General features: G+C 41.8%; 2 protein-coding genes across 2 annotated transcripts in view; one reads left to right on the forward strand and one right to left on the reverse strand.

Moving 5' to 3' along the window:
* ttc33.L (tetratricopeptide repeat domain 33 L homeolog) overlaps positions 1-2,607 on the forward strand; it is a 178,547-nt gene extending 175,940 nt beyond the window's left edge. The window contains 1 exon segment of the mRNA NM_001095384.1: positions 2,125-2,607. Coding sequence (NP_001088853.1) covers positions 2,125-2,466 — 342 coding nt within the window. The 3' untranslated portion in view covers positions 2,467-2,607.
* Positions 2,608-41,035: 38,428 nt separating this feature from the next.
* Positions 41,036-57,685, reverse strand: ptger4.L (prostaglandin E receptor 4 L homeolog). The gene is made up of 2 exons (XM_018266274.2): positions 56,035-57,685; positions 41,036-43,965 (listed from the first exon to the last, which is right to left on the reverse strand). The coding sequence occupies exons 1-2, from the start codon at positions 56,866-56,868 to the stop codon at positions 43,372-43,374; spliced, it is 1,428 nt and encodes a 475-aa protein (XP_018121763.1). The 5' UTR covers positions 56,869-57,685; the 3' UTR covers positions 41,036-43,371.
* Between the last annotated feature and the right edge of the window lie 14,404 nt (positions 57,686-72,089).

Raw genomic sequence — 72,089 nt, forward strand, 5'->3', positions numbered from 1 at the left:
TCATGGGCATGACATGGGGGTGATTGTTACTATTGGGTCAATGTCCCTTTGAACATATGTTTTGGTAAAATAAATACATGACAGAGATAGAGGCACTTTATAGGTTTTCTTTGCCTAAATATCCCCAATCCTAGTTCTTAGACTCACAGAATGGGATTTTTGGATATTTGTTTGTCCTTGAACCAGGGAAAGCTTTAGGTTACAACTAAAAAAAGCAGTTGGCGTGTGGTCCCTACCAACAGAGCGACCCATATAGAGCAAAGAGCATTGATAAAAGGACAAGAGGCAACAACATTTCAGTATAAACATTAGAAATGTCCAGCCTGCAGTCCTTCAACCTCCCTCCGAGTATTTTCCCCACTTAGACTGGGGCCCAGGTCTTCAGAGAAAATATGTGCTTGGAATAAAATCTGAGTATCGTTCCATCAAATGCGCACAAATACACTAATATTCTAGTTTATATATAGAGCATCAACATTTGTCTCAAACCAAAATATCTCATATCATTGATTGTTTGGCAAGAAATGACCATAAATGTTTCCGTTTCTCATGCTTACTTCCCCATTTAGAAATTGATTGTTTAATGGGCAGTTATTTTAAGGCACGGATGGAGCCTGGGAGATCTCTTGGCTAATACGTTTTATCGATTGCTTGAGGAACAGGCCAAAGCACTTACACATAGTAGAAACATATTGCCTCTCCACAATCCAGATTTGAATAGGAGGAGGATTTAGGCAACAACCTCAACTAAGGCCAATCAGTTGGAGCAGGGCTTATTTACTAATATATGGTGGATTAAATCACTCGAGTGCTTTTGCTTTTATTTTCTAACTTGTAGTAGATTAACTGCTGATTGGTTGCACTGGGCAACTTCACTAGGTTTGTCAAGCAGCCCATGTAATCCAGTATCATACTAGGACAACATACTCGGTGCTGCTGCTCATCCAGGACTGTGATTGTGACTTGCACCAACTCAGCGGTTGCAGAATTTGCCCACTTGCAGCTTATGGAATGTGAATGGCCAGACGATGGAAAGAAGTGATTGGACCCCAAGTGGATTGGTAACAAATCTGCACATATATACAGTAGTGTAGGTTAGACTCAATTATTAGTGACAAGTGACTCAGTGTAGACTTTTTATTGGGGGAAAAGTTTGCTCCACTTGTAGCAATGTAATTTTCCTACCGCACACCTTTAGTTCACCAATACTGCAATGGTGGTGCGTTCTTTCATTGGCCCGGCTGGGTCCCTTAGCAACGTACAAGTGTAGAGACAGATCTGTGCGGATCCGTTTCTACACTTCCACTTGTAGCAACCCATCAGTGGTGAGCATTTACTGGTCATTGTTTCAGACTTAGCTTCTGACAATCACTGCAGCACAGTTGCACCAAAATGACGCAGATTGGTGAAATTGCGTCCAATCCTCACAACTGAGATGATGAATCATTGGCCACAGTTGTGTCTGGCGCATCTCTCCCTGGCAGCCACAACCATGCTGGAATTAACGGGGAAACTGTCGATAAAAAACAGGGTGATTGTGCTCAGAATGACACTGGATTGAGTCATAGATGATTTATTGTACCTGGTGTGAAACCACCATATCCTTTCCCATAACCCGAGAGCAATAAAAACTTTAGACAGAAATTAGAGCAATATTTCTCTCCCATCAGTAAATTCTGTTTTTATTTCATTTGTACATGTTTTCTCTTTTGGCGCAGTAATTGTCATCCGTATTGGGTCATGTTTCCAAAACAGGAAACAAGTAGAAAGAATGTGGGCTAGAGGCCCCCCAACCACATTTGCTTCTTATGTGCCAACTCTTGTTGTTGAGCCCACTCCTCTTGCCGTCTGAATGTGCGCAATGTTTGTGCTTATGGCGTATGTGCAAGTATATGGTTTCCTCCTAACCACAAGCTCCTGTCCACTGATCAGGTTAGATACCTGCACTTATTGTTGTGTAAGATGAACCCTGAGTTTCATTCCATGTCCTCACCAGGTTCTGCCGTGTACTGACTTTATGAGTCACCCGTAGGCTCGGGACTGGGTACGTGCGGTTGTGTTTTGAAGATATTTTCTGTTGCTATGGTCTTAGCATTTTCCCTCTGTTTGTTCAATTCCCTGTAGGCAATTCGAAGCTTTCAGATTGGACTTCACATCTGCCCTGCCAACACCGAGCTATGGGAACAGGATCTGAACTGGGCCCGCCAGCTGCTGCTGCAGAAAATGGATACGGAATCGGCAGAGAGAAAGAGAAGGGACGTCAACATCACCCGGGAGCAGATCCCTGATTATGACTTTGAGAGCGACGAGGTGGTGGCTGCCTGTGATGCTATATCCCAAAAACAGAAAATGGCGGCTGCTAATAAAACCGTTGTTGTGTCTGCGTCAGGATCAGAGAACCTCTCAGATAGAAAGGAAGACAAGGTGGAAACCAACGATTCAAAGGAATTTATAAAGGCCCGATAATCCCAGAAACCTGTTACAGAAACCCTTCTGTGTGTAGGGCTGCCATCTTTACTGGAAATAACATGCTGACCTTTCTATATTTCTGTCTTTCTTCCCTATTATTCACATTGGCAGGCTGGTAAAAGGCTGGTGGCAACCCTATGTGTGTGGTGTGGGCTTTACTTTGAGAGAAACCATGGAAATGGAAGTGCTATTATATTGCAGGCTTGCTCATTGGAACCTAGAATCTCACCTGGGCCTGCGGCATTAACCTTGAACACCATAGGGCTCATTTACGAATGCAGTGGAAGGTGCAAAATTGCCAAGGTTTGTACCCACAATGCAGTGGATGTTTCCCCAGAACGCTAGTTGTGGAACTAAATCCACCATAATCTGCACATTATTTTCACTGCACTTGTATGTCAATGGCTTCACTTCCCAGTGCATTGTCAATAACAGCATTAACCCTATGCACTTGCTCCAAATCTGTTGCATCTATGGACATAACCCACTGGGGAAGCCTGGAGGTACCAGCAGGTCTAAGCTGTCAGTGATCCCAGAGTTCCCTTGTATCCATGCGTAGAATTGGACACAGTTCATCAGAGCAGCCTGGGTGGGTGCAGTGGAACTAATGCTCATGTTTAGTCATGAGTATCTATGTGAATAGCATCTAGTGACTTAACTACTACACACTGGGACACCCCCTCCCACCTACCATAAAGAAAGGAGGGCCCAGTGTATATTGACCTCCTCCCCACGTCCACCTACTCACTGTTCGTTTGGGGTGGGTGGCAAAACTTTAATTTGCAGTAGAGACTAGGGAGAGGACTGTCATGCAGCAGACCCCATGGCCCGTACCCCAAAGCCCCCTGTGGGGTCTATTGTATGTTAGTTACATCACTGATAACTATCCAAGCTCATTTTAGCTCTTTGCATCTGAACTTGCATTCCTAAATGATCTCTCATGGCTGCTATTCGTCCATCTGGGCTGTGCCTGGGCCCAGCACTATAATTTGCTTTTTATGGTCTCAAGGACAGAGCCCATTACAAGTAGCTGCCCTGCACCACCAAACAGCAATGTTGGGATCCAAAGCGTAGCTCCTATGAATAATCAGGGGCAAAATTTGCCTTGGTCTAGAACCCATAGCAACCAGAGATTTGCTTAGATCACGGATCCCCAACTTTTTTATACCCAGGAGCCACTTTCAAATGTAAATAAAAGTTGCAGAGCAACACAAGCATGCAAAATGTTCCTGAGGGTCCCAATTATGGGCTGTGATTGGCTATTTGTAAGCCCCTATGTGGACTGGCAGACTACATGGCAAATGCGAAGTTGCGTCCAGGATGCTGAACGCTGGCGAATTTTCGCAATCAAAGCGAAGATGCGCTAGCGTTGCCTAATTTGCATACAGTGGGAAATGATAAAGTTACATGGACGTATATGTTGCAGAAAATATATTACATTACATAAGTCCAGGGAACCTTAATAAATAAAATAAAGTTGTTATATTGCCCTACACATGAGCCCAGTGTATAGTTTATGTTTCAAACAGTTACGGGGAACCTGGTTGCCCAAAAAAAAAATGTACAGACCTTTGCAGGCAATCACTTTTGCACTAAAAATTGAGAAAGTTCTATATACTCCATTGCACTTCGCCTGGTCTGAGCTGGTGAAGACAAGTCTGGCAAAAGGTAACGTTCAGTAAAATCTGCATCTTCGTGAATTTGCGGAGTTACGTCCATTCGCCAGAGCGAAAATTCGCCTGCCAATAGAGTGCAAATGATCCATAGCGTCTGTATCTTTCGCTAGAGAAGTTATGCCTGCGCCCGTTAGTAAATCGGTGAAGTGCCTGAATGACGTCACGCTGGCGAATTTTCGCCAGCGATAGTCACTTCGCCCGTTAGCAAATCTGCCCCTACATGAGACTCTGTATGGCAGTGCACATGGTTTTTATGAAACCAAAACTCCAGGCTGCTTTGAGGCCGCTGGGAGCAACATCCAAGGGGTTTTTGAGCAATTGGTGGCTTACAGCAGTTGAACTACAGGAGCCTAATAAAAGATTAGTTGCTATGGGTTACAAGCCATTTAATAAGTCAGTTAGGACAAAGACTACTTTTTACCCTGTGAAGCGTGCGAGGGCCAACTCATCTCACTGGCAGCCACAGGGCCGAACTTTGTGATCCCAAAAGCTGCTGTTTGGGGAAACCCAGGGGCTCCACAAAAATGTCCCAAGCAGGCATTTAGGTCTGAATCTATGATTATCTTCTGGTATATGAGATATTCACTGAAATGCTTTGAATGAAAAATGCATAAAGATTGTAGAGAAACTATATGATGCAGATCAGAAAATGCATTTTATAAATATTAAAAAAACGATTTGTATGTGGAAGCCTACACTTTCCATACTTATATACGTATAACCAGGGCCGCCATTAGAAATCACGGGGCCCCGTACAACAAAATTTTTGGGGCCCCCTGGGCCCCGCCCACACTGACGACCAAGCTCCGCCCCATATCCCGCCCACATCGCAGTTAAAAGACCACACAGACATCAGCGCTAAAAAAGTAACCCCCCCCCCACACAAGTTGTAAAAAGCTATTGATGGTCAGGGCCCCCTTATAAAAAAAATTGGGGCCCCAAAAAAAAAAATTAAAATTTTTTTTTTTTTAAAAACATTGGTGGCAGGGGCCCCCTGTTAAAAAAAACTTGGGGCCCCAACAAAAAAAAATGTAAAAAAAACTAAAAAATAAACAAACATTGGTGGCAGGGGCCCCCTTCTAAGTTAAAAACAAATTGGGGCCCCAAAAAAAAAATTTGAAAAAAAATTAATTTTTTTTGAAAAAAAAAAAAAAATTTGGAGAAAAAAAAATTTTTTGAAAAAAAAAAAATGGTGGCAGGGGCCCCCTTACAAGTTAAAAACAAATTGGGGCCCCAAAAAAAATTAAAAAAAAAAAAAATTTTTTTTTGAAAAAAAAAAAAAACAATGGTGGCAGGGCCCCCCTTACAAGTTAAAAAAATTTGGGGCCACCAAAAAGAAAATTAATTTTTTTTTTTAAAAAAAAACCCAAAAAAAAACAATGGTGGCAAGGGGCCCCTTACGAGTTAAAAAAAAAATTGGGGCCCCAAAAACAAAAGTTTTAAAAAAAAGATTGGTGGCAGGGGCCTATAGAATATTAAAATAATACATTGGTGGCCAGGGGATTAAAAAAAAAAAAAACACAAACTGGTGTTCAGTAGAATTGAACTCATGGCTTCAGTACTTCAACTTCGCCTCCTTTCGTGACTTCGGGTCTTTTCACCGCTTCAGGACTTCGGCTTCGGCTGTTTTCGTGACTTCGGGTCTTTGCGCTGCTTCAGGACTTCGGCTTCGGCTGTTTTCATGACTTCGGGTCTTTTCGGCGCTTCGTGACTTCGGCTTTTTCCGTGACTTCGGGTCTTTTCGTCGCATCGGCTTCGGCTTTTCGGCACTTCCGCATTCGGCACTGAAGAGGCAAGACGTACGGCTCGGGCGCTCGTAAGGGGGGCCCGGATCTTCAAAAAAATGCAGCGCTGCCGGGCCCCCCTTCATGCCCGGGCCCGGTACGCTTGTCCCCCCTGTCCCCCCCTGATGGCGGCCCTGCGTATAACTGCCATCTTCATGTTATCTTAGATAAAAATTAAGCTTATACGATTTTTTCAGGTTAAATCAGATCCCCAACCCAAAAGCAACAAGACAGTTGCTAACATTGGAATATATTCCACGTACCATGGGGTTCATATGAGACTTGCTTTATGACTCATTATTAATGTTTGTTTCTGTTTCAGTCGCCTCGAATGATGAGAAAAGACACTGAGCATTTCATCTTCCCTTAGTTATCTAGAAATTCCCCTTTGCAGTCGGGCAAAACAAAAGTTTCCCCGGGACACAGGGTTTAATGACGATTAAAGCAGTTACTATAACATGTTGGTTTAACATGGGCCTGTGTCCCTCCCAATTCTTGGCTCTAGAGCTTAGTTAGTTACTGTCTCATAGAGGGGGTCACAGACTCCCAAACAGCCAATCAGACAGACAAGTGGATTTTGGCCTGTGTTTCTCAGCTCCTCCGCTGCTGCCTTTCTGCCCGTTGTGTCTGCACCCTAAAACATGACCTCCGTTCGGGTGCAGGCAGAATTTCACCACGAAATGCAAAATCTCATGTTACAGCATCAGAATCCGCCATGTCTGCTTGCACCCAAGTCTAGGTAATGTTTCTGGGTGCAGACACCATGGGCAGAAAGGCAGCGGAGGAGGAGGAGCAGATTCTCGGCCTGCATTTCTCCGTAAGCCAAAATCGGACTCATCTGGCGCTAGACTTAGTGATACACTGGCTATTCCTGTGGGTGGAGAAGACAGATACCATGGGTTAAATTTACTTAGCGGCGAAAATTCACCAGCGACGGCTTCAAACCCATCGCAACACTTTGCTAGGCGAAATCATTGGGACAACGCTTATTTACTATGAATGCAAAGATTCGTCCGGGCTGACGGACGCTGGCAAATTTTCACTAGTGTTACTTCGGCAATGTGAGCAAATCAAAGCGAAGAGGCGCTAGCGTTCAATTCTGCCCAACGGAAATTCGTTAGAGGTCTTGCGCTCAGGCTAATTTGCATACAGTGGGAAATTTCAAGTTGAATGGACGTCTTTATGTTACAAGTTACATCAAGTACTTTACATTTACACTAATAACTAGACTTGTCCAGGGAACCTTAATAAAGAAAATAGAGTTGTTATATTGCCCTACACATGAGCCCAGTGTATAGTTTATGTTCCATATGTTAGAAAATGTAGGGGGCAAACCAGTTACCCAAAAAAACTTTTACAGCCTATCACCCTGAAAAAAAGGAAAAGTCGTCAGCGTTTTTTGGACTTAGAAGCTTTTTCCACCAAAGAATATGATGCAAGTAACAGAAGATTGAGGAAGATCTATGCACTCCAGTTCACTTCGCCTGGTCTGAGTTTGCGAACGTTCAATAAAATACACATTTTAGTGAATTTGCCAACTAACGTCAATTTACAAGAGCGAAAAGTCGCCTGGCGATAGAGTGCAAATCATCGCTAGCATCTATCTCTTTCGCGAGCAAAGTGACGCCTGCACCCGTTAGTAAATCTGCGAAGTCCCTGCAGGCGGTAACGCTATTGAATTGTCGCCAGCGTTTACCACTTCGCCCTTTAGTAAATCTGCCCCCATGTGACAGGGTCGGACTGGGACACCAAGCACCAATCAGAGAACTTGAAATCAAGTGCCCGCCAACCATGGCCCTTAAACTGTTTTCTTATTAAGAAAAACCCTGGTATCTCCCATGTTTGAGCGGTTCATTGATCAAATGTGACTGATTAATCCTTAAGCCTAGAAGGTGCAGTTTGTCACATTATTGCTGAGCACAGAGCAAATGCAGTGGATGCAAATACCTCCCAACTGTCCTGTTTTTTCGTGAAATTCTGAAATGTCCCGACTTTCTCTTTGATCTCCCGCAACTGAACAGCCAGAAAAGATACAACGTTTCTAAAACTTAATTGGCTTTTGGCAGAGAGCCCCGAATACATGGCAGGTGCACTTTTGTAACCATTTTAGATAAGCAAAGAAACAATTGTAACTATTTTAGATTAGCACTAGGTCTATTGTAGAAACGGTGACTTGCAGCTTAAAGGGCAATTAACCTTCATTAGCAAAACTGTAGTAACACAAAAACCACAGAAATGTGTTCATACTTTCATTACCTGGCAAATGAATATGGTAATTAGGAGGTGTGGCCAAAAAATGGGCGTGGTAAAAAAAAGCCACAGAGTCATTGATACAGAAACTCTTCAGGCAGAAAATCATCGTCAGCTTACAGCCCAGACTATATGGTTGTTTTGAGAAATTTATTAGCTTTGGCTATAAATTCTTTCTCAGAACCCCCCTTCCAGCTTTATACAATAGAGATTATCTATGGCTTTACATGTCATTTCCCTGAACCCATCACAGACTCCTCAACTAACTCTTTCTTATCTTTGTCACTGCTGCGAATCAATGAAACACAAGTCCAATACTGCCATGTGATTGGCCAACAGCCTGAACAATCTGCTGATGCCCCATGTACAGGTATGGGACCTGTTATCCAGAATGCTCGGGACCTGGGGTTTTTCGGATAACCGATCCTTCCGTAATTTGGATCTTTATACCTCAAGTCTACTAGAAAATCATGTAAACATTAAATAAACCCAATAGACTGGTTTTGCTTCCAATAAGGATTAATTATATCTTAGTTTGGATCAAGTACAAGATAATGTTTTATTATTACAGAGAAAAAGGAAATCAATTTTAAAACTCTGGATTATTTGATTATAATGGAGTCTATGGGAGGCAACCATTCTGTAATTCAGAGCTTTCTGGATGATGGGTTTCCAAATAACGGATCCCCCCATACCTGTACTGGCATGCCCGATTGACAAAAAATACCCCAAATTGCCTCCCAGGATACAGGATTGTCACATGTCCTTCATAACCAATCCACTGAGATCAAATTCTGCTACATGGAGGCAACTTCAGCTGAAGAACCAAATATTTCACTGGGGTATTTTCAACCTAGTGAAATATGTGGAAAAATAAGGAATGGTTCACCATTAAGTATATTATACAAAGGCCATTTCTAAGCAATTTTCAATTGGTCTTCATTGTTTATTTTTATAGTTTTTTTTAGTGATTTGAGAGCTGGGCTCTTTCCAGCTTTCAAATGGGGGTCACTGACCCCATCTAAAGACAAATCCTCTGTAAGGCTACAAATGTATTGTTATTGCTAGAATATACCTCTCTATCATATCAAAAGGTGATCAACCCCATTAACAGGCAATTATCTATGTAGAGTTTATACGGACCATTCAAAGCCTTTTGTACATTAATACGCTCTCCATATTTAGCCCAATGCATCAATCCCCTCCCCCCCCCAGTATATTCTTAGCCCTGGTCACATTAGGAACGTCATACTGGTGGGCTGCTATGCGCCCCGTCTGTACATACTGAATTATCCACAATAGCAACGTGTCTGCTTAATGCTGTTTTATCCAATGCAGATAAAAACCTTCCAACTGTGGAAGAACATAAATGAAAGTTGACGTCACAGTGGGTGTCAGTGCAGACAGACCTTTCCGAGATGGTTCCACGTCATTAGCAGCGTCGGGGCAAACAGAGCTTTATCAGGCACAAGGTAAACACCAGTCTGTACTCACTGCTTCATGAACTCACCATTTCCACTGGGCTTCCGCTATATATATATATTTATATTTATTATATATATGGGGAGAAGCTGCAGGCTGAGTGCTTTTATACAGGACATGGAACTCTAGAACAACCAAAGGCTTTTGGGATATGCTGAGAGTTGTACAGGAATGGGACCTGTTATCCAGAATGCTCGGTACCTGGGGGTTTCCGGATAAGGGGTCTTTATATTTGGATCTCCATACTATAAGGTGGATTATTTATTAAAGTTCCTGAAAACCCTGATTTTTGTTTGAAATAGTTGGATTTTCGGGCTGATTCCAGCACAGACCACAGAAACTTCCCAATAGCAGAGGGACCTCTCCCATTGACTTATATACAACCTCGGTACGTGATGCCGATTTTCAGATTCTGACTTTTTCCAGACTCTTTTTTTTTTTAGTATAAAATACTAATTATTAGTGGAAAAAAACCCACAAATTTTTCAAGAAAAAGTAGTGATGCACCGAATCCAGGATTCGGTTGTGGATTGGCTGTTTTCAGCAGGATTCAGATTTGTCCTAATCCTTCTGCCCAACCAAATCCGAATCCTAATTTGCATATGCAAATTAGGGGCAGGGAGGGGAATCGTGACTTTTTGTCAAAAAACAAGGTAACATTTTTTTCCCCCTTCCCATCCGGATTTGGTTTGGTATTCGGCCGAATCTTTCGCAAAGGATCCGGGGGTTCGGCCAAATCCAAAATAGTGGATTCGGTGCATCCCTAAGAAAAAGTCAGAATATGAAAATCTAGCATCTCAGACCTATTGCGGTTGTATTTAAGGCAAAAATTTCGGCTTTTCAGGGGAAAAGACTTAAAAAATTGAGGAAAAGAATCCGAAAAAAATCACACACATCAGATTTTCGCTGGATTTTATCAAGTTTGTCCCCGATCTATTGAATCCTACTTTTTTAATAACAAATTAGTTAGTTTGGTCTGACTTTTTTTTTTTTATTGAAATCCTCATTTGGATTTTAATAAATAAATATAATAAAATAATAAAATTTTGAATTATTGAATAAAAGTGGAGTCTATGGGAGATTACCTTCTCGTAATTCAAAACTTTCTGGATAAAAGGTTTCTGGATAACAGATCCTGTACCTCTATTTAAGAACAGCTTGTTTGGAATCTCTATATACCGGCACCCCCAGTTTCATTTATGGCTGCATCATATGAATGACTATAACTCTCACAACAAATAAATACCCCGGGGCTGTGGCTTGTATAGAGGAGTGAGGTCACAGTTGCTTTTCTGATATTTCCCGGCATTTACACAGGCCATGCGGCTGCTTTTACACATCCCAGGACTCCGGGCGGCTGCTCTTACTGTTAGTATTGTGGTTACTTTGGCTAGTGCTCACTTCTGTTTTATAAGGGATAATCCACCAATAATAATTAAAGAGAGGTATTAAAGTTCTCTGTGAGGCCTCTGGTTTATATGGCCATGGAACGACTCATTGACTTCCAATCTTATTATTATATCCTGTTGGGGTTTATTTTGCCCAATAGTCTTTTAGGTATTTCAGTAAAGCTGGTCCCATGTAAACTTCCAGTGGCTATACCGTGACGCAAACACGAGACCAGAGTAATCTTGCTAAGTAGTAAAAAACGAGCTTCGGTGAGTGGTTAAAGGGCCAGTGACAACCTGGAATTAAATTCTCCATCATTTCTGAAAGCGTAATTTAATACATTCTCTTTTAGGTCTTGTGGGGCCAGTTCATAAATGTGTGTTCATTAAAGGGGGCTAAATCCAAAAAAATAATTGATGTAAATTTACTAGAGTGCTCCTCTGAGTTGTTTTACATTTTACATTCAATTTCTATTTTTAGAGGTTTTTGAGATAATAGCAGTTTTAGACTGCTAATTCTAGGCATTCAGCTCAGCAGCTCTCTCTAGAAGTCTCAGGGTTAATTGGCTATACAGAAGGTGCTTATAAAGATAGTTAGGGTTGCCCTCGAAAGCCTGGAATTAGCGCAGTCTAAAACTATCTAAAACCACTAAAAATAAAAAAATGGATGTCATGTGCAAAAGCACCCTTGAGTAAATTTACATCACTATTTTATAGGTTTAGATTCCCTTTTAAAACTCAAATGAACACAATACATGAGGTGGAACAAAGAGCCCCTGTGTTGAGAGTTAATATACTGTCAGTACCGTGTACATGGGTATAAGCCAAAGCCTTTATTATGTGCACAGGGAGAGGAGAGAAGAATGTGAGAATCTCACTGAAGTCTGTATGTGATTTACTGCCCAATCGCTACTGTTTTTATACAGTTATAGACGGATCAGTTCCTCCTGTGAGACATAACTGGGAAGTCTCTAACAGAGATGAGAGCGCTTGATCAGGAGTCACACAGTGTCTCTCCCCATTCTGTTATGTTACCACTAGTTACAGTTTAGACTAATGGCACCCACACATCATTCTCACTGCCACGTTATTTCATGAAATGTGCCCAGACTGATACACACGGAGCAGTGACAGATGGACCCCCTGCCAAAACATCAGCGGGTTCTGCCCGGCATCTCTCAGTGTGCCTTAAAGAGATGATGTAGTTTTTATTCCTAAATTACACTGCAAATAATCCTACAATATAAAATGTTATTCCTGAACCAGCAGGTGTAATTTTTTGTTGTAATATTGTTGTGTGTCTTAGGTCATCACTTTAGGATGGAACTGCTTTCAGACAGGCTGTTATTTCTCCTACTTAATGTAACTGAATGTGTCGCAGTGGGACCTGGATTTTACTATTCTGTGTTCTTACATCTACTAGGCAGCTGTTATCTTGTGTAAAGGTGGACATATACGTTAAGATTTTTCTCTCCCGAACGACCAATTCTTCTGCGATGCATTGTGAGGTTAATGGAAATAGAACGATTGCCCATCTAACAATTTTTCGTCCGACATCGGTCATTAATTTGATTGGCCAGGTTAGAAAATTTTCATTGGTCACAGTGAAATCTATCTATTGTCCAATTGTTTGCAGGGCCAAGCAGACAACTGCCATTAGTTTTCCTGGCTTCAACTAGACAACATCGCTTCAAATGGTCTTTTTAGTTGACAAATTATATTTTTAAACAATTGTTTCAAGTTAAGCTTGGTCTTACGATAACGAAAAGATCTTTTAAAAATCCTAACGTATATGGCCAGCTTTACGGAGCTGCTATCTGGTTACCTTCCCATTGTTCCAACTTGGAGTACAGCAGTAAAGAGTGACTGAAGTTGATCAGAGCGCAAGTCATATGACTGGGGGCAGCTGGGAAATTGACAATATGTCTAGCCCCATGTCAGATTTCAAAATTAAATATAAAAAAATCTGTTTGCTCTTTTGAGAAACGGATTTCAGTGCAAAATTCTGCTGGAGCAGCACTATTAACTGATTCATTTGGAAAAAAAACATTTTTCCCATGACAGTATCCCTTTAAAGGAGATGGAAATGCAAAAATTATTATTCTTACAGTTAAAGTGCACCCCTAGTGATCCCCACCTCACTGGGTGCCTGTGTCAAAAAATATAATAGTGGAAGTGGCCTCCCAGTGTCAGGGACTCTTTTCTTTACAGTAAAGGTACAGGATCTGTTATTTGGAAACCCGTTTCCAGAAAGTTCTGAATTATGGGAAGGCCATCTCCCATAGACTCCATTTTAGTCAAATAATACACATTTTTAAAAATGATTTCCTTTTTCTCTGTAATAATAAAACAGTAGCTTGTACTTGATCCCAACTAAGATATAATTAATCCTTATTGGAGGCAAAACCAGCCTATTGGGTTTATTTAATGTTTACATGATTTTCTAGTCGACTTAAAGTATAAAGATACAAATTACAGAAAGATCCATTATCCAGAAAATGTCAGGTCCTGAGAATTCTGGATAACAGGTCCCATACCTGTACAAAATATCTATGATTGGCTAGCCAAAGAGTGGCCACATTCTTCTTGGTGTTGACATAAAAATTAATTTATGAGTATCAAGACAGTCAGAAAAACAAGAGGGCTTTCTGTGCCCATGGGCAAACAGCATTGACTTGGGTCTGAATAACCTGTGGCCAGTCTGTGTTGGCTCTAAATGGCTCTTATCTGGGGGCAAATGCCAGAGGGGCTGCTCTAAGAAGCCATAGACACTTTTTATTGGGCTGGTGGGGGAGCAGGTTGGGCCTCTGTGTACTTGAAATGGGTTTGTTTTGAAACTAAGTTGGACTTGAATCTCATCACTGGAATTCTCACAAATGCTTAACTGCACCAGGGTATTTATAAATGTGCTTCTATTTGAAATGAAGGGGATGCGTCTCACCAATGGTATAGCTAGACCTCCCCAAAAAAATCTTCCAGTGGTCCAACAAGCAACTTGAGCTTTCTCCCGACCCCCTGCACTGCCCAGCTGTCCTCCTGCTCATTGGCAGTGTATACGGTATATACCAAGAGACATACTGCAGGGGGGGCGTGGCCGGGATGCTTAGCTGAGCAGACGTGTGGTGCTGTAGCTCCGTGATCCTGACTTTATCCTGTCGACTGCCTTACTGAATTTTTCATACACCGCTGCCAGTTTTCTTCGCTACTACGGTGGGAGTTCCACGGCGAAGTTTTTGATGGGGAAATCAGGCCAGAGACGCATTGATGGCTACACTAAACCTCCCTCCACGCCGCGTGAGCCCAAACAAAATGGCGCCAAAACCCCAGGCCCAACCACACCGGTCCAGGGTGAACCGCCAGATCCGATAATGGACGCAGCTGGACCGGCCACTCAACTCCTCCTGCAAGCGATTGCGGACTCGAAGGAGGCACTTACTTTAAAGCTGGGGGACGCTAGCACGACACTCACGTCCAAGATTGACGAAGTGCGTATAGATCTATCCCTGCTGCGCCATGATTTGCAGGCAGTGCGGGACCGCACCACAGAGGCTGAACGCCGGATTAGTGACTGGAAAGATGTCACCCGCCCTCTAGAGCACCAAGTCCAACAACTGCAAGGGGATTACCACCAGGTCATCTCCAGAATGGACGACCTGGAAAACCGCAACAGGAGGTCCAACCTCAGAGTGGTCGGTCTCCCCGAGAACTGTGAGGGGGCCCAAGTGGAGGACTTTATGGAAAGATGGCTACGGGAATCTCTCACACAGGCCAAATTTACACCGCATTTTGTGGTTGAAAGGGCCCATCGGGTGCCTGCCAAGCGTCCGCCGCCGGGGGCCCCCCCGAGGCCTATTATCCTAAAGCTTCTCAACTTTCGAGACCGGGACATCGCCCTTCGCGCTGCAAGAGACCAGGGGGAAATCCTACATCAGAACGCAAGGGTATCGCTCTACCCTGATTACTCCTTGGCGCTACAAAAGAAAAGAGGCACGTTCACGGAGGCCAGACGCAAGCTGCGCGAAAAGGGATTAAAGTACGCCATGCTGTACCCTGCCAAGTTGCGAGTCCAAGATGGTGACAGGGCGCTCTTCTTTGAGGCCCCCAAAGATGTCATTTGCTGGCTGGAACGTCCAATGCCCACGGCTAACCAGGCGTCTGTTAAATGCAGGCTCCAGGGGGTCATCGACCATCTAATTCACCCTGATCAGACGGGCTTCATCCCTGGCCGGGCCACTGACATTAACATTAGACGTCTATATACGAATCTCCAAACCCAACATGAGAATGCTGGGTCTAGGGTGGTTGTCTCCTTAGATACCGCCAAGGCCTTCGACACAGTGGAATGGCCTTATCTTTGGGAGGTCCTGCGACGCTTTGGGATAGGTGATAAGTTTATAGGCTGGATTCAGGCATTGTATAGATCCCCGACTGCAGCAGTTAGGGTCAACTCCTTCCTCTCGGACACCTTTCACTTGCACAGAGGTACTCGGCAGGGGTGCCCCCTGTCCCCCCTGTCCCCCCTCCTTTTTGCTTTGGCAATAGAGCCTTTGGCTATACAGATACGTGATGAGGTGACTATTAGAGGGCTTAAACTAGGGCAGCTGGAGGAAAAGGTGTCGTTATATGCGGATGACATGCTGATATATTTGGCGGACCCGGAGGAGTCATTGCGTAGTTTGCTGCAGCTAGTGGATACGTTTGGGGGGTACTCTGGCCTGAAAGTGAATTGGGATAAGTCTGTCATCCTCCCAATAGATGACGTTCCCCTCCGCCCCACCCAAGCCCCTCTTCCGCTACAAAGAGTCCGTCTTTTTTAAGTACCTGGGTATTGAAGTCCGCACTGAGCTGCGGGACTTTATGGCAGACAACCTTGCCCCGGTGTTGCAAGACTATCGAAGGAAAACGACCGTCTGGGCGACTCTCCCACTGTCTTTGGTAGGGAGGGCCAACCTAATAAAAATGATTTACTTGCCCAAGTTTTTGTACAAGCTGCATAATTCTCCCGTTTATATCCCACGAGCGTGGTTCAAACAACTTGACAAAATCACCACTGCTTTTCTCTGGGCGGGGTTGAAACCCCGTATTAGCCTTGCAACCCTCCAACTCCCGACAACAAAAGGGGGTCTGGCGCTACCCAATTTTTTGCTCTACTATCATGCTTCACAACTGGTTTATGCTCATTGGTGGCTGACCCAAGACCTATCTAACCCTGCTCTTTTGGCAGAGGCAGCCAGTGCCACCTCATTAGAAGCCCTGGCCAATCACTTATATAGGGGGGAGCGCTCTCTGTTTCCTTCTACTCCCTCCATGGTGTCAGTCATAAGGATTTTTGGGATCTACCTAAAGCGTCTTTACCCTCAGCCTAACACCTGGTCCCCAGGTACCCCTCTATGGGGAAACAGAAACCTCCCACATCTGTGTAATTTTTCGCAGGCTGAACTATGGGCCCAGAGGGGGATCAAATACTTGGCCCAAGTTATAGAGGGGGGCCAGCTCAAATCCTTTCAGGAACTGCGAGAATTGCACCAATTACCCTCTCACATGCTGTTCCGCTACATTCAGCTCCGTCATGCCCTCAGGGCACAGTTCCCCTCCATGCCACTAGACATCTCACAGAGCCTGCTGGAGCTCCACCTCAGGAGGCCAGCCCTGCTGAAACCAGTCACTGTGATATACTCGATTCTGGGCAGTTCCTATAAGTCTCACCTAAACGGGCTCCGATTGAAATGGGCTGTAGATATCCCTGAAATGGAAGAGGGGGCTTGGGAGGACGTCTTGGACCAGGTCCCTGACCTCACTATCTCCAACAGAGATAGATGGATTCAATTGAAGTTTCTCCATAGAGTGTACTTGACTCCACAAAGGTTGGCAAAGATCTATCCAGGCACCCCAGACACCTGTTACAAATGTGGGGCGGAGGTGGGGACCCTCATGCATGTGTTCTGGTCCTGTCCTCTTATTCAAAGATACTGGGACCAAATCCTTCGGTTCCTCGCAACGAATTTCTCCCTTCCATTTATTAGATCCCCGGAATTGTGTTTGCTAGGTTCCACGGGTCCCCTAGTGCTGCAGTCCTATCAGAGGCTCTTTTACCTGCAGCTGTTGTACTATGCAAAAAAAACTATCCTTCTCACTTGGAAGGACACCAGCCCTCCCACACTTGTCCGTTGGAGAAAAATTATTAATGACACACTGCCACTGCACAAGGCAGTCTATTTAGCTAGAGGCTGTCCTGATAAATTTCACGCGATCTGGCGTCCCTGGATTGATCTGCTTCCCACGGCTGCTCCCTAATATAATATAGCTCCCAGTACATGACTGATGCAAGACTAGATGATCTGACTTATGAAGTGACCTAGGTGGTTTTTGCTGTGTTTCATCCGTGTCATTGTGTATGAGCTTTTTTCTTTTGCACTGATTGACAATGTGACCATTTCACTATGCTTTGTTTATTTTGTACTTCAACCTTGGACTGTACTATGTATGTTTTATTTATGCTTTCCTTTTTTTAATTTCTTTCCCTTTTGTATTGGTTAAAATTTTTTCTTTTTTGAAAATGCAAAAAATAAAACCTTTTAAAAAAAAAAAGAGACATTCTGCACTGCTGTCTGACAGCTAGACAGGGGTTAATGTGATCAGGAGTATTTGAGAAAATAAAATGTACAGTAAAGTAATGCAAACACAGACGCCCACATAAAACCTGTCGGTACAGGGCTATTGAGGAAATGAAGATAATCTTAAACATTCAACCCATAGCCAAGTCTGATTTAGCCGTTGTGTAACTACTCGAGATTTTGTGCCAAAAAAGGAATGGAAATGCATTGGCGGGATAGTACTGTCATTTTGTTCAAGACTTTCTATTCCCTTTTCTACGGGAGGGTATTTTCTGGTACTCATTCTGCTGTATTTATTCTAGATCTGAAAGATTCCGATCAGACGGAAAGTCTCATGAGAGTCACAGCAAGACGGGGGATCCCCTATCTCTTCTACTATTCACTTTCACTTCTCTCTGCAGAGTGAAGAAGCCTGGGTAGAGTTAGGAGAAGAGCTGGAGAGAGAGAGAGAAGAATGATTAACTAAAATGGAGCATACGATAATACTTAACTGCATGAGAACAAGCTGACAGCTTTCCTTTCAGACTCAAATACTATTTGGAAACATTTAAATGGACCCCCCTTGGGGATCATGTTGTTTCAATATCAGTCATAACAATTGAGGAGCTTCTAGCAGATAAATTGTCATAACATGGTTAGTGATTAGTGATGGGCGGATTTCCCCTGTTTTACTTCGCTGAAAAATTGGTGAATTTCTTGCGAAACTCGAAAAAAAAACGCCTGCGTCAATTTTGACATTTGCGTCAATTTTTGATGCCGGCCTTAAAGTCATTGGGCGTCCGAATAGTGTCGACGAGCAACGGTTTTGACGTGATCGACTTTTCCGACAGGTGTCCAAAGTTTTTTCGCCTGTGAATTTTCGTGGGGAGTTTTGCGAATTTATTCGCTGCCAGCGGATCGTGGATATTCTCAGTAAATTCGCGCCTGCCTAATTTATTCGCCCCCCATCACTATTACTGATATCTTCTTCACTTTATCGAAGGATAAAATTGATTTCATTGGGATTGAACCTGCTATAGCGTCAGGGAAGTTGCTGATCAGAAACTGATTTCATCCTCTTTGGGACGTACCAGCGTCTGATCAGCAAAGGAAGTGAATATACAAGAACAGCATTTTGGTTAAGGGGAAACCCTTGTATCCCAGTAAAGGGGCCGAAGTTTTAAAACCCAGTGGTTGAGCTTCAGCACCAAGTTTAATCCATGTAAATGGAAATATTAGTAGTGATCCTAAGCTGTTTTCCCCCAGAATTCCTTCTGCTTTTCTCCTGCTGTAGCATTGGTTACATTTGGGCATAAGAGTCCAAGTGTAAGTCTTAAATACCCAGGGCTTAGCAAGCTAGCCAACTTGCCTGAAACTAGACCATTTTCTAACCAGTTGTTGAACTTTCTTCTCATCCGACTAGAAGCCAGGGCTCCTTCCTAAACATGGTGCTACAACTCAAGTTGAGTAGAACCCTCCATCTGCCTCTGAATGTGTCTGAGGTTCCTTCAAGGTTCCTGTGGGTCTGAATCAGTGGCTGGGGGTGCAGCTTGGGAGGTGAGATTTGGAACACAAGTCTATTTTCTCTCCTTGATGCTTCTAGAAGGACACGTTGAAGGCCAATAATGATGAGATTTAGGGGTGAATGCTTTTTACTTACCTAGATATTCTTGGAACTATAACAATGGCTCATATTGCATTATATTGCATAATATTTAGAACTAAGGAGTAGCTAATGGGGCCCTGGTCAAACATAGGACCTTAAAGAGATACTGATTTTTTACATCTATCATAACATTGTGTTTGCATGCGATCTATAATTTTGCCACAAACGTATTTGCAGGTGCTTTTACATTACGCATCTGATCCCCCATGTTCCTCTATGAGGGGGCTGCCATATTTGAGCTTCAGGAGTCCGTTAGCATTAGAAATTCTTACTGACATGTTGAGAAGAGACAGTCAGGTTGGCAAAACAATCAGGCTTAAGAACTTCAAGTAACAATTACTTACAAAAAACAGATCTATCAGTGAAAAATGATCAACGTGAGCTATAGGTAACTTTTAATGTACATTTATATTTAGAAAAATATTTTTTTAGTGTTAGTATCACTTTAAAGCCTTCAAATTAAATTTCAGTTCGTTATAGAATGCTCAATTCTAAGCAACTTTTCAACAGGACTTCATTTTTTTTAATAGTTTTTGAATTATTTGCCTTTTTTTTTTTTTTTTACTCTTTCCAGCTTTCAAATGGGGGGTCACTGACCCCATCTTAAAACAAATGCTCTGTAAAGCTACAAATGTCTTGTTATATTATGTAATTTTGACCCTAGCAACCAGACTGCTAACTGGAGAGTTGTTGAATAAAAAGCTAAATAACTCAAAAACCTCAAATAATAAAAAATGAAAACCAATTGCAAATTGTCTCAGAATATCACTCTCTACATCATACTAAAAGTTAATTTAAAGATGAGCAACCCCTTTAAAGGAGTTATTTAGGGGCAGATTTATCAAGGGTCGAATTTCGATGATAAAAATACTTCGAAATTCGACCATCGAATTAAAATACTTCGACTTCGAATATCGAAGTCAATGTTTTTTTCAGCAAATTTGGGTATCCTGTGGTCGAAGTAAAATCGTTCGAAGGATTTCAGCGATCGATCGAGCGATTTTACTTGAAACTTAGAAAAATGCTCTAGAAGGTCCCCATAGGCTAACATAGCACTTCGGCAGGTTTAATTTGGCGAAGTATTGAAATCAAAGTTTTTTTAAAAAGACAGTACTTCGATTATCGAATGGTCGAATATTCAAACTATTTTACTTCAAATCGAAGTCGTAGTATCCTATTCGATGGTCGAAGTATCCAAAAAATTACTTTGAATTTCAAATTTTTTTACTTCGAAAATTCTCTCGAATTCACTTCGACCCTTGATGAATCTGCCCCTAAAGGTAGCCATAGACGTAACAATTACGATCTCTCTTGGAAAAGATCTTTCCAAGAAAGATCGTTTGTTTCAATACACACGTGTAGAGCTGAATCGTCAGATATACAGGTAGAAACAATATAATTCTACCTGTATCTGACAATTCAGCACTAACAATTGGCCGATGTTTGGGTTCCTTCAAAGGCACCCGATCAAAATTTTCCCTTCAGCCTGATCGTCTTCTGCCGATATCGGTCGGCTCTTTTTCCACCATACACACATCCAATATCGGACGAAAATTTGTTTCGTACGATATTATCTGTGCGTCTATGGCCACCTTTAGTCTTGCCAACTTTTGCTTTGCCAGACATTAATCCATGAAATTCTTGGGTAGAGTAGTAACAGCTGGAGAGTTGCGTTTTGTTGAAAATAATTGCTCTTCTGTAGATGATGAGTATGGACAGTGATGCAATGTTTGTATTGTCTCTCACTGTGCAGAAGGCACGAGAAGTTCTTGCTTTGGTTAAGATGAGGAAAGCTCAGAAAGTTCTTGGTCCTGGGAGACTTATTAAACAGTACTGTTTGCTTTAATAAGTGCAGCAAAGTATCCTCTTTCATAGGCTTTCTGGAATGCAGGACTATAGAATTACAATAATGATATTCAGCAAGAGACTAACGGGGCAGAATACTGTCTGTATCGATTTAACAAGGGGAGAAAGCTGAGTGTCTGGATCAAGTACAACCAAAAAATAACAGATCTGACAGATCAAGGTATGTCTGGGTATCAGGTTTAACATCCAGTATATAGCAAGCTATGCCTGCCAGGGTGACTTGCCTATATGGACATGTAAGGCCTGTTGGGGAGCTCTGATTATCCTGAAGTCCTTGTGAGAATTATTGGACCTGAGGGAAGATTTCTATGTGTAAATCAAGGCCTGGTTCCTCTTCACTTTCTGTTGTTGACCTGAACATCTGCCTATGGTCCCTCGTATAGTATTCCTCATGTCATCCCACGACACACCCAGGCAACAGACCACATGGATTGCCCATGGATTTCACTTTGACATTCAAGAGGCTCATTTTGATCCCACCAAAAGTTTTGGGCGATTGGACAATGAATCAGGCACAGACTATACATTAAACAAACTAACAAAATTGACGCAGATTGCCCATAGCAGCACCACTATGAATTCATGTCCAGTAATAAGGGCAATAAAGATAAAGGGAGAGAAATATATTTACAGTTCACCCCAGTCCGTGGGTGCATAAACATGTAACAGGAACCAAAAATAAACTAAAAAAATAAACCAATAAATGGTGTGAATTTTTAATTATACTTTCGGTCATTATTTTGAAGAAAAGCTCAATTGTTTGGTTCCTGTTACAGAATATACATTATATGACCAAAAGTATGTGGTCGCCACTTCTAATTATTGGAATGAGCTAGTTAATACGTGTCTATCATTAGCAATTATACAATAGCATTACTGACAATTCCATATTTCCTACTTTGTGACAAAGTTGTCCCTTTCCTGTTTCGGCACAATAATATCCCAGTGCACAAATGAAGGTCCTCACAGAATTTGATTGGACAATAGAACTGGTCTGCACTGAGCCCTAAACTCAACCCCTCTGAACACATGTGAGATGAACTAGAATGTCAACAATTAGCCAGATCTGATCAGTTATTCACTTGTGGTTGAATGGAGGCAAAATCCACCAACATTGATGTTGTAACATCTAGGGGCAGATATATTGAGGGTTAATTAACCCTCGATATTCGACTGGGGAATTAAAATCCTTCGACTTCGAATATCGATTCGAAGGATTTTCGAAGGATTTTCGAAGGATTTTAATCCATCGATCGAAGGATTATCCTTCGACCAAAAAAAGATAGCCAAGCCTATGGGGGGACCTTCCCCATAGGCTAACATTGACTTCGGTAGGTTTTAGGTGGCAAACTAGGGGGTCGAAGTTTTTTCTTAAAGAGACAGTACTTCGACTATCGAATAGTCGAACGATTTTTAGTTCGAATCAAAGTCGAAGTCGTAGTCGAAGGGTGAAGTAGCCAAAAAAACACTTCGAAATTCAAAGTATTTTTTCTTCCATTCCTTCACTCAAACTTAATGAATGGGCCCCCTGATGAAAATCCTTCCAAAAAGAGTAAAGGCTGTTTCAGCAGCTGCGTATGTGTATATTACAACTGGGGGAATGGAGCATATGGTAGACTTCTCGTGTTTAAGACTCTGTTATAGTCTTCCTAGTGACAAGTCATGTGGTTACAAAGCAGCAATAATGTCCTCCCAAGTGAGCTAAAAGGTGCTGCTGCCTTCCCTAGTGCAACTAATGCATTTAAATGAATAATTTAGCTCTTTATTATAGTTCTTGTATTGAAGTTGCTGTTTGCTGTCCCTTAGAATGTTACTAGTGTCGGACTCGGGCATCCAAGACCCACTTTGGCTGCCACATCAAGGGCCCCCCACCCTAGCCGCTAACTGCTACACTTCTCAAACTCGCCCATGAGCCTCTGTCCCCCACGCATAACTTTACTCTACATTAGGGGTGCACCAAATCCACTATTTTGGATTCAGCCGAACCCCTGAATCATTTGCGAAAGATTCAGCCGAATACCGAATCCAAATCCTAATTTGCATATGCCGAATCCAAATCCTGCTGAAAAAGGCAGAATCCTGGCCGAATCCTGGATTCAGTACATCCCTACTCTACAAACCTTTTACTTTCTCCTTGTGGCTGTAATTAAGGGTGAGGTTGGAGCACCAGTGGAGCCCACTTATTTTTTTCATAGTGTCCTACTGGACCATGTTACTGCCTGTTGGAAAATAACGATTGTCTCCCCTTTTCCCAGAGCCACAGAAATGTGCAAAATACAGGTTTGTTCTGCTAGCGAGAATGTCTGTTTCAACCCCAGTGAGGGTTCATAAAATGGCCAGCTGATAATGTAGGTTAAAGTGAAGTTATCCATAAATATATATTTGTATCCGTCTCAATACATGTGGCCCTATCCTATGCCTCGCTTTCTCGCTTTTTATTGAATATAACGCCCATTCACACCACACATGAAGTCACGCGGAAGAGATATGAGCACAATGTAGGAAATTACACATTAACCACCTTGAGAATTGTAATAAACACATGTAAAGTGTGACTAAAGGCTAAACTGCGGAAAAAAAACACAAAAAAAAACTGGTTGAGCAAAAGTGAGTTAAGTTTTATATATGGAAGCCAAATATACACGGCAGATATTCATGCTACAATAACGACAAATGTGTAGCCTTACAGAGCATTTGTTTTTAGATGGGGTCAGTGACCCCCCATTTGAAAGCTGGAAAGGATCAGAAGAGGAAGGCAAATAAATAAAACTATACAACACTATAAATAAATAACGAAGGCCAATTACTAAAACATACTAAAAGTTAACCTAAAGCCGAAACAGATACTGTACTTCTGGTAAAAAAAACAAACAAACAAAAAAACCTTTATAAATACACAGATTAGCTCTATGTTATCATTACATGAAGGACATGTATGACATTAAGGGGGTTATTTACTAAAACTCAAATTTATTTCATTTTTTTTTTCATTAAATCAAGTTCGACCAAACTCCCATCCACGGTTTTATCTTATTTATGAATAAAATAACTTGATAAAATCGAGCGAAAACTTGTTTTTTTTTTTTTGGGTTATCGCTTGAATACCACAATTTTTTTCCGGATTACTGAACGAAACCCGAGACAAATCCTGATAATTTAAATTGTAAAAGGGACATCTGCCATTTCCGGGTATAATAAATCTCGAAAAATTCAAGTTATTATTTTCCCCTCTAAAAATTGGAGTTTTTGCCCAAAAAACCTCAACCAGAAAAAATCGAGGTTTAGTATATAGAATAACTCATGTAAGGACCAATGGAGCTATATAAATGTGCCATGTTTTTTACACAAGGTTTTACTCAACCATTGCCAGATTTTACACACGATTTAAAATAAGCCACTAGAAGTCCTAATAAGTTGACAACTAAGATTGAATGGGAATTTCAGAGCTCCACCTACTGAGGGACCTGACAGTCAGGGTGAATGGGGAGACTGGCCTCCGCTTCTTCTTCGGTCGTGTCACTGAGTTTGCCATTTATACTGGTTAGGCTTCTGCTAATCAGATTGTCTCTTGCTATTTATTTCTGAGAGTCTTTCTCAACAAACCAAGAAATCATAAATCGCTGGTGCCAACATTCTAAAATGTGTAGGACTCTCTAAGAATGATTCTTTTACCTAAATCTGAAGGTCCCATAAAACAATAAGCTGGTGAGTAGTGATGGGCGAATTTATTTGCCAGGCGCAAATTTGCGGCGAACTCCTGCGATTCGCAGCCGGCGAATAAATTTGCGAAACCACAGCGAAAATTTGCTGGCGTCAAAAAAAAATGGAAGCTGGCGTCTGTTTTTTTTTACGCCAGCGCATTTTCACCAGTGAATTTGCGCAGAAAATGGCAAATATGGTAGTCGGCATCAAAAACGACATGCGGGCGCCAGTTCGCACATTTTTCGCCGTTTCCTGAATTTCGCGGGAAATTCGCGAATTTTTTGTGAAGCAAAACGCCCCAAAATCACCCATCACTACTGGACATGAAGGACATGTATGACATTAAGGGGGTTATTTACTAAAACTCAAATTTATTTCATTTTTTTTTTCAATTAAATCAAGTTTGACCAAACTCCCATCCACGGTTTTATCTTATTTATCAATAAAATAACTTGATAAAATCGATCAAAAACTTGTTTTTTTTGGGGGGTTATCGCTTGAATACCACAAATTTTTTTCGGATTACCGAACGAAACCCGAGACAAATCCCGATGATTTAAATTGTAAAAGGGACATCTGCCATTTCCGAGTATAATAAATCTCGAAAAATTCAAGTTTTTTCAAAATTGTAGTTTTTGCCCAAAAAACCTCGACCAGCGAAAAATCAAGGTTTATAGTAAATAGAATAACTCATGTAAGGACCAATGGATCTTTATAAATGTGCCATGTTTTTTACACCAGGTTTCACTTAACTATTGTCCAATTTTATACACAATTTAAAATAAGCCACTAGAAGTCCTAATAAGTTGACAACTAAGATTGAATGGGAATTTCAGAGCTCCACCTACTGAGGGACCTGACAGTCAGGGTGAATGGGGAGACTCGCCAGGCACGAATTTGCAGCGAATTCGCACCAGGTGAATAAATTTGTGAAACCGCCGCGAAAATTCGCCGGCGTCAAAAAAAAATGGACGCCGGTGTCCGTTTTTTTGACGCCAGTGCATTTTCACCAGTGAATTTGCTCCGAAAAAGGCAAAAAACGGAAAAAAAAGAGAACAAGACTCCGGCGCCATTTCACAAACTTTTCGCCGTTTCCTGAATTTCACGGGAAATTCGCGGATTTTTCGGCGAAACGCCCCAAATTCACCCATCACTACTGGTGAGAACTTGCTTGGTTCTACTGTTACCCCTGTGTGCTGACCACGACAATCACCAACACTTTCTTTCCATGTGTTGCTGGATTGCTGTCAGAGTATACAAGGTGCATGGAAATAAAACTCTATTGCTGAAGGGCAAGGAGAGAGAATGTATAAACAGTCTACTGGAAAGTTTCCATCCAAGGCAATGTATTAGTTAGAGAGAGGGCGACAAAATGAACAGACATGAATTATTAAAACGAAGCTGTTAGAATTAGGATTAACAGGTGTGTAGAAAGTAAAATGAAATACACAGTGGCCAATGTCACTAAAGACTTGTTCCAGAATAAATGTGTTAAGCGCAGCAGCATTAGATGGAATTTCACCTTTACTGGCACATTTGTTACCCAACATATTGTTGATTGTAGAAGAAAGAATGAAGTCAAGTGAGGGGGAAGGATCAAATGTTTCATTTCTGTACAAAAGTCATTGTACAGATGGAAATGGAAGGGACGGCTGTTTTTGGGCAGGGTAGAATTCTGCATTGGTATATTATAAAGCTTTACTAACTGCACCAGGTTTTACTCTTTATATTTGTGTGGTGTTCCCAGCCGCTTCTCAGCTTTATAAATACTCTCTTTTTCACGCATAGATTGACATGTAATCATGTATCTCTGATGTAGGAATTTATGTTTATCTTTGTACGTGGCTTTAGAGCCGTGGGCCCACAACTTGCCGTTAGTCACAGGACACAGTTGCTGATATCAGATTTGGGTGGAGGATTGACAATTCCCACTTCATGTTTCCCAATTGTGTTGCAACCCTCAGAACATCTATTCTATTGTTTGTCTGAGGAATTAAATAGTGCTAGGAAAATAAACTAGTGATGTTGGTGATTGTTTGGTGACAAGTGCTGCAGGTTGTACAACACATTATGAGCTCGGAGGCAGTGAGCAAATTGCAAAATAACCCTGACTGCTGTGTCCCCCTCCCTCCTGCCTCTAACCTGTGTGTCAGCAGGAAACATAAGCCACAACAGGACCGTGTCCTAACCACCATGAACCCCTCCTGATTCTGAGATCTGGTCCTCACGCTGGATTGAAAAGCAGAGTACAACTGGGGCACAAGTGCTTGTTAGATGAGCACATGAACACTTTTGCACACCTAGGTGCTCTAGCACTTGTTCCCCCACCCCCTCTTTGGGTTACTGTTTCCATTTTGACAAATTGGCCTTATGTTGACTCGCTGGAACCATTTTACCCTACTCAGGGTCTGCCCTCTGGGCCCCCTTTCGCAACTCTAGTTTACCCCACCTGATCCCCCCACCCACTGTTGTGATGCACAGTTCTTGCGCATGCGCGCGCATATTGTGTTTTTTTCCGGTGTCCTGCTGGCCCAGTCCGACCCTCACCCTACTATACCTAGAGTCATACTTGGGTTTGCAAGGCCCTCCAGGGGCACACACACACCCTCTGGGGCCCCTGCTATCCCACATGCTCACTAACCACAAGCCCCTCCCCCCATGCGTAGTTTATACTTACTTTTGCCACAATCAGGGTGTAACCTGGTGGTCTAGTGGGGGTGCCACACCTTCCGTGTCTGTCTTCTTCGTGCCCTTTCAGGTGAATGCGCATTCTTCTTGGTTTCACTCGTTCGCAGTTTCCGGCTATATCCGGAAGGTCCTGAACTTGACGTCACCGGCCGGTGTGAAATTCAAATATATAAAGAGTTTTCTATGTGGAAATCATTGCCCAACGTAAAGGTCTATTCATTAGTTCCTGGGTACGATTATCTGTATTTCTACTTGTGTTTGATCCTGCCTGTTCTTGACCAAGTCTTGTCTGCTCCCTGTCCTGACCACTGCCTGGGTTTGACCATTTTCTCAGATCCTGTTAAGTCTCTGGTATTTTGACCTGTGACCCTGACTACACTTCTGACTCCTGTTTTATACTACACTGCCCGTTTGGGTTATTGACCCGGCCTGTGACCCGATTACGCTAATGTCTCCTGTTATTATACTGCTCTTCTTATCTGGTGTATTGACCCGGCCTGTGACTCCGACTACTTTCTCCCAAAGTGAAAGGTGGTTGTTATAGGCAGAAGGCTGAGCCGGGACCTTGGGGTTTGTTCTCGGTTCGGGACACCAATCGTAACACAGGGGAGGGAGAACAGTAGGGGTGTCATGGCAGGTGGGCATTTTTTCCTAGTGTCCCACCAGCCCAGTCCAACCCTGATTATACCTACTGTTGCTCCCTCCTTCCTACCCATTAGACCCTACAATGATAAGGAGCAGTCTTCCATCTTTTGACCCCTTAATTCTACTGCTCTTTTCTACTGGAAAGGAAATTTAGAACATGAATTTTAGACAAGAATAACAGTTGAGCCAGAAATTTAGAGTGAAGATTGTGGAATTGTGGAACAAAAAGGGGAAAACATTGTTTAAGAGCTGGGAGCACTGGAGGCACCCCCATAGTGCAGAACTGATATATATCTAAAAACCATACTGCCCTCAGTCTTCACCAATCATCTTCCCATGGCTAATGTATATTGTTCTGAGTGCATATGGGGGCTGAGCAGGCAAATTAGCCTCCCAACACAACATGGGGTTAAAAATGAAATCTTGGAAACAAAAAGTAATATTAACAGCCACTGAACTACTTAAGTCTTTCCCAATGTCCTCCTTGACCCTGAGACTCCATATTCTAAACTTGCCATTAGTTCCTAAACTCTTCAGGGCAAAATCTATTCCCTATGTTTTATCTTAGACAGAGTTCTATCCTTGGTTTAAATTGTTTGAATTTATTTATATAGTTTTGCGTCTTGTCTGGAAAATCATAGCGAGTGCCAATGTATTTCTATAGAAACTGTATACTGTATGTACATAACAATATTTCGCTGCCAGACATATGTCAATATTCAGGTTGTTGAATGCAGATCACTCCCCAATATAAAGCTTCTCAGGATTATTTACATGTTAGTGCTTGTGTTCTCCCAATATAAACACTAACGTTATTATAATTATTGTTATCACGTATTTATAAACCACCAACATATTCCACAGCACTGGTCACATACATGCAAAGCAACCTATAACTGATACAAGAGGTAAAGAGGGCTATGCCCATAAGAGCTTACAATCTAAAAGAAGAAGGGGTTGGTAAAGTTGGTAAAGCCAAGGTTGTTTTTCTGATTTGGAAGTTCCGTGACTTTATATTAAGGGTTGACATCTCTTTAAACGAAATTAAACAGAAATTCGGAAAAGCAACTGAAGATCCATTTTGGACAATTCCTTGCTCGTTGGCTGCTGGGATAATTTGGTCTCTAGGGCACCAAGTGGACCTTTTCCCAGTTTCTAAAAGCAGTAGGAGCAGTGTGGCAGTTCCCAGTACTATTAATAGATACAAATATGTAGACATATAAATTATTTGGGTTTCTATGTTTTACTGTTAGTATTTATAGGAATATGAAGTGTTTAGACTGGGTTTATTTTATATGTAAAAAGGAATTAATCACATCATACATCAGGTAGGTGAGGCCCAGATGTATGTCAGAAGGTATTGGGAGTATTGAGGGGTTTCACAGACAGTCAATATTCAATTAATAGGTGCAAACAGAAGGTAACTGTACTGTATATGCAAATCTAGCATCAGGTCCTCAGTAACAGAGAAACCCTAGGACAGGGCTTCCCAAACTAAGGGGTTGGGCTCCGTGGGGGAGCTGAAGCTAATTCTGAAGATTACTTTGGGGAGATTTGGAGAGAATGCTGTCTGCTCTCCTAGATATACCTGAAAGCTCAGCTTGAAGGTCAATTAGGGCAAGATATGGGGCAAACACTTATTTTCTGCCCTAGATATACTTGATATGTTGACCGGTAACTGCTGTTCTAGGGGTCCAATTACTTGGGGGCCACAGTAACACCCCATACAGCTCAAACCCTGTATTCATTGTGGACAACTTATTGTGGACAACTTTACTAATTCCAATACTCATTCAAAGATAGTTCTTTGCCCACAAAGTGCAGCCTTAATGCAGAAAATCCTGTAACTGTGTGACCCGGAACAGTTACTTAACTAGATGTTACTGAGCCCCACAGCAAATTCACATTGGTAAGTTGAATTATTTTGCCAATATATATTGAATTTTCCCATTAATTATAGCCTTCCTGGGCCCCTACATACTGGGTCCCCCTGTAACTGCAGGATCTACTTCATATGTAGTTACACACTGCCCTGGTAAATTTACTTTTCTTTGAGAAACATATGCCTGGAATGAAATGAACCTTCCTGAGCATCAGGTAAAGGGGCTGCTTTAAAGACCCAGTGGCATTTTGGATAAAGAGAGGCAAGCAGCACCACGAACCCACCTGACGTACTGTGCAGTAGCCTCATGATTTTGGCCCATGATTATGACCATCTTCTTCCTGTGTGACCCATTTAGAGGGAAAGGAATGTGCCAAAGGACTACAGCACCCAGGGCATTGTGCAGCTAAAGACACATATAGGTGTACAAGTATGGGACCTGTTATCCATAATTCTTGGGACCTGAGATTTTCCGGATAATGGATCTTTCGGTAATTTGGATCTCCATGCCTTAAAGGGATCCTGTCATCGGAAAACATGTTTTTTTCAAAATGCATCAGTTAATAGTGCTACTCCAGCAGAATTCTGCACTGAAATCCATTTCTCAAAAGAGCAAACAGATTTTTTTATATTCAATTTTGAAATCTGACATGGGGCTAGACATTTTGTCAATTTCCCAGCTGCCCTCAGTCATGTGACTTGTGCCTGCACTTTAGGAGAGAAATGCTTTCTGGCAGGCTGCTGTTTTTCCTTCTCAATGTAACTGAATGTGTCTTAGTGGGACATGGGTTTTGTACTATTGAGTGTTGTTCTTAGATCTACCAGGCAGCTGTTATCTTGTGTTAGGATGCTGCTATCTGGTTACCTTCCCGTTGTTCTTTTGTTTGGCTGCTGGGGGGAAGGGAGGGGGTGATATCACTCCAACTTGCAGTACAGCAGTAAAGAGTGATTGAAGTTTATCAGAGCACAAGTCACATGACTTGGGGCAGCTGAGAAATTGACAATATGTCTAGCCCCATGTCAGATTTCAAGATTGAATAAAAAAAAATCTGTTTGCTCTTTTGAAAAATGGATTTCAGTGCAGAATTCTGTTGGGGCAGCACTATTAACTGATTCATTTTGAAATTTTTTTTTTTTCCCATGACAGTATCCTTTTAAGTCTACTAAAAATAATTTAAACATTAAATAAACCCAATAGGCTGGTTTTGCTTCCAATAAGGATTAGTTATATCTTACTTTGGATCAAGTACAAGGTCCGGTTTTTTATACAGTGAAAAAAAGTTTGGATTATTTGGATAAAATGGGGTATGTAGGTGATGGCCTTTCTGTGATTTGGAGCTTTCTAGATAACTGGTTTCCGGATAAAGGACCCCATACGAATATAACAACTACTGCCTAAGAATTGAAAGCTACAAGGTAATGGAAAGTATTTGTATCCTATTGCTAAAACCCAACTTGAAACTTGAGCAGCGGCATTTGGTATAGATTACGAGAAAGACAGACATAGAACATGGAAGGAACAAAGAATGTTGAGTAATTTATAGGTGATTCATTCTCATTATTACAGAAGTGAGGAGTGACAGTACTGTAACTAAATTTCAAGGCATCCCTTATCATCATCTAAAAAATGTGTTGCTATAAGGGAAGAATGTAATCTAACCCGTGGGATAAAGCTGAGCTAACCACCCAGGCTCCATCTAAATCTCCCTTGGAATTAAAAGGGAAGCGTTTCGATAATTCTGATTATGTCTCTGGCATAATTAAGTTACTCTTTACTATCCTCCTCCAGCAATCTGTCTATATGTAAGCGCAGTGTTGTGTCAGAGTCATTTGGTATGAAAGACAGTTAACTCTAACACCCACTACTTCAAACATACGCCTCACACCTATCAGATAACAGATCCCATACATTAGATTAGATGTATTCTCTATCCACAGTGCTCTTTTATTTAATATATTTAAGCATTGTGTCAAAACTATGCGAAATATGCATTATCTTTTTTTTTAGCCCAAACTACTTTACAACATGTGCTGTGGCCTGAGATAGCTGACCTGCTCATATAACCCATTTATTTTAACTTTCCACTTATAATTCTTCCCAGTCTAGACAAGCTCTTGAGCTATGAGGGAAAGCCATTATCACTGCTGCAATAGGCATATCAATTAGACAGAGAGTCCAGGATACATATCCAACACATCCACTTCAGCAGTGCACCCTAGTCTAATTCTGTGCACAGTGTTGGACTGGGCCAGAAATATAAAACCTGGTGGGCCCCGCTGGCCCAGTCCCTTTTCTTGCACGGAAGCGGCTTCCGACTTCCCTCCCTGGCCCCCAGCACGGCTGAACGAAAAAGAAGGTGGATGGGCAGGGGGATGTTGTGGCTCGGGGAGGGGGCCAGAGGGCACTTTGCATCTGGGGTGGGGGTTGGAGGGGTGGTGGTGGGCCCCAAGGCAGCAGCTCCAGTGGGCTCTGGGCCCCCCACTCCGACGCTGTCTGTGCAGGAATAAGCCCAGTGTTTCCCACAGAACTGTAACATAAGGGCAATAGAAGCAATGGTATATATGAATAGTGATGGGCGAATCTCTTCATTTTGCTTCACAGCAAAATTCGCAAATTTCCCGCAAAATTAGCAAAACAGTGAAAAATTCACAAACTTTTGTGAAATCGGAAAGTTCACGAAAAAGTCGTGAAATTCTAAAGTTTTCACGAAATTCGAACATTTTCATGAAAAAGTAGAGCAATTCGAAGGTTTTCACTAAAAAATCTAGCAATTAGAACCTTTTCAAGAAAAAATCGTGAAAATCTTTCGAAGAATCTTTTCGAAGGAGATTCGCTAATTTATTTGCTGGTGGCGAAACACGGGAATTCGCCGCAAATTCATGCCAGGCGAATTAATTCGCCCATCACTATATATGAATACAAATGCAAGAGATGGATCATACACACAAGGAGCTTGCAATCTAGAAGGACAGGTTTATCCAGACACTCAGGTGGAGCTCAGTTAGTAAAAAAAAAACTGCTGCATGGAATTTCTTCTTCTGGAAAGAGATACATTTGACTTTGTGTTGCTGCCTACATGGCACTCATTAAAGATGCACAATTAATTCCCAAAAGTATGCGGACGCCCCCCCCCCCGTCATTCATCTCATTCTTAAACTAAAGGCATTAAAAGAACATTGGTTCCTTTGCTGCCAAATCAGCCGATAACCTTCTGAGAAGTTTCCAGTGCGCATTGGAACATTGCTGGTGGGATTTGCTTTGGTTCCATCATAAGAACAGTAGTGAGGTTGGGCATTGATGTTGGGGATCAGGCCTGGCTCAGAGTCAGAGTTCCATTCATCTCACAAGGGTTCAGTTTAAAATGCACAATTGATTCCCAAAAGTATACGGAAGCCCCCCTGTCTAACATCTCATTCCTAAACTAAGGACATTAAAGGGATCCTGTCATGGGAAAACATGTTTTTTTTCAGATCAGTTAATAGTGCTACTCCAGCAGAATTCTGCACTGAAATCCATTTCTCAAAAGAGCAAACAGATTTCATTATATTCAATTTTGAAATCTGACATGGGGCAAGACATTTTGTCAGTTTCCCAGCTGCCCCTGGTCATGTGACTTGTGCCTGCACTTTAGGAGAGAAATGCTTTCTGGCAGGCTGCTGTTTTTTCTTCTCAATGTAACTGAATGTGTCTCAGTGGGACATGGGTTTTTACTATTGAGTGTTGTTCTTAGATCTACCAGGCAGCTGTTATCTTGTGTTAGGGAGCTGTTATCTGGTTACCTTCCCATTGTTCTTTTGTTTGGCTGCTGGGGGGGAAAAGGGAGGGGGTGATATCACTCCAACTTGCAGTACAGCAGTAAAGAGTTATTGAAGTTTATCAGAGCACAAGTCACATGACTTGGGGCAGCTGGGAAATTGACAAAATGTCTAGCCCCATGTCAGATTTCAAAATTGAATATAAAAAAATCTGTTTGCTCTTTTGAGAAACGGATTTCAGTGCAGAATTCTGCTGGAGCAGCACTATTAACTGATTCATTTTGAAAAAATTTTTTTTCCCATGACAGTATCCCTTTAATATAATATTGTCCCTTTGCTGCCATATCAGCCTCTATTCTTCTGGGAAGGTTTCAGTTACACATTGCAACATTGCTGGTCGGATTTGCTTTGGTTTCACCATGAAAACAGTAGTGAGGTTGGCCATTGATGTTGGGTATTGATGTTGATGATCAGACCTGGCTCACACCTTTTCAAATTCATTCCACAAGGGTTCAGTTGGGTTGAGGTCAGGGTTAAATGTACCCCCAACAACATTAAAAATCATAGAAGATTTAATTTTTAATTTTAATTAAGATATAATAGTGGAAAACAATCCGTGTTATAGACTATATAATTTAATAAGTATTTCGCTGATAAGCCGCCAGTTCTGCAGAAGTGTATAACACAAATACCCTCAGGGCTTGTAGACGTCGCCTCCTCCATTTGTATTTGTGCTGCTACAAGGCCTGTTCCATTCTTCTGCCTACGTGAGGCTTATCAGCAGCAATACAAAGTGCGGAATATGTACCATCAGTCAACACGGAGCAAATGTTAAACACACTAAAATATAACATAAACTCTTAAATAAAAACACAGAGACAGATGTTTGCGCTCAAGTGAGAGCATAAACAATCCAAGCCTATAGCTGTCTTGCGCTTACACAGATTTCCAATAGATATGCGGTTATGTTCCGTGTGAGTCTGGGAACACTTGGGCAAGATCCTTGTACCGTGGATATCGGTCATTCTGTTGATCAAGCAGATTTGAAAATGTGGTCCGTTGGACTCTCGCAATGATTATATTTGTTTGTGTATAGTCAATATGGTGATAAGTAGAGCAATAAAGACCCCTCGCTATCGGACTTTGCTTACTGTTGTATAAAGACAAACAAGCTTTCTGCCATATTTATGGCCAATTTGGTTTTATTGCTTCCCTTGGTAGCAAAAAAATCGCAACTCATAGTCCTATACAGAAATAGAAATAGACATGCATAGAAGGCTTCCTGGGAGGCAAAACCAACACCAAGATACTATAACATTTACAAAAAGCTAAAGTGAAGGCAAATATAAATCATGTGTGCTTAAATAGACTGAAGATAATGTTTCAGGTCATACATGGGCTGATCTGGTTCTCTGACTGGCCACACACACACAGTATGGCTGACTTTCTATTATTCCAACGTGCAGCTCCTCTTCAATTCCTCATGTAGGGCCCAATTTACAGTATAGGCACTCAAGGGCCTGTGAAAAGGGTGTGGCAGCTTTAGGGGTGCAGCTCTCAGATGCCTATATGGTAAATATAACTTTTGCACAAGAAAGAAAACCTCTGACATCACCCGCAGGCGCCAATGGGCACAAACAAGTCTGGTTCCTAGAGCAGCACCAGCACTAGAGCAGTATGAAAATCCAGCCCTGTCCTTATGTGCACCGTGCACTGGCCAACATAGCTGATTAAATCTTCACACCTGCCCTGTCTGTGAAACTGATCAATATTCATAGTACATGGATACTGGTCGGGATCGACGGGACATTATACATGCACAGATAAGAGCTCATTTACATCCCAAGTGCAGTGAGCACAGTGCACTTGTAAATCCTTTTTCCCACAATTATTGTCATCACAATCGTGCTTGCACTTTTGTGCAAAGTATTTCTGAAGTCCGGTTAGTGTCATTTCCAATGTTCAGCGTGCGAGTAATGCATGTTGACATGTGTCCTATTCTTTAAATGCAACGGCGCTGACACAGGGCACCCTGGACCCACCTCCTGGTCCAGATGTTGCTGTTCTTCCAGGATTCCCCTGTGTTAATAGGCTGTGACGCAACTGTCATGGAAATTCAGTTACTGGAGACCACTTGACACGAGCTCCGTGAATTCTGAACTGAAGAGTCAGAACCCGAACATGGGAATCACAGTGTTTTATTGACTTGGGAATACTACCGATGGGAGACCATAGAGATATCGCTCCACAGCACAGAAAAACAGAGAATGGCTCTTACAGCCAAACAGGTGACCAATTATACAGAAGTGCAAGGAGCTCATTTTGATTTGAGTCCCTTAAATGAATGGGGTTTTTATGTGCAACTGACTCCAGGCAGGTGTGCAACTGTGCCAGGGCCGGATTTTACGGGCAGGTGCCCCTAGACCGCACAGTCCTAGCTCCCGCACTACCTACCCCCCATATGCAAGCACATGCGCTGGAGCACTGGGGAGCTTTGTGCCCCCCAAAAAGCGGCTGGGTGGCATGTCGCCTCTAATACTCTGCCACCCTAGGCCTGGGCCGTTGTGTTCTCGCCACAAATCCGGCCTGAACTGTGCTTACATTCATAAATAAGCCTGATTTACGTACAAAATTATTTGTACATGTAGAGCCACCTTTACTGTGTACACAACCCATTTCCCTTTGTCTTTATTGGTCCTTATAAATTGAAGGTGCCATCATGTTTGTCCCTGCATAGATTTCCCCAAGGAATGGAGCAATCACTGGGATCCTGAGGCGGTGATATCTGCTTGACATGATGGAGTCTCAAAGTTAGCAATATGGCTGCTCATATTAATCCGTGGATACATCATCACTCTTTCAAGGGAAACTCTGCGTATAAAAACTGTTTTGCTATAGGAATTAATTCAAACTTATTTATGAAGTCAAGTCTAAAGCACAAAATAGCATGTGCAGAAATGGCATAAAGGAAGGTAGTGATACCTATCCACGCTCTGTGCAACTTGCACCTAATGCCCTTTATCTGTGGCAGCTCTGAGATGACACAATACAGTATGTAGAACAGCCGCGTGAACAACAAGTAACGAATATCTGTTTGACTCCGACGAGGTGAATTAACTTGTAAAACAACGCCTCTGTAATTTTCTTCTGAGAAACCACAGATGAAAAATGAGGCTGATATTTGCTCTGCCTCCGACTACTGCTTTGAAGTTTACAGTTGGTTGGTCTAGTTGCACCTCTTGACTCTTGCGACTCCGTGTAAACGCCCTCTGGTCATGTTTAATGACAAAAACCACAGCCCTTTTAGCTGAATCTCAGTGTTTGTAACATATTGCTTAAGAAATGATGGGAATATTTGTTATCTCCTCTATTGGATTTCCCAGCAGATGTTCCATTTCCAACAACATTTGGGAATAGCTTAATACATATTGGAAAAAAATGCTCTAATTGTTTCACTTAGAGATCCTGTTCTACTCATTAAAGTGGTTTATGTCTGTGGGTACACATGGACGGTATTGTGTCAAGTAGTGTTTCTTGAACTTGTGCTTATGTGGGGGGAGTATTTTCTGCTCCTTATATGATTTTCTCTGGTACAAAGCAGAAATCCCACCTTGATTTATGGCTAGGATCAGCCATGAATTAAATTTTCTCCTTTTTCAAAGAAGCTCATTGACTTTTACTTTACTGGTTCTCGGAGAGGACTTTGTTGGATTTAGTGATTAGGGTGAGAGTGAGCTCAGCTCAGGCAGAGCCAATACAATCACGTAGAATTAGATAAATATAGGAAATATGAACCTTTAATATGGCAGAAAATGTTGGTACTTTATTAAGAAGATCTACGTTTAGTGCATCGTCTTTTGTCCACCTGGATCCCACCCATCTGTTCCAGCCTTTGGGCTGAGAAGGAGCATTGCCCTGAGCATCACAGGTATTGCACACTGGGTGAGAATTAAATTAACCACACAGCCCTATTTCAATCTCATCTAAATCTGTGGTCATCTTTAAGATAATGGGATAAGGGCTTATTTATGAATGCAAATGAACTTCAAACTGATTAATGATATTCACAAAAGGTACTAGGGGTCCTTTACTACCCAGGGGGACCAGGGCAGCCATCAGAGGGGCATGGGGGGTACAGTTATCCCTGGCTCATTGGATGTATACTTACAAGGGGGGCCAGAAAAGAAGAATCTGCTGCTTTCACTGCTGCCGCTGAAGAAGAATAAAGATGATAAAACAGAAGGATAGAGAAGGACAAAGAAGCTCTGGAGAAGAATAAAGAAGCCACCAGAAGAAGAACAAAGAAGCCGCTAGAGCAGAACGAAGAAGCCCCCACAGGAGAATGAAGAAGCTGGCAGAGAAGAATGAAGAAGCCACCAGAGAAGAATTCACTGGAGGAGGACGAAGAAGACCTCCCACCGAACTTTAGTGCTAAGCTTCACAGAACACCAATGTTTCTTTTTTTCCCTTGGCCAACAATGTTTTCTTTTACTTGTAGGGGACTCTGCCCTGTTCACCAATAATCTTTATTTAGGTATGGGGCTCCATGATTTCTGGTGGTATCACAGATGTAAGAGCCCACCCCTCAATGCTCACTTACAGAGCACTTTTGTCCCTGAGTTGCCACTCTGTGTTTTGCTGCCTTTTTCATTTGGTGACTTTTCCCCAAAATCACCATGTTTTAGATGATAATCCCCTGTAGGCTGATTATCATAGACTTTTCTCCTGATTTCCAGAAAACAAAAAAAAATTGTAGTAAAGAAAACTGTTTGAGAAATGCAAAATTCTGTCAATTTTTACCACTGTATTAAAGTCAACAAAGTGCATAAAAAGTGTGTATAAAACATTGTATTTAGTAATTGTGTAAGAAACTGATAAACTGTTGCTTTTGCAATTTTACTGTTTCCACGTAGGGTTTATAGGCACAATGAACTTTTTAATGGACTGTCAAATGATTGTGTAAATTCCAGTGTAACTCTGCTATTCACAAAGGGTATCTCAGCATTATATAACATGCACCATCCTTACAGCTCTACTTTTCATAAATACGTCCATTAATCTTCTTGGAAGGTGTTTTTAATGTTTCCTTTCCATGATGAATGGGGAAAGCAGGTGACTTGTTCTTTTTCCTGGATATTTATATAAATGCCTAATGGTGACACTGTTGTTTACATAAGTAGAGGACATAATGACGTTGGTAATGAAAGTCAAGAGTTTAAAAGTGATTTGTCTTTCAGCATAAAAGCCCGTGTTTAGGAGAGACTCCCAAAGGTACATGGGAATACATACAAGTCTTGCAGAAAGTGTTGCACAAACCTTGTTTAATGTGTCTTTCAACAACAATAAGAATAGAATGAAGAACATAGACCTCAGGGCATTTGGCCCCTTCACCTAGAAGGTTATCATCTCAGACGAGTGTGGGAAATTAGAATGTTAAAAGAAGGCTTTATTAGATAACGTAATAATCATGTGATTGCTGAAGGGCAGTGGAAGTTTAAACATATGTTTTAAGAGAAAGGACCTTGACCAGAAGTAATGGAGCCCTATGCTGGAGTGTAGGGAACCTTATGAATAATCCAGATCCTTATCCATCTTTTTAGGGCAATGGCACATGGGACTGTTTTGTCACCTATTTTGGATGAGATTAAGCACGGGTGACAAAGGTTCACACTTCTGTTTGTTGTCATTTAAACTGACTCCAAAGGGAACTTTTTTGGTTGGTCACCAAAGAGGAAATGTATTGCTACTTATTGCTTACTACTTGCTTTTGCAGTGTGTAAAAGGGGTTGTCCACATTCCAAAACGTTCCGTCTAACACTAAACCACCCTGTGTCATACAGATTTGACTTTCTACCCCAATTCAAATATCTTTCCTTCTGACAACCAGGTTTGGACTGTCCTGCCAGGCACTGAGACAAAGGGGCAGATTCACTAGGGCATAGGTGTAGGTGACAATTCGCTAGCGAACCGGAGCATCGCTAGCATTCATTCGCACTCTATCAGAGTTTTTGCTTTGGTGAACTTCCAATTTCATTAAAGTGGGAATTTTTACTGAACGTTACCTCTTTTGCAGAGCTGACTTTGCCACCTCAGACCAGGCGAACTGCTAAAATTAAGGTAGATCTTCCTCAATTTTACATCACTTACAATATATCCTGTCTGCTGGAAATGCATTAAAGTTGTAAAAATGCTGGCGACTTTTCCTTTTCTTTTTAAAGTGGGATTGCCTGCAAAAGTCCTAACTATTAAACTTTTTTGGGTTAACATTTTCCCCAGATTTTGAGGGGCGTGAAACATTCATTTTAGGGTGGGCTCATGTCTAGGGCATTATATGATCTCCTTTGTCTTTATTCAGGTTCCTTGGACATTTGTAATAAAAAGTGGCCACTTCAAGCATTTGCAACAACATCTCTAATAAAGACGTTCATACAACTTTAATGTACCCGCCCCCTATTCAAATTGACCTAGGCGTAAGTATTTTTGTACAGCCTATGATTAAGTGCCCACTGGCACCAAACGCTTAAGGCTATGTATTTATCTATTTTTGTGGACTAAATAAAGTTCTCAGTTCTTTTCCAAGCCTGTTTTTGGGAACCTGTGAGTGCCTGCCATTTTTTTCTTCTTCTTTGGTTGGATACCTCCTCCTTGAGATGTAGGTCTGGGGCATGAGCACCCAGGCCCCACCTATTACAGGTATGGGGCCTGGTATTTAGAATGCTTGGGACCTGGGGCTTTCTGGATAACGGATCTTACTGTAATTTGGATCTTCATACCTTAAGTCTACTAGAAAATCATGTAAACATTAAATAAACCCAATAGGTTGGTTTTGTTTCCAAGCATTTAGATCAAGTACAAGGTGCTATTTTATTATTACCGTGAAAATAAATCTTAGTGGTAACGAATTTTCGTCTGGCAAAGTGGTGAAGCATTCACTGGCAACAATTTGCCTTTTAGTGAAACTGCCCCAAAACCTGGTAGGCCTCAGTTCTCTACCACCAGCCCAGGGGCATCACCAGGTGGGCGGGCAGGTTAGTACGGTTACAGATTGCGTTGGGTGATCCGCAACAGCAGTGCAGCAGAGGCAGCCATGCTAGTGGTCACTTTGTTTGGGTTTTCTGGTGCACTAGGCCAGTCATATTTCCTTGCAGGCATAAAATACTAATAACAAACAATAACATGACACAGCTATTATATTTTAGCAACACACTTTTATTAGGACAGCCTCCAAAAATATTTTGGTCAATACAACAATTTCACCTTCAACAGGCTCAGAATGTAATCACAGATAAAAGCAATTCACGTGGACACGAAAGCAACCGAAAACATGCTTATTTGGGGGTTTCATATTTTTCCTTTCAAATATCTGTACAGGATTAAAAAAAAACATGTTAGAAAGAATCCAAAGAATGCTTGGCTGAAGATGGCAACGTACTTCTGCAGCAGAAAAATATGAAAGTGGCGGTACCAAGGTGCTTAATTTCACTAAACTTTAAGCTACCTTGAAAAAGAACTGGCACATGGATGCATTTTAACATGGGGCTCTATCCTTATGGTTTATTGCATCAAAAAATGGATATACACTGTTTTGTGTCACACCCCTGAAACATTGTGTATCCACTTTTTGATGCATCGAACTACAGAAGTGTATCCCTGTGCTGAATTGCATCCATGTGCCAGTTCTTTTAGTGGCTCTCCTTGAAATAAAGCACCACCACATTTGTTATATTTTTTGGGGCGCAGTATTATTTTGTTCCTGGGATCTGCAGTAAACTGTTCTCTAAGTGCAACTCCGAAAGGCTAAAAACAGAAACACTCCAGTGTACGATCTTGGTTCTAGTGGTTGAACTATATTTTTAGGAATCAATAATTCCAGGGAAAAGTCTGAACTTCAGCACCAATACAGAAGATGATTCCATTGAATAAGAGGTGGTTGAAAGTAAAACAAAGAAAAGAGACTTGAAACTATTACAATGTGCTAAATATCTCACCAGGCATTGGCTAGAGAGTATAGATATACTCAAGTCCTCAAACAATTTCACAATTGGCCCTAAAATACACAACTTTTGATCTCAGACAAAACCCAGGACATTGGATATGCTCACTACAGCATAAAGGATAGACAATTCTGATCCAACTGCTATGGGTATATCCCAAGGAAAGTCAACTTTTGCTCCTCTAGCTTCATCCTACTACAGGTAGAAGTATATCCCCATAATGTTTCCTCTTGTTCAAGCCTGAGAATTGCCTTTAAGGGACACTCTTCAATTAGTCTTTAGAGATAATTAAAACAAACTAAACAAATTGCCAGGAATTAATTATATGTCGATTTTCTGTAGCCAGTTCTTTTGTTTCCCGTCAATTACGTCATGCGTAGTTCAAGCTACAATATGAAGCAAATATATTAAGCAATACTGAAAACAATGCAATTCCAAAGAGTCTGTTATTGTTATTCTTTTAATTGGTTTGGACTATCCCAGCGAGACGAGTCATTCCATTGCTTTTTTGAACTAATTCATCCACGTTTATTAAATTAGAAAAATGTCCTCACTAAACAGATGGTTTTCCCAAGTTGGTTAAGAGTACGTGATAATTTGGGGATAGGCTGCAAATTATATTTTTCTTTGAAATATTCAGGGTAAAAAACACAATGTACTATGACTAAGGCCAAGATGGGGCATATGTTTAGCTCTTCCAAAAGGGATGTAAGTTTTATTAAGGCATCCATGAGCGCATTTCTAGAATGGTCTGGCTTGATTTCTGTAGAACCAGCATAAGAATATGGTCAGGAGATGTTCTAGAGCAGGTGATACCCTCATCAGCATATTCAATTAATAAGTTAATTATTCAGTCTCAAGTGGAATGCATGGGGGAGGGAAAAAGCTTTGAAGCAAAGATGTTTTCAAAAACAATTTATTTTCCGATCATATGGAATAAAAATTGGGCAATTCCTGATCTAGATCTCTTAAGAAAGTGTTCTCCTCGAGACATTCTAAAAGAATGAAGAGGATAATGCATGTAAAATCCATTCACTAAGCTTTCTGATCTTAAAAAAAACCTTCTCACAGAGAAGACAATAAATACATTTACATACCGAATACAGACATATAGAGTATCCATTGAAATTCACATTTTAAAGCTTAGACACACTGACATCATAACAACAGACAATTTGGCTTTGTCCAGAAATAGTCAATGGAAAGTCACCGACCAAGGACTTTCTCTTCTGCCGCCCTTAAGCAAATGAACACCTTAGAAAGGTGAAATTATTCCTCCCAAAAAAAAAAGTGCCAGTGTTATAGGTAATAGAGTCAGAAATAGCAAATCCGTAAATTAGCTGAACCAAACACAATCCCATGGACTGAAGCAAGTAGAAATGTTTCTAGATCACTCAAAGGACTCAGTCATTTATAAGTACTATTCCGTGATTGGATTAAATGAAGCCTTTGTCATGATGAACATCAAGGAGAAGAGTGTAATGTTCATTATGAGATCTACCTACACACTCTAAGGGGGAACTTATCATTCTATATACATTTCCCTGATAAATTTAATGTTTCATTAGGAAATGTGACACGGAGTGGGTTTCCCTTTGACAAAGAGCCATTTTGAGTTACTCGTGTGGGTTGTGTTTCATTCACGAGTGACACTTGCTCTGAATCTGGACCCTGAGAAGATACGGACTGATCAGAACCCCGCAACGTCCTATCCGTCGATCCAGGCAGGTTAATGGCTATTGTAGCCCCTGGCAACACAGTGCTCCCTTTAAAGCTACCATCACTCAGTTCTAGAGGATAGAGTAAAGTCTGAGAAGTACTGACTTCTCTCAGCTCTCGGGACACAAATGAAGGGGAATGACTGGAGGGAGCAGAAGAGGCCCTTCTTCCTTCCGTGCAGTTGAAACTTCCTGCGGAGTGTGGTCTCCTCCGTGCACCGATTCGACAGAATAAGCACTTGATTTTCTCTATCAGTTTGCTTAGCACCGTCTTCCTGAGGAGGATATAAATCCAGGGATCTAGAATCGGATTCACTGATGCAATTCGGATGGCCTGTAGATCTGGATTCTTTGATATGTTCTCCACTACCTCTGGCTGGTAGAGCTGATTAATGAAAATACGGACCTGAAAGACAAAGGTAATGCAAGCCATGAATGAATTTGTAGTCATTTTGCAATTATTGCAAGAGAATTAAGAATTGTTTTAGAATGACGAGCAGGCCCGGATTTGTGGAAAGGACACCAAGGCGGTAGAATTTTAGGATGCCCAACCACACCCACATTGGTTCAGAAACACTGGGGATATGGAGGAGTTAAAAAACATTTCCCATCACCAATCCCCATTGCTCTGGTCCCAGTGATGAAAATTTGTGCAAATAAAGGGATGGGGATGGGATAGACAAACAACAGTGGGCCTAGGGGTGTCCGCTATGTAAAGCCGGCCCTGATGCCAAGGCCAACAGTTACATGACCTTCTCAACCACAGGTGGTGTCACCAAGAAGATACAACCAGAGGTCTTCATTAATACACTCTTATATGTGTCTAGCCACATTGGGGCAAAAAAGTAGATGGAGTGTGTGACTGTACAATGAAAAGTGGATTGTTCCCAGTATTTCTATGGACGAAGAGGCCAGGGAAGTACTTGGGAAAAAAAATACCACGTTTCTTGTATATATAACTCCATTGGGGAGACAACACTTTTACTGTTTCTGTCCTGAAAGGGATTACAGCTGCCTTCATTGGTGCTCATATTTCCTCTTTAAATTGGAACACTTCTAAAATCAATCTGCCTTGGACTTTATTTATAGTGTAGGTGCTTTCCTGATTACAAATCATGGACGTGGGGCTTTTGCTTACAGTTGGTGCAGGTGCTTATGAAGCAACACAAGGGATTGTTCAGACAGTTTTAGTTTCCAATAACAAGTCCAGAGATGCCACTTTACTCATTTCACAAAGTAGCTTTCTTGGCATCTTGACTTATTGGCGCAATGTGCGAATGTTATTGTTTGCCAAGTACGGCCTGTTGAGACGCGTTGGGCAAGACACTTGTTTGCACCACAGCACTGTACTCTCTTCGGGAATGCTTGATACGCCACTCTGATAACCATTTAACATCCTTAACTCTAATCAGAGACCTTATTGGTTTTGAAGTTAAAGTACTCTATAATTGTACTCCAAACTGAATGGGAAAGCACAAGTGGTCATCGGCATTAAGCAAGCATCTACTTGTACAATTACAGAAATTTAAAACCATGGACTTTACTTGCAAACATGGAAAAACAGTTACATTTACAGCTCAACATCTGTACTAACATATTAATCCATGGAAATAGCTTGGAACCACATCAGAACTGGGGTCTGTATATCATCGATGAATATGTTCTTTTTGTCAGCTCATGCAATACACACACAGCGCAGCTTATAATAACTGTGCTTGTCAGGCCAGTAGATGGCAGTTGCTTCCAATCAGTCCTGACCGAGTCCACTTTATAATAGTTTCCTGCTGGAGAAATCCCGAGCCGGTCAATAATGTTCATACTGAAGTGTGGGCAATGCCTTTGACAAATAGACAAATATAGAGCACTCCACCCTCATTCAATACTGATTATTCCTAGATAGGGAACTGAATAGCTGAATGAGGCAGGATATTTTATTCTATAAAGTGTAGTTCTGTCCTGCCACTAATTAATCCTCAAATTGTTTTCATGTTGTTTCTTACGTTTGCCCCCCAGGGATATTTAACTGGTCACCCAGTTTTGAACTACTTTGCCCAGCAGTGGCATAACTAGATATTACTGGGCCCCTGATGCCCAGCATCCCCTCATACCTGGAAACTAAGAGTTGCTTCTGGATGTGAGGGAATGCTGGGTATTGTAGTTCAATACTGGGTGACTAGTTAAATATCCCTGTATGTATATATTGCTTCCTAATTTTTAGTTTGGAACTTGAATGACAATCCGGTTGCTAGGGCAGAGCCTGCATTGGGTCAGGTTGCAGGTTATCTACAGGAAAATGGGTAACCTGTGGGTTACAAATGTGGGTGTGAGTGTAGGTTGGTGGGTCACTATTAGCTTTAAATTAGTTTTTACTCCCTGTTTTTTTTACACCATCCAGTTGTGATGGGCGAATAAATTGGCCAGGTGTGAATTTGCAGAGAATTTCTGCGTTTCGCCACCGGAGAATAATTTCAACTCCCATGAAAATTCGCTGTGAATTGACGCAGGAGTCAAAATTGATGCAAATGTGAAAATTCCAGTTTTGCGATTTTTTTGGGCGTTTTGTGAATTTTTCGGTGAAGTGAGACGTGAGAAAATCGCCCATCACTACCATCCAGTTCTGGTTTAATGGTGGACAGTAGGTAGTGGGTTGGGCTGCAGGTAAAGCAGTTGCAAATTGGGTGAGGCAGTGGGTCCATGTGGGTAAAAATGTGGGTTGTAGGTAAGGGTCGCTGGTCTGGATTGGGTCAGGGTTGGGGTTACAAAATTTGGGCCCACACAGGACTCTATGCTAGGGTGCCACTTACCCTAACAAAAAACCATTTGAATTGACTGGTAGAAGAAATAAATACAGATATGGGATCTATGATCCGATAACCTGTTATCCAGAAAGCTCCAAATTACAGAACGGCCATCTCCCATTGACTCCATTTTATCCAAATAAGCCACATTTTTAAAAATGATTTCCCTTTTCTCTATAATAATTAAACAGTAACTTGTACTTGATCCCAACTAAGATCTAATTAATCCTTATTGGAAGCAAAACCAGCCTATTGGTTTTAATTAATGTTTATATGATTTTATAGTAGACTTAGGGGCACATTTCGAATATCGAGGGTTAATAAATTTAAATCCTTCGAATTCAAATATCGAATTCGAAGGATTTAGCGCAAAAATTGTTCGATCGAACAATAAAATCCTTTGAATCGAACGATTCAAACGATTTTAAGCGATCGATCGAAGGATTTTTCTACGATCAAAAAAAGGTTAGAAAAGTGCTGGGGAAGGTCCCCATAGGCTAACATTGTACCTCGGTAGGTTTAAACTGCCGAAGTATGTAGTCAAAGTATTTTTTAAAGAGACAGTACTTCGACTATCGAATGGTTGAATAGTCGATCGATTTTTAGTTCGAATATAAGTCGAAGGTCGTAGTAGCCTATTCGATGGTCGAAGTACCCAAAAAAAACTTTGAAGTTTTTTTCATTCGAATCCTTCACTCGAGCTTAGTAAATGTGCCCCTTAATGTATGTAGATCCAAATTACGGAAAGATCCGTTATCCGGAAAACCCCTGGGTCCCCAGCAATCTGGATAACAAGTCCCATACCTGTATTAACATAATCATAATAACAATACAAATGTATTTGCTGGTTACTGAGGTCGCTGACCCCTGCAACTATTAAACTGATGATGGAAAAGACAAAGTAGAAAGAACACAAAAGCTGATATAAGCGACAGTATACGTTGATTTCCATGGGGGAAGTGGCTGTTATGAAGACTAATGAATTCTGTATCCCTACTACATGAGTGACATTTCTCAATTCCATTTGATGGAACTGACATTCCCAGTTATTTGAGAAATGTTGCTTTTAACACCATTTGCTGACATGAAAGAACAAGCCGTAATTCCTCGTGTGACCCGCAGCCTAAAGGTGAGCGGTCCCAGTGTTTCCTGCCTTATAATGAAAGAGCCGGGGAAATGTCCTCCCCTGGGACCCAGGGCCCTGATATCTAGAAAGCAAATTGTCTGCATTTCAGGAGCCAGAGAAGCAGTGATTAAGATAAACCATTAGGTAACAGTGGAGGAGGGGGAAGAAGTCCTGCAGAGCATATAGACCTGTACCTGTTTCTGTTTTTTTGGGTCTGCGGGGAAAGGAAATGTGCAAAAAGCAGCTAAAGAAATTAGAACAACAGGCGCATCTTAATCCAATTGAATTAGCCTCCCAGATGCAGACGATCCATTTCCAGAAGATATTCCAACGCAGGAAATATATACTCCCAATCTGTTCTCTTTTCTCATTAAATGTATTGGGAACCTACTGCCTGGGGTGATCTCTGTCTGTCTGTAGGGTGGGTCGGAACATCATGTACAGTGGATATTGTTAGGAGATGGTAACGTTAAGTTTAATTGCCTCTCTTTAATATAAATGCTGCGGATGCATGAAAGCGCCATATTGGCAAGCTTTTACACGAACGCCGACTGTGTCATAACTCAAGCGTCTTAAACTTTCAAGTGGTTTATTCTACACCGAACTCTTTCTAGTTTATGCTTGTTCAGCCCCCTTCTTGTTAAATGTCGACTTTTATAACCTTCTTCTATATGTCAGCCTATAGTCTTCTATAGTAGTGGAACTGTTTAATTGATATTAATGGCACATAAGGGAACTTTTGGCTCCATGGCTCCAAGTTCCATGAAATATTGCTTTGAGGGGGTTGTTCCCCTTTAAATTAAGTATGATTTAGATGATGTTATTCTGAGACAATTTGCAGTTGGTTTCCATCTTTTAATACATGTGGTTTTTGATTTATTTAGCTTTTTATTCAGCAGCTCTCCAGTTCGCAATTTCAGCCATCTGGTTTGTTCAAATGACCCTAGCAACCATGCATTGCTTTGAATGGGAGGCTGGAATATGAACAGGAGAGGAACGGAATAGAAAGGTGAGTAATACAAAGTAGCAATAACAATAAATGTGCAGCCTTACAGAGCTTTTGTTTTTTATAAGGGGTCAGTGACCCCCATTTGAAAGCTGGAAAGAGTCAAAGAAGGCAAATAATAAAAAAAACTGTAAAAAAAATAAATAATGAAGACCAATTGAAAAGTTGGCCATTCTATAACATACTAAAAGTTAACTATAAAGTGAGCCACCCATTAACTGACCCCCAAGATACTTAGGAATATTCTTAAATTCTTAGATACTAGAATATTAAGGAGATTAAAGGAGATTAAATTGGTATTCTCCCCAAAGGGGCTCCAAACAAATGTTTTGAGACCCCCAAGCATGGCCAGCCACACAGTTTGGAAACCACAAATCTAGCACCATCATCTGACTCTTGTATATACTTGTGAGACAAATGTCTACAGCAGTGACTACATGGAAGGGGTGGAACTTGCTGACATTATTTGCAGAGTAGGCAGGTAAATATGGTAACTGGGTGAGATTGGGTTTTAGAAATTGGTTTTACCCTATGCCAATAACACTGATTTTTTTTATCAAACGCAGCTGAACATTTAAAGGGGAATTATGTTTCTACTACTTGTCAGACACTGTACCAACCAAATCACTATACACAATACCTGTAATATAGCTGCCGCTCCAGCCCTATAAGCATTCATTACTCTTCGCAGCCCTTGGGCAGTCTATTGAGTGTAGCAAATGCAAAGCCTATACAGATCCACCTAAAGGCTGACGATCGTATAATAGCAGGTGGGCCCCAGTTGTGCAAACATGAACCCCTTTAATGGTCTTGATTCTACAGGCACTCCCTTCCCCAGCTCCATGAGTCTTCCAGAAAGCTATAGAATATGAACATGACTTTGCTCTTGCTCTTCACCAAATAAAGGTTTCTGTTTCTGTGAAACAGTGCCCTTTAACCACAGCTTGGAAAGAAAGGAAACATATTGCTTCCTCCACAACGCGGCTCTTCTATCTTTCGAAAGCACCAGTTTAAACGGAGAACGATTAGAGAAATGAGTTCTCTATTCCGAGTAGAGTGTGGTGGAGTGTGGTTTTGCCGAAGGCTTATACCTCTGGGCCCCACAGCAAATTCAATCTATGGCCCCAAAACATTGGTAAGTTGACCTATTCCTTCAAGATAGATTTAAACTGCCCACCAATTAAGACTGGGCCCTCTATACTCCTGGGCAACCGCAGGGTCTGCTTTCTCGTTACACCCCTGGCTTATACCACTGTTTCTAAGCCTCTATCTATTGTATAAAGCCTTAGTACCCTAACCCTAATCTTAGAAGAACCTATGGCAAATTATTGGCTGTTTATGGATGGTTATATCATAATGATCAAACCCTCAGGCCCCTGTTCTTCTTCTTTAAAATAATTCTAACACTGCAGAAAGACTATGAGCAATGCTAAGGAATGATGTGAGGGATAATTAACACGTCAGAAGTTGTAAGCTGGGTCATTAATAACTCTGTTGCAATTAAGTAACGCCTTCAGAGAGAATAGAAAATAAAGGTAGACTTGCCCTTTAACTTTACATGTTTCTTACCTCGTCCCTATTGTAAATGGTTGTGTAATCAGCTTTATAAACAATAATTAGAAAAAATAACTTCTTAAATTCCCCTGAAGCTTTGTGGTTAATCCGGCCTCACCCTCCTATGGGAGTTATGGTACAATCATTTGCTTGGGTGCCCTACATAGTCTCTGTTTCACGTCCCCAAAATAGTGTGACCTTGTTGCTTATTGGTCGCCATGCAATGTTAATTAATTACGACAAAGCAAAACATAAGGATAAAATATTACTATATAGTAACTTGGGGGGGGGGTCTATAAATATTTTGTGGGTGTCACAACAGGGAAAAAACACCCAAGGTAAGAATTATGACAAAAACAAATGATCCCAGCTGGCATCTATCACCCTAGAATAAACAGCAGCCATAGGGCACACTGCCAGCCAATCAAACTCCACGGGAGAGTAATATTATGTGCAGCGATTATCCCTCTATTAATCACCATGTCAGGCCTCACTGGAGAATGTGGCCCTTGTTTCTAAACACCCTTATCAGGCGTTTGGTTAATATTTATCTGCCTGAGTAGAAAGCAATGAGCAAGTACTGTATTTACTTTATTTACCGGATGAAAGCAAATAACATACAATAGGCAAGTCAATCAAAATTTTATTTTTAAGGGGATCTCCGCCCAAAAGCAAAAGGTAATTCTAAGAAACTTTCCAACATACAGCTTTCTGCTTATTTATATTCTCTGCCCTCGCTCCTCCTTCTGACTCATTATAGCAGAAGTCTGTTTTGCTCAGGAGTTGTAACCTGCTGGCTTCTGCTATACTGTCAGGAGTCAGAACCAGTGGTGCAGGGAATACAAACAGTCAGACGGATACTGTTTGCAATAGCAATTACATTGTTTGGTGCATGCAAACTGTAAAGGTACAGTTTATTTTCGTTATACTCAAAGGTGATGCTTTTTGAATGGTTATTGGGAATATTGAGAGCCCCAATAGAATTATATTTATATACTCAGGGTCGGCAGGTCTTGGCATGGGTTTTTAGGGTGAGAGAGATGTCCCTAAGTTTTACCCATGTCAGCCATATACACATGGAAGCAGTGATGCAGAACAGAGCAAGACAGACAAGAATGTAAAACATGTATTGGGGCAAGTGGGGGAGGGAAAGGTTTCAGATTGGTGCTGTGATTGGCTGCTGGCTTGTCCCACTACTATACGTCTGTTATTCCAGCACAATACCTGCAGAATATTTTACAATCAGAAAGGCTGCCGGAATTAGTCTACATACACACAACTCTGCAATGTGGGCAGTAATTGCAATAAAAAAACCACAACGCAGCAGTTTCTCTTTGCATTAGTCACTTCCTGCCCAAGTGCTGTAACTAAAGCTGCAGCACACTGAGCTCTGGTGCAAGGAAAATACATTCCCCCACATTTCTAAGAGCCCAGTATTTTCTCTGCTACCAAAGTACGTGGCATGGGTAAGTCCCTGCCTGTATCACAGCTCATTGCAGCAGTACAATCCTCTGCGCTACACTGGTTACTTTGACATAATTGCAACGTTGATCTACAAGCAGCAGCACAAAGGCGGATGAAAGTGCCGCCTGCTAATTACTCCCATTGTAGCCATGTATGTTTAATGATGGCTGTTTCTGCTGCCATGGCACCTAAGTCAGTCTCCACTAATTCCATCCCATCTAGGACTGTATTGCTACAAACAATGTCAGTATAATGGGTGCTTCCAAGGTTCCCTAGCAAAGCATTGTCCTAAGGCATTCCTAATGGCAGGCAAGAAAAGGGTTAAGGGGATCTGTTGGCCATTTGATATATATTCAATCCAGGATTCGGTTCGGGATTCGGCCTTTTTCAGCAGGATTCGGATTTGGCCGAACCGAATCTGAATCTTAATTTGCATATGCAAATTAGGGATGGGGAGGGAAATCACGTGTCTTTTTGTCACAAAAAAAAGAAAGTAAAAAATGTTTTCCCCTTTCCACCCCTAATTTGAATATGCAAATTAGGATTCGGATTCGGCCGAATCTTTTGCAGAGGATTCGAGGGTTTGGATAGTGGAGTCGGTGCATCCCTATTCAATATATTGAGGTTTATTCTTTAATCACAGGCATGAAGATGCCTAGCGCTCTGTACATAACCCATCAGCCACTTGCCCAATTACAAACTTGTTTATCTTGGCAGCAATGCATGTAAAAAAAAACAAGAGATTTAATTAAGACAAGCTGAACGCCCTCATACCTGCACTGATTTGTATAATAAAGAAGGGGAGCAGCAGCTAACCTGGCAAACTGGCCCGACAAGGGGGTGAACAGTAGTATCTCCCTTGCCAAACCGGCTTCTCTATCTATCAATGGAGCAGGTCTGGTATAGAAACCCTGGGCAGTTATCAGAGCAGAAGAATATAAATGTAGATACATGCTGCAGACTGCACAGCTTTCTCTAAAGCCTTGAAGCATCCACAGATGAAGGGGAGGGGTATCAAACTCACGTTAGGCTTCCCGACACCTCTTGAGTGTCATTTGCTGTTCATTATCCTTAGGGATTAGTCACACAATGTGGTTGGATATCAGTAAAACCGCAATAATCAAAACACACAGGACCAATGCAGCTGCTTCATGTATTACTCGGGGGTGTGAAATAGTGTGGATGCCCATATTCTCTACTGATACCCAGAATTCTGTGCCAACCTGTGGCGCTGCTTCATTTAGAGGGAGCTTGAAGCAGTAAGGGAGAGATTTGAAGTCTGACTAATTGTTCTCCTAGGTATAGTATATATATAGAGAGAGAGAGAGAGAGAGAGAGACAGAGACAGAGACAGAGACAGAGACAGAGACAGAGGTGATGGATACCACCTCAGGTGGGCCCTAAGCAAACACAGGGCCACAAGGGGAAAGAGGGAAGCCTCAGATCTATTAAAGGGGAAGTGCAAATGTAATATAAACTTCAGCATACTGAACAAAATAAACTTTGTCAGTACAATCAATTAAAAATTCTTTATAGTTTCTGAAATATAACAGATTATCTTCACTATGTTAGAGCTCAATCAGATACAACTGATTCCAGTACAAACAAAATCTAACAAAATAACTGCCTTTTGCACAAGTTCTGCATGTAGAGAGACATGAAGTCTGGTGATTTTAATAGAGTGAGCTCTAATACATCTTCTAGGCAAAAGGAGTTCCCCTATAAGATATATTGGATCTAACTGTCAATAAATATCTGACACCCAACGGCTGCATGAAGACAGAATGAAGAGAAACAGATGCTGAGAGAGGAATAGTGAAGACGAACTTGATTATTTCAGAAACAGTACAGAATATTTAATTGATTGTATTTAGAAAACGTCTTATTTCAGTATGACGAAGCTTATATTACATTTTAATTTTCACGATAGTTCCCCATTAATGATCTATTCCTGGATTTTTTAAAACTCAGTGACTGTGCCAGAACATGCAATTGCCTTTAACTCCTTTAATTCTCTTAGTCACAGTGACTAGAGACCTGCAATGAAATGTATCCCCCTCATTCTACTTAGAAAAAAAGGGTAAATTAAAGGATTAAGGGTTTTGGGAAACCTACAATGTTTGGCGTTGGCCGGGGGGGGGGAAGCATTTTCTTAGAATTCAGAAAGCTGGACTGGAATCCATGGCCTCTGCCCCAGCAGCACCTACTTGTCAATTTTTTCCCCCCAAAGAATGTTGCATTGCCTGGAATTTACTGCAGAGAAAACATCCGAGACTCCGATGACACTCACAAAACAGAGCCCTGCAAACTTCTGGCTCAGCAACATTTTCTGCACAAATTTCTTATAGTGTGGACTTATGCCAGGACAATAACACATGGTGAGATCTGTGTAGGGCTGAAATGATTCTGGTTCTTAGAAGTCCCAGGGACTGCCCTGCAGCCTCACAATGAAACCGTGTTTTTTGGGGTAAGATCTGCCACTATTAGTGAAACTGCTGCAGATAGCAGAAAAATCGTTATTCCCAAATGTGTATAAAATAAATCTAAACGTTGTTACTCTTTAAGTTGCTCTATTGTATATGTTGCTTTGGGTACTTAAAGCCTATCTCTCTATTCAGGCTCCCTTTATGCAGACATTCAGGTAAAGTAAAAAGTATCTTTTGATTAAAAATGAAGATTGCAATAACTAAACAATGCCAACTGCATCTGTGTATTGCAAGTGCACTAATAAGGGGGTAGAAGACAGTTGGCAGTTGGTGCAGTGATAAGATATATTAAAGGGAATGGTGACTTTTAAATTAACATTTAGTATCATGTTGAGAGTGATATTCTGAGCCAATTTCCAATTGTTTTTCATGTTTTATTATTTTTGGTTTTTTGAGTTATTTAGGTTTTAATTCAGCAGCTCTCCAGTTTGTAATTACAGCAAACAGATTGCTAGGGTCCAAATTACCCAAATTGCTTTGAATGAGAGACTGGCATATGAATAGGAGAGGGTCTGAATAAAAACACAAGTAATAAAAAGTAGCATTACTACTACATGTGTAGCCTTACAGAGCATGTGTTTTTTTTAGATGGGGTCAGTGACCTCCTTTAGAAAGCAGGAAAGAGTCAGAAGAAAAAGGCAAATTATTTAAAAAACTGTAAAAAAGAAAACAGTCAGACTATTGTAAAGTTGCTTATTGTTAGCCATTCTAGGACATAGTAAAAGTTAATTTATAGGTGAACTACTCATTTAATAACCACCACAAAAAAAAAGTTAAAAAAAATAAATAAAAGAATGAGCAAGAGCGTGAATATGGACAAGGGATAAAAGGAATTTCTTTTCTGGGAGGGAAAGAGTTAAAAAGAAAGGAAAGCAAAATGAGACTGCAGGGCTGAGCATACCATTGTCCCTAGCAGATAAACCAGGAGGGCCCCCACTTTACTAATGAGGGGTCTACTTTTAGTGATGTTGCCCCATTAGGATCTACATCCATAATAGCATTGTTAGCGTTTTGTATTGCTTAAATATTATATTGATTTATGGGTAAATTTATATTGCTATATTTATTATGTATTATTATTATATATTTGTATTATTATTATTATAATAATTTATTATTAACTATTTCTTATGTAAACTTAGAATAAATATCTGAATCTGAAAAACAGAAGGGTGATTTAGACAAGCTGTAGATCAGGGATCCCCAACCTTTAGAACCCGTGAGCAACATTCAAGTAAAAGGAGTTGGGGAGCAAAATGTGACTGGGGTGCCAAATAAGGGCCATTTAGTAGCTCCTATGTGGACTGGCAGCCTACAGGAGACTGTGTTTGGCAGTACACCTGGTTTTTATGAAACCAAAATTTGCTTCCAAGCCTGGAATTCAAAAATAAGCTCCTGCTTTGAGGTCACTGGAAGCAACATCCAAGGGGTCGGTGAGTAACATGTTGCTTTTGACCTACTGGTTGGGGATCACTGATGTAGACGTCAAGACTAGACAGTGATCACCAGCTAAATCTGGCCATACACGAAGAGATCCGCTTGTCTGGCGACGGATCTTTCCCTGATATGCCGACTAATGGCAGGGCTATATCGGGGTAATCCGAACATTTGGCCCTAGGGCCGAACAATCGGATTACCAGGAGCAATGGAACTCTGAGGGTCGGTTGCTGGAAACATTAAACCTTCCCGATCGCTATCGTGGCCAGATATTGATCGAGAAGACCCGTCGGAAGCCCCCATACACGGGCAGATAAATTACGGAATTGGTCTAAAGGACTGATATCAGCAGCTTTATCTGCCCCTACTTGGCCACCTTAACGGTCTACTGGTAGATCCCATCTAACTTTTTGAGATAAGCCCCCCCCAATATATTAATAGGCGCAGTGTTTACCCAGGTGCAGTAACCCATAGCAACCTGATCAGACCTGGAGCAACATTTGCACCTTTTATTTACACAACCCCCAAAAAGAATGATACAGCAATGGCACTAATAAGTTTAGGGGACGATATATAGATGACTTTATATCATTGGGGAACTCACCACTAGGGGGGTAGAGCAGATCACCACCACCACCGATGTCCCAATGAGCACAATGACCATCTGGATCTCAGCCCCCGCCATCCTCCTGAAACTCCTGCGTCTCCTGAAGTCGCTCAGTCTGTTGTCGGTCCCCAGCGACGTCCTGCGCACAAACTGCCGGTGCATGCGAATTAGCGCCACGCACACCAGCACGTTGCACAGGACCGTGGCCAGGATGAGGAACGAGCTGAAACCCGCGTACATATAGGAGTAAGCGGCGTAGCTCGAAACGTTGGTTCTCCAGTCAATGAAGCACCACGTGTTGGGATACTGGAAGGTGGTCTTGCCTAGTCCCATGCTGGGGAGGGCGCAGAACAACACGTTGGACACATAGATGGCAATGAGAGTGAGTCCTGCCAGTTTCTTATCCACATAATGGTTGTAGAAATACGCATGGTTAATCGCCAGGTAGCGCTCGATCGACATCGCACAGATGATGCTCAGACCGGACAAGCCGAAGAAGAGGAGGATGAAGGAGCTGTACTCGCACAGGGCATGTCCCCCCGGCCACTTGCCCTGCATATAAGTGGCTATAGTCACTGGGCTCACCAGACAAGTCCCCAGCAGGTCGGTAAGAGCCAAACCGCAAACCAACGTGTAGAACGTGGTCTCCTTCTGCTCCTTCCTCGACTTGCACAGCACGATAATCGCGATAAGGTTCCCCACCACCCCGAATAGGAACATGACAGATGGGATGGTGGGTGGAGTGCTACCTCTTGGGGCCACCACATTATGGGCAATGGGATCACTGAGGTTCTGCTCATAGGACATGTTGTAACTTCCAGGGGTCTCCATGAGCTTCACATCCACATCTGCTTTATTATATTCTTATTACAGGTGAGTAGCTGAACCCCTTCCCTAGCTGCCCCTTAACCACCTTCTAGTGGGGATACAGTTAACCCTTCTGAGCATGAGCAATGCTGAAACTTATAAACCTCCCCAGATGTTCCTTCCTTTAGAATTCAGTCGCAGGTGACCACAAAAATTGCAGCTTTCAAAAGACAAAAAAGTCGCAGGCGGCCAGATTGGCAAGTGTCAGTTTTCAATGTGGGTGACACAATTTTGCAGCCATCCAGACGGTTGAGCCTTAAAGTTCCAGGCAGGCAGTTTTGAATACAGATACAGATGCTGCAGGAGTTGCAAAGGTCCCTTGTTCTGCATGGAAAGAAACAAATGGACAATCTTTAGATTTGAAGGAATATTTGCAGCTTGATGGGTGTCACTGGCCAAAGTGCTGTTCCATTGGGCAGATTTGCTTATGAGAGGCACAGGGTAGAGACAAGTTCATAGAAGTCAGTGTTTCCCAGAGCTGCTGAAAGTGAAATGCAGTGATGCCCCAGCTTGCTCTTCATTATATCCGCCTGGAGCCCTCCTCCTGTGTCTCATTAGCTCCCAGGCACTGTCCTACAGCAGACAATGAGAGCTGCTCTTCAAGTTTGCTCAGTTGAAGTTTCCCAGGAGGGTGAGGCTTGGGCTGTTCTCCTCCCCCTGTCTCGTCTGATTGGTGCCACTCATTTCAGTGAGGAGGTTGCTGCACCCTCTGCCTGATCTTTAACACCACTGCTGCTGTGCTTTCTGCTACAAGTGCTGCTGGCGACGAAGCTCAGAAACTTCACAATCCTCTGCTTCTTTACTGCTGAACTTTCTCCCACTCAATAACAGGGTTCCGCTTATTAACCAAAGAGACCGTGTCCTTCTATAGACAGACACAGAAAGTGACCTTCTTATTCACTAAATGCACATTCACTGCATCAGTAGCTTAAACACATGATCTGTACTACAGACATCTAACCAGCAGCAGGTGATACGTAGAACTTACATGTAGAGTGTAGCAAAACACACACTTTTGCACATGCACTCATACTTAGACTGCCAAATATTTATACATTTATCCAAATCTATAGAAAATGCACACCTTACTACACTGATATGGCACTATATATTCAGCAGTTTAGCCCTTAGTTGTTCTGCTAGTAGTACAACCCACTCTCACACTGTGGGATAGTAGGGAGAGATGGTGCCTATAGTAGCGGTGGGATAATAGTCTCTGGGAAGGGAGTGTGACTGTGGGATAGCAGGTATAGTAGGGAGAGATGGTGCCTATAGTAACAGTGGATAATAGTCTCTGGAAAGGGAGTGTGACTGTCGGATAGCAGGTATAGTAGGGAGAGATGGTGCCTATATTAACAGTGGATAATAGTCTCTGGGAAGGGAGTGTGACTGTGGGATAGCAGGTATAGTAGGGAGAGATGGTGCCTATAGTAACAGTGGGATAATAGTCTCTGGGAAGGGAGTGTGACTGTGGGATAGCAGGTATAGTAGGGAGAGATGGTGCCTATAGTAACAGTGGGATAATAGTCTCTGGGAAGGGAGTGTGACTGTGGGATAGCAGGTATAGTAGGGAGAGATGGTGCCTATAGTAACAGTGGATAATAGTCTCTGGGAAGGGAGTGTGACTGTGGGATAGCAGGTATAGTAGGGAGAGATGGTGCCTATAGTAACAGTGGATAATAGTCTCTGGGAAGGGAGTGTGACTGTGGGATAGCAGGTATAGTAGGGAGAGATGGTGCCTATAGTAACAGTGGGATAATAGTCTCTGGGAAGGGAGTGTGACTGTGGGATATCAGGTATAGTAGGGAGAGATGGTGCCTATAGTAACAGTGGGATAATAGTCTCTGGGAAGGGACTGTGGCTGTGGGATAGCAGGTATAGTAGGGAGAGATGGTGCCTATAGTAACAGTGGATAATAGTCTCTGGGAAGGGACTGTGGCTGTGGGATAGCAGGTATAGTAGGGAGAGATGGTGTCTATAGTAACAGTGGATAATAGTCTCTGGGAAGGGACTGTGGCTGTGGGATAGCAGGTATAGTAGGGAGCAGAGCCGGGCCAAGCCGGGCAGGCGCAATAGGCAGCCTGCCCGGCTGCTGCGCCGGCTGGATGAGCGCTTTTGCGCATGTGTGAAAATGCGCTTCTGCGCATGCGCGAAAAAACGCTTCTGCGCACGCGCAAATTGACGCATGCATGGGACAGTGGGCGGCCGGGAGAGAAAGGGACTGGACTAGGGGTAGGAGTAAGTACGTGCCTGGCGCCCCTCCAGCTTTGCGCCCTAGGCACGTGCCTACTCTGCCTACCCCTAGTTCCGGCCCTGGTAGGGAGAGATGGTGCCTATAGTAACAGTGGATAATAGTCTCTGGGAAGGGAGTGTGGCTGTGGGATAGCAGGTATAGTAGGGAGAGATGGTGTCTATAGCAACAGTGGGGATAATAGTCTCTGGGAAGGGAGTGTGACTGTGGGATAGCAGGTATAGTAGGGAGAGATGGTACCTATAGTAACAGTGGGATAATAGTCTCTGGGAAGGGAGTGTGACTGTGGGATAGCAGGTATAGTAGGGAGAGATGGTGTCTATAGTAACAGTGGATAATAGTCTCTGGGAAGGGAGTGTAACTGTGGGATAGCAGGTATAGTAGGGAGAGATGGTGCCTATAGTAACAGTGGGATAATAGTCTCTGGGAAGGGAGTGTGACTGTGGGATAGCAGGTATAGTAGGGAGAGATGGTGTCTATAGTAACAGTGGGATAATAGTCTCTGGGAAGGGAGTGTGACTGTGGGATAGCAGGTATAGTAGGGAGAGATGGTGCCTATAGTAACAGTGAGATAATAGTCTCTGGGAAGGGACTGTGACTGTGGGATAGCAGGTATAGTAGGGAGAGATGGTGTCTATAGTAACAGTGGATAATAGTCTCTGGGAAGGGAGTGTAACTGTGGGATAGCAGGTATAGTAGGAAGAGATGGTTCTTGTAGTTATAGCTATAAAATGACATTGGGGATAAAAAAAAAAACCATCCTGTATAGGGCATTTGGCTCAGTTAGATTGTATGCTCATTAGTCACTGCTACACTGGAATTGATTTCTTCCTTCAGTACAGAGTATAATGACTTGCCTCCTATTTATAGTTTTATAGCACTCAAGGTGCACATTGTACTATCCTCAGTACAGCACTACTTACAGTATATACAGTATAAATGAAACTATACAGGAACAGAGCAGGCGAGGGGTGAGTGAGGTAGGGACATAGAAGGCAATACAAAGCTGGAATGTTACAAAGATCATTCCATAAAGTCAATGAAAGTTACATATCACACAGTATCTGACGTTTAGAATGAATAGTTTAAAAAGATATGTGCCATTGTACAGCCCATACAGAGCTCCCAGGGACTTGGTCACACTGGCTGACACCCGCCCTATGTACACAAGGTGCTTAAAGGATAAGTAAACCTTAAAATAAGTGAATGTAAAATGAATGAGGGTGCTATTCTAAGCACTTTTATTATGTACATTCATTATTTTTTTAGTTCGAAGATATTAAAGGAGTCCAGGAAGTTGTCAGGAGAAAGAAAGAGGCTGCTCTGATGTTCTGCTCATGAAAGATTTGAGAAAGGGTCTTTTAATAAGCAAAAAAACATCAGAGCAGCCTCTTTCTTTCTCCTGACAACTTCCTTGACTACTTGGTGGGAAAATGATCAGCAGGTGGCGGTGTTGTAACAAAATTCATTCATATTAACAGTACATGTATCCCTTAATATCTTGGAATTAAAATAAAAATAATTAATGTACATTGCAAAAGTGTGTAGAATAGCACCCTCATTAATTTTACATTCACTTATTTTTAAGGTTTGCCTCCTTTAAGGCAGGAGTGGGAATTCTGACATTGTCTTTTCATTAAAGGGACAGTCGACACCTAAAAACACCTTTCCTAAAAAACAGAAGCAGTCATTGGAAATAGTTTTTGTTATTGATGCCCCTTCTACCTTTTTATTTAAACAAGGCAATTAGTTCAGAGCTCCTTATCTGCCTTTGAACAAAAACGCTTTCCCTTGTTCAACATCAGTTTAATGAATGGGACTTGGGCTGAACCACCTGCACGGGGGGGGGGGGGCAGTGGGGAATCACGGATAGCTCGCAATTATGTGTAGAGGGGGTCCGGAAAGACATTTTTGCTGGGGTGGGGGGAGGTTGGGCTCCCAAAGTTACACCCCTGTTTATTTTCCTCTGTATAAAAAGCTTTTCCTGGCGTCCCAACATAATAAATACACAGGATTTCATTATACATAGTGACCTCCGCTGGTCGCAGCAGCTAAATCATTCCTGTTATCTACTTGGGTTTTAGTGAAAAATGTTAAAAGTGTCCCATGTTCCTGAGCACTTCTAAATATATGTATGTATATATATATATATATATATATATATATATATATATATATATATATATATATATATATATATATATATATATATATATATATACATATATATATATATAAAAACACAAGAACCATGAATATCCTGAAAATGATATCCTTATAAATTGTGTGTTGTGATGTCATCAGTTATTACCGTTGCTTAGTGATGTAGTCTGTGTCACAGTTCAGAGTTATATACAAGAAAGGGTCTGTAGGTTTGTTTTTAAAGGAGAACTATAGCCTAACTAAAGAAGTAGCTAGAAATGTTGTACATAATGTTTTGTGCTTCTGTACCAGCCCAAGGCAACCACAGCCCTTTAGCAGTAAAGATCTGTGTCTCCAAAGATGCCCCAGTAGCTCCTCCATCTTCTTTTCTGCTGATTCACTGCACATGCTCTGTGCTGCTGTCACTTACTGAGCTTAGGGACCCACTCACATTATACAGAACATATAGAATAGAAATGTCACAACATAAGGCTGATTAGTAATTAATACAGATAATTACTACATGGCAGCACAGAAACCAGTGCAATTAGCATCAGAATTTAATAATCAGCCCTGTAGCATCAGCTTATATTACAGATCATCCTCATTTTCTGCTTGATAATTAGTGACGACCCCTAAGCTTAGCTTCTCAACAGCCAATCAGAGCCCACTGAGCATGTGAGTGTCACAGACACTTTCCAAGATGGTGACCCCCTGTGACAAGTTTGAAGTCCTGGATCATTGCTGCTATTGACAAGCTGAACCTTTAGGCTGGTGCAATAAGTTCAGTATATAAAGTATGGCATTTTTATCCCCATTAATTTTTAGGTTTTAGTTCTCCTTTAAGTTGAATTTGTATGTAAGTTGGAACAGGTACATTGACCTATTAAATGCAACTTAGACAGATGATTGTCTCAACATGATATTTATTTTCATTGGATTAGGGTTGCCACCTTTTGGAGTCGTGATGTCAGGGATGGGGCTGTGACTTGGTGATTGGCGATTGACCGGGCAGGCAGTTTTGACCCCGACAGCCCTTTAAAAACCGGGCTGTCCTGGTCAAAACTGGACAGGCGACAACCATAGCCTGGGGGGGGGGTGGTTTATTAAAGCTAAATACTAATAAAGGCCAAGCAAACCACATTATATTACTGTAATAGACTCCGTTTGTCAGTGTGTGTTGTATTTAAGTCGGATGTTTGTATCTGGGGACTCCCTGTATTATTCCCTATATATATATAATATATAGTGAATAAAGTATCCCCTCTTGTAAAATATAAGGATATTAGAAGTCAACGAGGAGTTTCATGACCATATAAAAACACGAGGCCGAAGGCCGAGTGTTTTTATACAGGTCATGGAACTCCGAGGTAACTTCTAATATCCTCATATTTTACAACTGGGGGTACTTTACTTATTATAATACATAAATTTTAGTGAGTCATGTGACAGAAATTACATCACTACTCACCATTTATAACTGATGACAAGATATTCATAGCTTTTGTGTATTATAATAGTTATGAAGTATACATTTTTGCATATGGGTAAGCGTAACCTTAATACCACCCAAATTCTTGGGGTTGGAATATCAGCTGTGCACTGCGAGGGTTAACCCAAAATCAGAGGGAAAACGACACCCAATAATGACATAAGGGAGCCTCTGAAATGACTTTTATTGAAGTCAGGAGCGGACGACAGATGTTTGCAAGAGCCGGGGGCCCACGTCATTGTGTGTCATGTGGAGGGGAGGCTGGAGGCAGTCGGGCCATTCATTGTCAGTGAGACAGAACAAGAGCCAATCGCCTGCTCTCTAGAGCTCGTCATCCGCTGTCTGATGTTCATATCTGAGGAAGCAATGGCGAAAAAAATAGAAGCAGTGGAAATTAACTTTCCCTGTTCCGCTGAGACCAATGAGCATGTAATGATGAGTGTAACATACACGGAGCCAATATAACGTAGCCTTGGGTAGCCTTGTATTATTGTATTACGGCTGCACAGATAATATTTTTAGATTTGGTTAAGCATGACCCTCTTGCTGTCATTGAACTACATCTCACAGCATCTCTTCATCTCAGAGCTGGTTTTAATGCAGGGTGCAGAGAACACTTCAGGGAAGTCCAATCTGCAGCCCAGACTGGCAATCTGCGGGTTCTGGCAAATGCCGGAGAGGCTGCTATAAGGTGCCATAGAAAGTCACTATTTAGTGGGCTGGTGGGGGCTGTTTGGACTCTTGTGTGGGCTGATTGGGCCTCTTTGTACCCAAAATGCCAGGGCCTATTTTAATTCTAAGTCCAGACCTGCTGCATCCCTCCGGTGCATTTACCGACAAATGAAGGTTTGCTTTTTGTACACCCCAGATGCTGCTCACATTGCCCATTATATGTGTGGCCTTCACCTGTTGCAATGTTGTTGTATATATACTGTAGCTTTAGTAACTACTCAGTGGGGGTCATTTATCAACATTGGGCAAATTTGCCCATGGGCAGTCACCCATGGCAACCAATCGAATTGCTGCTTTCATTGTTCTACTTGCAGCTGGCTTTAAAGGAGAAGGAAAGTTGTTTAGCACTTGGGGGAGCTAAATGTTAGGCACCCCCAAGTAAATGTATTTACTTACCTGAAACCCCAGGCTGGTGCTCTTATCGGCAGTAAACTGCACTGGCCCAGGGTTATACCATTGAGCGCCACGGAGCAATCCTCTTCCGGCTTCTTCTTTCTTTAAATTTGCCGGGGCAGACGCATGCTCAGTAAAATAAAAAAGCCAACTTATTAGTTAAAGTTTGGCTTTTCACTCTAATGCGCATGTGCAGCAGCACAAACAAAGAAGAAGACTGAAGAAGATCACTTTGTGGTGCTCACTGGAATAACCCCGGGCCGGTGCAATTTTCTGCTGATAGGAGCACCGGCCCGGGGTTTCAGGTAAGTAAATACAATCACTTGTGGGTGCCTAACATTTGGCACCCCCAAGTGCTAAACGACTTTCCAGAGCCGGGCCAACCCAGCCAGGTGCCCTAGGCAACCTGGCCAACCGGGGTTCCGGCTAAGTGAGCACTCGATTGCGCATGCGTGAAACTGTGCTCCAGCTCGCATGCGCGAAACAGCTTACGCGCATGTGCAGGAGCACATTTACACAAAAAGGCGACAGAGCAGGTACATGCCTGGCGCCCCCCCCCCAGGTTTGCACCCTAGGCACGTGCCTACTCTGCCTACCCCTAGTTCCGGCCCTGCGACTTTCCTTCTCCTTTAAAAAGCTAATCACTGATTGGTTTCTATAGGTAACTGCCTATGGGCAAATTTGCCCAGTGTTGATAAATGAGCCCAAGTGCGGGCTGGGATCTGTAGTTTACCAGCACTTGGAGGGCGGCAGACTGACATCCTTAACTTTACAAATCAACTAGGGGGATCCAGCAACAGCTAAAGGGCAGGAGGTAGAGTAACATAGGATGTGACAAATTAACCGTTGGTGCATGCTGGGAGTTTGTTGGTTTGTTGGAGTATACTGGGAGTTGTAATACAAGAACTGTCAGGTACATCACTCCTGATTCATATATTAAGGATGCAGATATACTAGAAAGCTTAAGTACATACTTATTCATGCTATTACTAGATGGCATATTAACAGATAGGTAGGGGATCATCTTCAACCTAATTATCCCCGTGAGTAAGGAAAGGTGCCCCAGCCAAATGTTATGCCGTCAGCCAGATACTGATCCTCTCTCTTCCTAAATAGAGCAGTAACTGGCCTGGGAAATCAAGGAATGGATCATTTGTTTAATCATGCCAAGGAATTACTCAGTGTGTGTATGTGAATTACAGACAGAAATAACAGCGAACCCAAGGGAGGAAACAGCTCATTACCATTACAACAGGGATGTGCAGATTTAGCTTCTATGGTTGCTTCAGAACTTCATTTCCCAGCATCCCCTATCAGTTCAGCAGCCTACGAGTGGATTGCATCCTAACAGAATGCCACAAATACAAGCACATAGAGACATTAATACTCCAATGGGGAGAATGAAAGCCACGTTAGCTCCCAAGATTGTATTGCGGAAAATAATGATGGCACTGTCGTTGTTAGACTGCAAGCAGGTGCCTCTGAGTAGTGAAAATGCATGCTATGTGTCTTTACTTCAGTATTCACTATTCAAACTACCTCAGCCCATACTGCACAGTACTAAATAATCACCATGGTTTTGTGCATATTGTCCCTGTAAGTCTTTGTTAAATTGGAAGTTCTGGTTTTACATGACAAGACTCTTGCTTATTAACTTTGCCTTTAAAACTTTAAGCCTTTAAAGCTTGTTGGGCAGTGAGTAAATCCATGGATTAGAACCCAAAATTGATGTGTGAAGAGCCATGTTTGATCCCTCTTTAATACAGTGGAATTTCCTTTTGCATAGACAATAATAATAATCTTTGACCAATCTCTCTCCTTCTCTAATCATATTAAAACTTCTGCCAAAACCTGCCACTTTTTTCTTTTGGAATATAGCAAAGATACACCCCTTTCTTTCACACATAACAGCCAACACACTAATTCATGCCCTTATCCTATCCCGTTTAGATTACTGCAATCTCCTACTGACCAGGCTTCCGGACTCCCATCTCTCTCCCCTAGAATCTTAAATTCTGCTATTATGATCCTCCTGCTCTCTCCTAAGAGGGAACCAGTTCAACCCCAATTACAATCCTTAGCATGGCTGCCTGTTATGCAAAGAATAGCATATAAAATCCTTCTGCCATCATTCAAAGCCCTTCACTCCTCACTACATTTCTTCTCTTGTCTCACTGTACATTCCTGATTGTCTCTTTCAGTGTCGGACTGGCCCACTGGGATACCAGGAAAACTCCCGGTGGGCCAAGGTGTCAGTAGGCCCTCCTGCTTCTAAACATTTGGCCTATTTCATGGCCATTCCTTATTACTATGAGAATAAAGAGGCTAAATAGATGGAATAATATGTTATAGTATGGAAAGAAAAGAGAATAGGAGAATAGAGGTTGACTAAGGAAAGGAAGAAAATAATACTTAGAGTGGGCCCCTGGTTAAAGGTGTTTAGGTGGACCCCTGGTGTCCCAGTCCGACACTGGTCTCTTTCACCCCTCTACCTTCTTTTCTCACCATCCACATCCACTGCCACCTCTCCTCTTAAACCAGGGGTCCTAGACCTTTTTTTTACTCGTGAGCCACATTTAAATGTAAAAAGAGTTGGAGAGCAACACAAGCATGAGAAAGTCCATGGGGATGTCAAATAAGGACTGTGATTGGCTGTTTGGTAGCCCCAATATGAAATAGCAGCCTACAGGAGACTCTGTTTGGCAGTACACTGGTTTTTATGAACCCAAAACTTGCAAGCCTGGAATTCAAAAATAATCACCTGCTTTGAGGCCACTGGGAGCAACATCCAAAGGGTTAGAGAGAAACATGTTGCTCGCGAGCTGCTGGTTGGGGATCACTGTCTTAAACCTTTCTATCTTGCTGCTCCTTACCTCTGGAATTCCATCCCTGAATTCCTCCACAAGGAGCACTCTCTCAATCACTTAAAAACATTCAGATTCTACCTTTTGGACCACTAGAACTCTAGACTTTCCCTCTCCAATTTGTGCTTGTATTTTATCCATCCACTTAGATTGTACAGTAAGTTCTACAGGGCGGGGACCTCCTTCCCACATAGCACTTAAGCTCTGTGTATTTATATATATATTTATATTTATTGTATTCATTATGTTATTTGTCCTCCCTGTGTTTACTTCTATATATTGTAAGATTGCACAGTGCTATGTTTCTTTACAGCGCTTTATAAATATAGTTATAAATACATACTAATTGGTAATTCATGAGGTGGAATCCCAGAGCTGGATCCCATTGAACAAGCTGAAGAAGCTTTGCCTTCGAGCATCATTGGAAATGTACACAGATCTGTTATGGCCAGAGTGCTCAAGGGCACTTTGACTTCTTTGTGTATCATTGCTATTGTAATATAAGTAGACCCACAAACAGATGGTATGTAGGATACCCCACTGCATGCAGACAGCAGGACGGCAATGGGCTCCAGTCGATTGGATGGAGGAGTCCTGCATTGAATCTACAAAACGTTCTGAAGGAAAGCCATTAGAGAAAATTGGACGAGGGGACGATAAAAGGCTGCAGTGGCCTCCATGAAACCCACAAAAAACAATCATGCTGATTTTATCTTTTTGATGTGCCAGAGCCTAACCACAGTGTTAACGATTTCATTGATTTCATTAGGCGGTGTTTATTTATAAAAACCCAAGTGGGTCTGATTTTTGTTTGTTTGTTACTTCCCAAGAGGAACTAAAGGTTCTAATTATTCTGCAACTGGATTGGAGCGTTCACTCTTCCCATCCTCTTCCTTTTCTTCGTATACATTTGTATAACAAGGGAAATAACTTCTGCTTAACATTTATTTACCCTTGAATACTAAAAGTAAGTGGTGTTGCTTATTGTATCCACAGAACACCCATATTTCTTTTACATAGAAATGGGGCCTATGCCCAACTGAGGCCTCAGAAGCCCCCGCTTATATGTAGGAATACAAATCAGGGAAGGAAAGATCTGTGTAAACTGCTGCTTATTTCCAATTAGAGTCAATTTTCTCTTCTTCTTTCATTTGACGTTAAAATTCGGATGAAGGAAGAGGAAACAAAATAAACAACAGAGCAGTTGGGATGTGTAATGGGGAAATGAAGTACATCAATTGTAGGGCCAATATCAATATACAGTATTGTGATACCCTGGAACTGACTTATACACAGCCTGTGGGTCTTCATCAAAACTTAACTAGAGGGCTCGGAATTCAAGGAATTTAGTTGTAGAGCAGTCAGGCTTATCGATAAGACTTCCTCTTTACCAAATGAACTCTCTAATAATGTCTTTCATTTATAGATGGAGCGATGGTGATGTAGGATTATTATTATTATTATTATTATTAACATGTATGTTTAGATGGGGATCTTATTAGAGCAAAGGCACATGAAAACTGATATAGAAAACAGGACATTGGCTTTTTCAGAAAGAAAGAGCAAAGCCAGTGGCGTAACTAGATGTTACTGAGCCCCACAGCAAATTAATTTTAGGGCCCCCCTCCTATTTTACCTATAAATTGCTCATTATTTGGGCCTCACTGGGCCCCCTATACTTTCTGGGCTCCCCTGCAGCCTCAGGGTCCTCTTATGCCCCTAAGCAGAGCAGATGCAAAGAAAGAGCATCGAATAAGTTCCCGCAGACCGAACCTGCCGGATTTACTATTAGAATGCAGTTATCTTTTATACTAGGGGCAGGGTGTGATTTCGACCAATGCTGAGTCCAGCGAGGATGCAGGAGAATGAAGACACCCGAGGGGGCGGGGAGTAGGCTGCTAAGGAGGAAGCAGTGGGCGGGTTGGGATTGATGTGCACCACTGTGCTTTTCCCTGTTATTGTGCCAGAATATATACCATAATTTAACACCCCCCCCAGCAAATGATAATGTCCACTGAGCAGGGTTGGACTGGGGCCCCCTCCGCCTCACTTGTGCACATGCCACAAACGGCTGGTCGCCACAGGAAGAAACCACAGGGGCCGGTCCTGGGCCCACCGCGTTTTTTACCGGTGCTCCGTCGACCCAGTCCGAACCTACCACTGAGATCAATTAGAACAGTTGCTTTTTTTGTTAAAAATTAGGAAATAGTCTACACAGGAGTCTTACATAGGAAACAAGGAAGCAGTCCTGGGATCCCATGTTTGATTCCAACTTGGGCACTCCGATAGTAGATATCCCTATGGCTTTCCTTAGGGGTAATCCAAATAAACACAGGCAGTTCTGAGAAAACTAACCCTATTGTTTTGTGTGTATGAGATAGGGACCTCACAGGGGTGTAACTACGGAGGAAGCAGACCCTGTGGCTGCAGGGGGCCCCAGGAGGTATAGGGGCTCCATGAGGCCCTAATTCATATACAATGTCAATAAATATTGGTAAAACCAGTAAACCTTTAGACATTTTGGGGGCCTGAAAAATAATTTGTTGTGGGGCCAAGTAATATCCAGTTACCTCAGACTATGTCCCCCCACACTGGGGCACAGACCAAGATGAAGCATCTCATGTGCTGCATGAATGTGTCACTTCTATATAAATAAAAGATTTAAAAAACTTCAGCCGTGCACAGCTTTATAACTTCCCTGCATTGTCCACGGTGAGCTGCTATGGGAAATTCTAATTTTGCTCCACTTTTTTACTCTGCCTTTAAATTGTTATTTTATATCGGCTTGATATTAAAAGCTTTATTTTAAATGGAAATGTGTTAATGTGATCTGTGTGACTTCACTTGTGATCAATGAATGCCGGGAAGGGGGGGGGTTATAGAAGTAATAATTCTGTGACTGGGATTAGATCTATAATTCACTGTCACTGATCTCACACTTTCTGTGTGTGTCTGTGGGTTGACATTAGGATTCCTGTTATGGGTTTATTTTCCTTTGTAAAGCTTTGCTGTTTTCTAATTCTCTAATTAGCTGCAGTGGTTTCGTGCTAGAGCCAGACGTAATTCTAATTGTGGAGGAGTAAGGGAATTGCCTCTTGGGGTTTCACTAACAGTGAGGTTTTCAATCCAGGAAGGATCTTTTACTATGCACACAAATCCACTTTCCAATTTCCTGTATCAATTAGCTCGCAGTGTGGATTGCATCGTCATTTGAATGATTCTCAATTACCAGCAATATAGATGTTCATGTCGTGATAATAATTTAGGCTGAGAAAAGACATGTGTCCATCGAGTTCAATCTTATTGCCTAATAAAACCTGCCTAACTGCTAGTTGGTTGCTTTCCTAGGTATTAACTTCTGGTTAGGTAGGGGTTAGGTAGGTATCATCGACAACACAGAAAATAAGGTTGATTCCGTAATCAAAACGCATCAGTTAATAGGGTTGCTCGAGCTCTGAAATCTGTTTTTTCAACAGAAAACAATTTTTTTTATATTTAATGAAATTTGACATGGGGCTAGACACGTTGTTAGTTTCCCAGGTACCCTCAGTCATGTGACTTGATAAACTTCAAGTTTACTGCTGCACTGCAACTTGGAGTGATATCCCAACCCACCCAGCAGCTCATCAACAGAACAATTACAAGGTAATAAAATAACAACTAGTATACTCACAGACAGCACCAGCCACAGGATTCTTTACTTTAAAATGCCTTTATTGGAACATGGTCTCTGACCCAGATACTTAGCAACATTTCAGACCGCCATGAGTCTTTTATCGAATAACAACTCCCTGACACAAGATAAGCTCCGAGATGAGGATAACACATTAGTAAAAATCCAAGTCCCACTGCGACTCCCATTTACATTGAGTAGGAGAATCAATAGCTTATCTGAAAGCTGCTCCATCATGAAGTGCTGGATCTTTCTGAAAGCACAGAATCAGGCACAGTGACCTGAGGCAGCTGCCTACATGCCAATATTACAGCTAAAAATAAAATACACTTCTTGGTTCATGAGTAAAACTTTATATGGTTGAGTGAATTATTTGTAATGGATGCAATTTAGAAAGAAGAACTACAGCATTTAAAAATCATGACAGAATTCCCTTAATAGACTTTGTCTTTTCTCAGGCAAAAATGGTAGCTTTTGCCTTAGATAAGGCAACAACGGACTCATTTGGAGACATCAATCAGGACAGTCAATCCAACCCAACAAATATACACCTACTACAAATTTTTATTGGCCAATTTTTCACACTGCATAGCAGTTCATCTTTTAATCTTTACTTTATTATGCTTAAAACTCTGTGGGGAACTTAACTTGAGCCTGCAGCATATTTGCCATGCACATAACAGGCAGTTCACTGTTGCATATACTTGTGACCCCTTGATGGAGAGAAGGGGCAGGGATCACTCAAAAAAGTTGTGCCATAATAAATTCTGTTGGCTCCTGCTCCAAACCTCTCCCCTTCCATTTTTCCACTTTTGAGAGAAGAACAGACTAAATGTCAAATTGTTTAAGTCTAAAGCTGGCTATAGATGTGCAGGTTATTAGGCTATATGGGACGAAGGAATGTCTGTTCCAATCTCCCGACCTGCAACTAACCATTCAGATTAAATAAAGTATTATCTGTGTATTTCCACACAGTAAAGAAATATTGTGCTGGAACAATGTCCTTTCTTTGGCTTTTATCCCTGTGTGTTAGTTGCTGGTGTATGGCCTTGGCTGAGCCGCTCTCCATAGACGTCAATGAAAAGGAAAGTCAGTTAGGCCATAAGTAGAAAATAATGCATTTATGTTGATGTTTATGAAGACTATTTCACCCAAGGCAAGCTGTGTGATAGAAGCAATTAATATGTATGAATGCAACATACAGGAACATTCCTCTTGTGTTTTCCTTTCTTTTGTAGGAATAACTGCTACTTAATGGCCCTGTACTTGCTCTGAATAATACATAAATCAGTAAATTTTTTCACATATTTAATCATGCATGAAGCCAGACCCAGACTGCCTATTTGTAAAGTTTAGTTCATACATGCGCTAATAACTTACAGGCCTGTGTATTGGGCCCTCCAATGGGCCTGCCTGTTCGATATCTGGCCTCAAAGTGGCATATACAGAAGTTGACAGAAAAGAGTGGATTGTTAAATGCATGACGACTTAAAACCATTAAGGCCGCTTTAAAGGGGTTCTTCACCTTTAAATGAACTATTAGTATGATGTAGAGAGGGATATTCAGAGACAATTGGTTTTCATTTTTTATTATTTTGGGTTTTTGAGTTATTTAGCTTTTTATTTGGCGGCTCTACA

This window comes from Xenopus laevis, chromosome 1L, assembly GCF_017654675.1.
Source record: "Xenopus laevis strain J_2021 chromosome 1L, Xenopus_laevis_v10.1, whole genome shotgun sequence".
Classification (NCBI taxonomy): Eukaryota; Metazoa; Chordata; class Amphibia; order Anura; family Pipidae; genus Xenopus; species Xenopus laevis.

What these genes read in the sequence shown, in the direction of transcription:
- ptger4.L (XM_018266274.2), bottom strand. Translation starts at nt 56,868, where the DNA reads ATGGAGACCCCTGGAAGTTACAACATGTCCTATGAGCAGAACCTCAGT. An exon ending in TCTGCTCTACCCCCCTAGTG is followed by an intron (nt 43,966 to 56,034) that starts GTGAGTTCCCCA and finishes TTTGTCTTTCAG; the next exon opens with GTCCGTATTTTCATTAATCA.